The 68175-nt window shown below is 60.3% G+C and overlaps 3 protein-coding genes across 6 annotated transcripts; 2 read left to right on the top strand and 1 right to left on the bottom strand.

The window, feature by feature from the left end:
- Window positions 1-19408: 19408 nt before the first annotated feature.
- On the top strand, window positions 19409-23183 carry NTMT1 (N-terminal Xaa-Pro-Lys N-methyltransferase 1). Of its 4 annotated transcripts, none has more exons than XM_082327603.1 (5): window positions 19409-19479; window positions 20472-20622; window positions 21360-21555; window positions 21782-22034; window positions 22476-23183. In XM_082327603.1, exons 3-5 carry the CDS (start codon window positions 21394-21396, stop codon window positions 22730-22732), a joined length of 672 nt encoding a protein of 223 aa, XP_082183729.1. In that variant the 5' UTR covers window positions 19409-19479; window positions 20472-20622; window positions 21360-21393; the 3' UTR covers window positions 22733-23183. The 4 variants fall into 4 exon arrangements, with proteins under 4 accessions (XP_082183729.1, XP_082183730.1, XP_082183731.1 ...); XM_082327604.1 differs by having other exon boundaries at window positions 20472-20536; window positions 22476-23145; XM_082327605.1 differs by having other exon boundaries at window positions 20472-20536; window positions 21272-21555; window positions 22476-23145.
- A 607-nt stretch (window positions 23184-23790) lies between these two features.
- Window positions 23791-29854, bottom strand: ASB6 (ankyrin repeat and SOCS box containing 6). Its single transcript, XM_082327612.1, has 7 exons — window positions 29792-29854; window positions 28353-28586; window positions 27711-27892; window positions 27194-27300; window positions 26676-26784; window positions 26079-26165; window positions 23791-25877 (listed from the first exon to the last, which is right to left on the bottom strand). The coding sequence occupies exons 2-7, from the start codon at window positions 28463-28465 to the stop codon at window positions 25201-25203; spliced, it is 1275 nt and encodes a 424-aa protein (XP_082183738.1). The 5' UTR covers window positions 28466-28586; window positions 29792-29854; the 3' UTR covers window positions 23791-25200.
- Window positions 29855-36741: 6887 nt separating this feature from the next.
- PRRX2 (paired related homeobox 2) lies at window positions 36742-59703 on the top strand (the record flags this gene model as incomplete). The annotated part of the gene is made up of 4 exons (XM_082327510.1): window positions 36742-36985; window positions 58465-58649; window positions 58824-59002; window positions 59568-59703. 4 exons carry the CDS (start codon window positions 36742-36744, stop codon window positions 59701-59703), a joined length of 744 nt encoding a protein of 247 aa, XP_082183636.1.
- Between the last annotated feature and the right edge of the window lie 8472 nt (window positions 59704-68175).

Raw genomic sequence — 68175 nt, 5'->3', positions numbered from 1 at the left:
CCAGGCTCTTCTAAATATCTGCTCTGCACTGGAGGCACTTAGCACGGGACATGTTTGCCCCCGCTGGCCCCAGTCCCAGGTTCCTGCCACACTCCTGGGACTGGATTTGCTGTGGAGGTGGGTGCCCCCCACGCCGCCCTCCCGGCCAGCCCCCCAGCCCCTTGCGCTGTGTGCAGGCAGGGAGCTCAGTGGGGCAGCGGTGTGAGCGGGACGCAGCGCCCAGGGTCTGATGCATCACCTCCTGCCTTCCCTGCCCGCATCCCGGGGCAGCGGCTGTCTCCCGTGCACCGAGATCCTGCCACTGAGGGGTAGAAACAGCTGCTATTTGTGTTCCTCTCCATGCCATCCAGTCAGAGGTGCTCCTCCACCGTCAGTAACAGGTCTCTAATGGGGCTGAATCCTAATGGGGACCCTCTGCGGGGTGGGGGCTCTTTGGATGACAGTAGCAGGGCTTGCCTGGGGTGTTTGGGTTGGTTTGCTGCCTCCAAGCAGCTGGATGTTTCGGGAGCAAGTCTACTGCCATCATTGGTGTTCCCCCCCATCCTTCTCCTTGGAGGACTTCTCCCCGCCGCCATGGTCCCCAAGACTTAGAGGAAGAGAGCGAGACCCTATCTCCAGCCCTGTCCCAGGGGACACCCCCGTGGCGAGGCTCATGCGGGGAGCCGATTTTCCCCGGAGCAGCTTTGGGGCTGGAAGCTGCCAGCAGCTGGTTCATATATTCAGGGCTTTGCACACACGCCGTAAAAATGAGCCATGGGGCGGCCCGGCGGGGAGGGGCTCGGCGGTGGGGGGCTCTGGCGAGCGCTCAGAGGGTGTAGGACCCGCTGATGCTCAGGGATGCTGCCGCCGTTTGCACACCTTTTGGGGGGGGGCGATGCAAAGTTGGATGGAGTCTCCTGGAGCTGGGGGGTATCTCACCGGGCAGAGCATCGCTGGGCTTAGAAAGGGCTGACAGTGGGAGAGCAAGCAGAAACACAGGCACGGGGAAGGGAAACAACTTGCCGAAGGTCATCCCCGGGCCAGCGGCAGAACCAGGAATAAAATCCAGGTGTGTCGAGCTGGTCCTTGGGTTGTATTCACACACGTGGTTGCATTAACACTGCTGTCCCCGGGCAGGGGGCATTAGCGTTACAAATAGTTTCCCAAAGCCACCGGTGCCCTCCGGAGCCATGCCGCAGGCCGTGGGGCTGCTTTGCATCTTAGAGAAGGAGAGGCCTGGATATTTGGGGTCCTTTTTTCCCTCAGAGCATCTTCCAAGCCCCACTGGGTGGATGGTGAATGCCGTTGGATGCTGGCTGATAAGGCCAAGCGGTTAAAAACAGTGCCTTTATTTGGAAGCTTATCTCCAAATCCTAATGAAAACAGACACAGAGGGAAGCTGGGGACAGCGGGGGGGGAGGACTCGCACCCCAGCGCAGCGGGGACAGGGGCTGGGCGATGCTGAGCAGGGGGACCTGGTGGGGTTTGGAGTCTGGCCGGCTCCGGCAGAGGGGGAGGGTGAGATTTAAAAGCTTTGGGGCAAAACCAAGGAACCAGGGCAAGACTGTTGGGGTCCCATGCCCAGGGGGGAGCCTGCAGGGGCAGCTGCGGTCCCCCTCCGAGCACCCTGAATCTGGGAATCCTCCCTAGGTTTTTTTTAATTAGGGGCTCAATGAGAAAGAAAAACCTTGAAACCAAGGAAACAAGGGAGACAAAAAGGAAAATGTCGGCTCCTGCAAGGCAGAGCGTGCTGGCTCCAGCACCCTGGGGTGAGGGTGGGTGCTGCCCCTGCTGCCCTGAACCCTCCTCCGCGGCTGGGGGGGGCAATAAGGTGACCGGGTTGAGAGGCAATAAAAAAACCCGAGAAGGTGAAAGGAAGGGTCTTGTGCAGGAAGGGACGAAGGGCTTCGCCCTGGAGGGTGCGGAGCTGCTCGGAAGGAGACTGCTTTGGTGCAGGAGGGATGATGGAGGAGGTGAGCAGAGGTTTTTAGGGGATGCTGTGGGGCAGGGAGCTGCTATGGTGGGCTCAGCGATCCCACAAGGAGCTGGACTTTCCAGACACCAAAATAATATTCCCAGACCAAAAGTTACGGGGTAGCGGGGCTGGGAAAACTGGGGATGAGACGTGGGCGTGTGTGTGGATGTAGTCGTGGCTGTGCCAAGTCCCCTAAATCACAGTGGTGCAGACCAAAGCTCCATCGAAGGAAATTCTTCCTTGCCAGATTTGGAAATTTCCGCTCAACGACCTCAGTTTTCCTCACCAAGCAGCGGAGACGCAGGATCCTGATTACGGCAAGTGCAAAACCTTACCGGGGAGCCTGGCATCGCGAAGGAGGGGGCTCGTTGCCCTGCAGCCCATGGCAATGGGGGTGCATGAGCAGAGCCCTATTTTCCCCTGCATTGGGGCTGATCCGGAGCAGTGCTAAGGGTCTGGGGGTGCGCACCGCCATCGCCCCATCCCTCGCTCTCGTCCCCCCCATCCACAGCCAGCCGGGCCCAGCTCTGCTGTGCTGGGGGAGCGTAACTTGATATTTTCCTGCGCGTACCCCAGAGGGTTTTTTCCATTACACAGGCAGAGCAGAGCGAAGCTGCTTGCTCGCCCGCTCGCCCGGCTCCCCCGCCTGCAACCTCTGGCACCGCTTTTCCAGCGGCACATTGTGCAAATGTAACCTTTCAGCGAGCCACTCCTACGGCAGGAAGCCGGGGTGCTCCGCTCCTGCCAGGAACGCAGCCGGCGCGGAGCTGGAAGGCAGCCCGTTAATCAGAGCCGGCTGACAGCGAAGCACACATCCTGGGCAACAGATTTCTGCTCCCTCTCCCTCGCTCGCTCAGCCTCGCCTTCCCGCTCCCGCTCGCTTCGCCTCAGCTGCGCGGTCTGCCCTGCCATCCCACCTGCCTGCCTCCCCAGCCTCCTCCTCTTCCTCCCCAGGCACTCGCTCTCCCTCGCTGTGCCGAGTGAGAGCTGCCCATGCCGCTTGGCGTGAGGCCGGTTGGGGTCCCGGCGGGGACCCGGCACCCCCGACATCCCCCGCGAGGAGGGGACCGGCAACCAGGGAGCAACGGCAGCGCTGCAACCACGCCACGGCGAAGCGTGCGCCGGAGCATCCTGCCCATTGCCGGCTGGCAACGCTGTGCTCGGGGATGCCGTGCTGGCGGATGGGCCGCATGTGTGGCTGTGGTGGGGGCTCACTGCTGAGCCCCCAGCCCTCCCAGGACCTTGTATGGGGTCCCCCCAGCAGCATCACCCAGCTGGGGGCTCCCCGCGACGCTGTGGTCAGGGCTGTGCCCCCAGCGCCGGGTCACAGTCGTTTTTCCTCTCTCTTTGACCACAACAGCAGCGCTTTGAGGCAGCACCTTGCCCACCTCCTGCCTGCTATAAAAACCAAACGGGAGCTTTTATCTCCTGCGCGGGCAGCAAACACGTCGGAGGGGCTCACCTCCGCTTGTGCCCACCTTTATCGGGGCACACCAGTGCATCCACACCAGCGGCCGCTGCCCCTTGGGAAGGATTTAGCCCTAGCTCATCTCCATGGGGCCGCAGCAGCTCTCGGCAGCACCCCAAGGCCCTGCGCCGTATCGCGGGTGCGCTGGCCCTGCCAGTCTCTCCTGGGAAGAGGGGCTGGCTGGGCGGGAGCTGGGCTGGCGGAGCTGGGGGCTGTGTCCCTGGCGGCGAGGGCTGGGGTGGGACGAGGTGGCCACGGTGGCCAAGGCGGTGGCCGGCAGTGCCAGCTTGGCTGGTGTTCCCCAGGTGCCAAACACACCCTTATGCCCAGGTAAAGTCCAGCGAGCAGGAAAAGACGGGTGAAGAAACTGCATTGTTGCCTTCACCCGTGCAACGGGCTCCCTTCGGTGCAGGAGGAGTGCGGGGCAGCGCCGGTGTCGGGCACCTCTGCACCCTCGCTTTGGGCTTGCCAGGTGTGAAAGGTCACCGAAAATGGTGACATCCAGCTTGGTTCCGCCCCAGCTCCTCCCGCCCCTGCAAGACCAAGTGCTGGGGCTTCTTCTCCCCCAGCAAAGTCCTCTCGGAAGCCCCGGGGACCCCTCCAGCCAGGGACTGCCGCACGGTGCCGTGACTTTGGGGGCAGGATTTATCCCCCTCCTAATTGCAAGTGCGTGAAAATCAGCTGTCTAGGCCACGTGGGGTTTCTGGGCTCACAGACATGGCCAAGCAGAGATGCAAGGGGGCACTTTTATCCCCTCCTGAGATGGATTTGCTTTGCGGAGGATGAGGGGGTTGATTTTTGGAGCTGCTGAGCCTGCCGAGGACTGGTCTGTGGGTGCGAGGGCTCTTCCAGCCACCCTCAGGACTCATCCCCAGCCCGGCCGGTGGGGCCAGTGCTGCAAACCCCTGCATATATTTTTCATGTCTGGTTTCTTCCCGGTTTCGAAGCACTAAAGTGCTGCATTGTAGCATCTGTTTTTGTGGTATTTCCAGCCCAGCTGGAAGCAGGAGGCACTCAAAATTCAGAGATGGAAAAAAAATAATGGATCTGGTGAGATTTTGTCTTCCTGCCAAACTCACCAAACCCGGGATGCCGGGAGAGCCCTGCTGCGGGCGCAGTGTCCTGGGGCCTCACCTCTTCTACCCTCTTCCCACTTTCCACTCTTTGCTCATCCTAAACCATTCTCTCGTTCCCAAATCGCTTTCAGGACGCTGCACAAAGCCTGTCCCTGCTGTCGGAGCCAGGACCGGGCAGATTATACAGTCGCTGAATTTATTTCACCTTTTCCTCTGGTTGCGAATTGTCCGGGAGCAGATGGCGATTTTCTCAAGTGTATCCGTTATTCGAAGTCACTCACTGAGACAGCGATGGCTCAAACAAATCCCAGGCCCCCTGCAAAGCCATCATTTGGTCTTTCCATCTGCCCAGCCGCTGCCGTCGGCGTGGGCTCGGCTTCTGCCAGCGTGCCGGAGGGAAGTGGGGAGGCAGGAGAGCCGGTGGATGGGGTCAGCCCCATCGCCTGCACCTTTCTCCCCCTTCATCTCTGCGCAGCGCCCGCAGAGTGCAAAGCTCCGGAGGCTGTCGGGAGCGGTTAGGATCCACATCCCAGCTTTGCTGGGGTTTGGGGGGTTTAGTGCCTTCCTGTGCCAGCGATGAGGTGAGGCTAACTCACTGGGAGAGTGCCCAGTTGCAAACTGGGAAGCTGCTTCTCATGAGAAGATGCCAGTGGCTGTTTCTGCTGCACCTCCCTGCCTCGCTGCGGGGGAAATGGGTGCTTTTAGGGTGGTGAAACACCGAAACAGCCCCAGGAGCTCTCATGTGTGCAGTGGTCCCCGGGGCACAGGCTGGTGTTGCAGCCGGGGCTGCAGGCACCGGGGTTTGTCTGTGCAGGGATGTGCCCGGCTTTGGGTGATGGATGTGACGAGGGGACCTGCAAAAGCAGCCCAGGGTCGACCGCAAGTGGCCAGAGCCCTCCCAGCCTTGGTGGCACCTTGCCAGGGGAGCCTGGGCAGGTCTACAAGGGATGGGCTTTGCCCAGCCGGCTTCTGCCAACCTCCTGCGGTGCCTCCGAGGGGACCTGTGCACCCGCGGCTCTGCTCCGGCTGCTGGCAGATTGGGAAGGGGCCGGGCGCAGGTTTTGATCCAGCCCCAGGATAACACCTCCCCCCCAAAAAACCCACAGTGTAATTGGGAGAATGGAGAGAAATGGGGAGAAACACACGAATTCCCAAGCTCACTCCCAGCCCAGCCGTCGGTCCCTGGAGCTGGGGCATCCTCGACTTTCCCACCCAGAGAGATGCTGAGCTGGGAAAAAGCTCCAGCAAAAAGCTCCCTCCTCTTGGCTGGATTGGCGTTTTTTTCCTTCCCATCTTCTCTCTTTTCCCTCCCGGAGATCGCAGGGAAGGGGCTGGGCTGGCCGGAGGGGACCCAGTGCCCTCCCGCAGAGGACATGTGGGGACCCGGTGGGAACTGGAGCCATGCGGGGGGCACTGGGGGGGCTTTGAAGGATTCACAAAGGGTGAAACGCTTTGAAATGCAGCTTCCTCTCCCCCCTCCGCCTCCCCCGGGCTAAACAAATACCCCTGCCAGGGAGATGCCTCCCCGTCCCACAGGCTTTTGTTCCCAGGCCTTTGTCCAGGGCTGGGGAAGGGGCCAGGACCCCCCCAGCCTCCCCGGGGACACCCATGCCGACAGGGTCCTGCGCTGCCTGGGATGCTGAGGGGGAGGCAGGAGGTGACAGCTGGCTGTGCCCCTCGCCGCAGGGCTTGGGGACACCCCATGAGCCACCTCGGTGGCCCTTGGTGGCTTCTGGCCACTGTCCCCCCTCGCCTGCCACCCCACTGCCACATTTTGCCCATCCCTGGCAGCTACGCATGGGACAGGTCCTGGTCCGTCCTGTTCCCACCTTGTCCCCTCCTGTCAGCCCGCCACCAGCACAGCCTGCAGGCTCTGCACATGGGCAGTGCCACCAGCTCCTGCCCCCCACTGGGGACATCCCCAGATGCTGACCTACACCCAGCACCCATGGGAGCACGCAGGCAGAGGGGCACCGGCCGCATCCCCATTGCAGGGACCCCACAGAAAAAGCCCCAGCAAAAAGTTTGTGTGTTTTGCAGAGACCACTGACCCCAGGAACCCATGAGGTGGCTTTTCATTTACATCCCAAAAACCATTTTAATTACACCCTGGGGAGGGATCGCTTCAGGGAGTTTTTTTCTGGGGCAAAAAGTTGGTGGAAAAAACCCCCCTTTGAACAGTCCAACCACCCCGATGTGACCGAGGGGACCCCAGTGCCAGCCTCAAACCACCAGCCCTGCTAGCGACACCCTTGCTCTGTGCAAAAGGAATGCCCAAATTAACTCAAAGCAAAGGTGAGACTCAAAATGACCCTGCTGGAAACCAAACCAGGGCTTTGCCCTGGAGCGAAGTGTTTCTCTGGTGACCAGGTTTGGAGGAAAACAGGATCCTTTGAGATGTCCCCTGTTGCTCCTGCCCCACACTGGGAACTACAACAAGAAAATAAATGCCCTTTTTTTTGTTGTTGAAACTGTGAAAGTGTCCCTAGGATGGTTGGAAACCGTTTGCCCCAGCCTCACAGCGCCCTTCGTGTCCCCGTCCCCGCGGGGCCGGGCAGCCGATGCTGGTCCAGCCTCTCCGGCCAGCTGCGGCCAGGGATGTGCAGAGCCTTCCCAGACAACAAAAGCTCTCCAGCTGCCTGATTTCCCACTGCCTTATCTCCCTCCGTGATGGCCAGGTTATCAGGAGGTGGAAAAGACCCCAGGACACCCTGACCCCAATCGCTGGGGGCCGGGAGCCCTGGCAGGGTGGGTGGCGGCTGTGCGTGGAGGGCAAAGCTTTGCAAAAGGCGACAGTGGGGAGCGGTCAGCGCTCGGGGGTCCCATCCTGCGTGGGGCAGAGCCCTTTTTCTCTCGCTGATGTCTTTGTTGCAGCAGGGTGGGCAAAACCTCCCTGGGGAGCAGCTTTGGAGCCGGGGCGAGCACTGAGACCTCCAGCCACCTCCTCGTCGCCTCCACCCAGGGAACAGCCCCGGGGATGCTGAGCCCCGGCGGGGCGAGCGGAGGAGGCTGCGGGGCCGGCCGGCGGGGAGAGCAGCCCCGCAGCCGAGCGCCGCGCTTGTCACCCAGACAAGAGATCAATAACTAATTTCACTGCAGCAGCAGCGCCGGTTTTTTTCCAATAATTGTGAGCCGGCGGTGGGGAATGAGGCTCTCAGCACCGCTCCACACCAGCCTGCACCCGATCAATCGCCACACCACTGGGGCAGCAGGAAAACTCATTTTTCTCCTTTTCTTCTCTCTCTCTCGCCTCCTCCCGCTCCATCCCTTCTCCTCCTCCCGGCGTGGCGCTGGCTGAGCTGAGGGCTGTGTCCCCACGCTGGGTGGGACGTGGGCTCGGGCTTTCCCGAGCCATCCCCGTGGTGGTGGGGCAATGGCTGAGCCTCCCGTGCTGCCTCGACAGCCCTGAGCGCTTCGGTCCCCGTCGCCTGCGGGCTGGACCCAGCTCCTTGTGCAGAGCATCGGTCCCAGCAGCTCGGATGAAGGCAGTAGAGGAGTGGTTTCTTCTCTCCTCAGCGGCATCAGGGGCTGCCGAGGGTGCCCTGGCCACCAGGCTGTGACTTTTGGTGTGATCCAAATGGGACCCTTATCTCCCCCCCAGAGGGAAATCCAGGTTTTCATCCCCTGAGCAGTTGGTCTGCTCCAGGGCATGAGCCCTACTGAGTTTCTCCCGTAACTCTCCTTTATCCCTTCTGCTTCTGTAAGCCCACGGTGCCTCAGTTTCCCCCGTATGTGTCTATAGTAGATGGGGCTGAGAACATCCCCTCCTGCTCCCTCCTCCGCCATTACGAGCCACCATCGGCTCCATGTCCGGGGCAGAAGGTGCTGCTGGTTCCCAGCTCACAGGGTAGCACCTGATGTTGGGGCCCCCAGGCTGATCTGTGGGTTCCCATGATCCATGCACACACAAGGCAGCAGGGAGCAATGCTGCGTGCTCAGTGTCTCCCCGGGCTCGAGAGCTGCTCAGACACGGGTGGAGACTGGGGCATCTTCAGATCTCTCCGATACCTCCAGCGGGTTTTGGACGTGGTGCTGCGCTCGGGCAGTGCAGCGAGGAAGGCTCAGCAGTGGCTATGTCACCGCAGCATCTGCCAAGCCCGTCCAAGCACCGTACACCCGGTGCAGAGGGCAGCAGTGCGGCCCCTCGTCCTTTCTCCCTAATTTAAGACCCCCCTCCCTGGTTCCCCGAGAGCATCCCCATGAATTAAACACCGCCTTCGCTGTGGAGCGCTGCCTGCATAATTTCAAAGTTTTATTACTTGCCTTGAAGGCACTTATTGATTGGGGTCCTCTCCAGCTGATGGAGCTTTTAGTATGGCCTGGGCTGGCCAAGCAAGGCTGAAACCTCAGCCTGTCCAGCTTAGCTAAGCCATGGCTTAAAACCTCCATGTGCACAGCCACACCGGAGCTGTTTGCACTTTGAGATACTTTTTGGCTTCTCAGTCCCAGCCCAAGAGCTGGTTCCCCCAAGGCCTTGCCACATCCCACGTGGGGTTTAACCCAGAGGAGGATTTTCCTGGGAAAGCTCGAGGTGCCTTTAGGAATCGGGGTGAGGGCAGTTTGGGGGGTTTCTGCCCTGCTGAGACTCCAGGCACTGCTCACCTTTGCCCTGGGACATGGGGATGCTTGTGGGATTTGGGGTTTATGTGCAACACCCGCTGTTGGGTGCAGGCAACAGCTTCCCAGTGAGCCACGCCATGTTTGCACACGCATGCACACACATGTGCACACACACACACACGTGTGCTCCAGCAAGGAAAGCAGGGCCCTGCCTGCAGGCTTTACGCTGCAGGTCTCCATGGCGGGCGGGCTGTCGTCTGCCCCTTGGCTTGGCTTTGGAGAGGAGCTGGGAGCAGCCAGCATCGCGTTCGCTTTCAAGCTCTCCCTGCCGCTGCTGGAGGCTGTGGGGCTTCGAGGGCCACTGCACTGCCAGCGAGGGCCACCGACCCGCCTTCGTGCTGGGAGGTGGGTGCACCCCACCCAAGCACCCCTGCACCTCCCGATGCCGGCACCGTGCTCCCCCTCCGCATGCCGTCGCCAGCGCTGGGTACCACGCACAAGCTGGGGCTTTGCCCACTCCACCCCTCGCACGGCGCTGGGTCTGGTGGCCAGGAACCCCCTTCCAGCGGCTGTCTGGCCCTGGAGAAAACGCGGCAGTTGGTGGTGAGCGTGGCCGAGCCGTGGCTCTGTGGCCGCAGAATTGGCCACTTCCACCCTCTCCCAATTTTTGTGCCTTCAGGGGCCCCCCTGTTCTTGCTCCCAGTCCCCCCCATCCCTGGGGGTCCTAGTGCATGGCTGGGCCGGGGTTTGTGGGAGCAGGAGGGAGGTGGTGGGAGCCCCCACGGTTCCTTTAAGAAACCCACAACCGGCTCCAGAAACCAGCTCAAGGTCACAGCAGGAACCTGCGGACTTGGCAGCGGCGAGCGAGGGAGGAGGGATGGAGGGAGGGAGGAAAGCAGCCCGCGATCAAAATGAAATCACAGCCAGGGAGAGGGGACGGCTGGCGGCGCAGCGGAGGGGAGCGGGAAGGTGGGGTGCAGCAGAGCAGGGCATGCGGGGGGGTCCCACCCATGGGTGCCCCCCGGGGATTGCTGCAGCCCCGACCCCACATGAGGCTTTGCCGTGTCCCCCCGCGCAGAGCCCTGCGCCCTCCTCGGTGCCACCCAATGTGCCCACGGTGGTCCAAGCCAAGGAAAGTCCCCTTGTGCCCCGAGAGCCGCCCTGGGAATGCTGGAGTCACGTCCCTCCTGCGGGACTTCCCGGGCTCTGCAGGAGGTTTTCCAGCTCAGACAGGAACAGAGCAGGAGGGAGCTGCTGGCCAGGAGGGTCGGATCTTGCAGGGGCTCATGCCACAGCCCACTCCCAAACTCTTACCTTTTCTTTTTAAAGCTGGTTTTCTTTTTAAAGCAGCAGCTTCTGGAGTCCTGTGATCACTGCTGAATCTCTGCCTTTGTTTCAGGCCAGGAGGACCTTCGGAGCTGTCCTCACTGGAGAGCACAAGGGGCAAAAAGAAGTCTTTAAAGGCTCAAAACCCAGGAAGTTAATAAAATAATAAATAAAAAGCCCTCAACATTTCATTTTTTTAACCTTTGACATTGAAACGAATCTCACAATTCTGGGCGCTCCGACTTGCCCTCCGGACAGGTAAAGCCGGGTGAAGCGAAAGCACCAGAGATGAAGATAAACCCTCTTTGAGCCAGGGTGCTGCCAGCTGGGTTAGCCATCCCCTCCGGGCCCGGGGGCCTCATCCTGCCCATAGGCTGCAGCACATTTACCTGTGCAGGGAGCCGCTGGCTTAACGCATCTGGGGGCTTTCGGGGGACGAGCAGGAGCAAAGCCCGGGCAGAGCCGACCCTGGAGGGTGGCTGCAGCCAGGCTGGGGCTGAGCTGCGGCTCCAAAGCAGCTCGTTGTGGGGTTGGTTTGGCGATGCCCGATTTTAATTTTCATCAGCAGAATTAATCTGTGGAGTTATTTTCCCTTCCTCCCCCTCCCCTTCCTCTCCTCCCTGCTTTATACAGTGAATTTGATCATTTCTCCCAGGAGCTTGGCACCATTAACATTCACTCCCAATGCATGCGAGCCACGCTGCATCACCAGCGCCACTGGTGCTGCCGGCTCTGGGACCTGACCCTGGCTCAGAGGGGACCTGGGCATCAGCCCCTGCCGCAGCCCGGGCTGGGAGAGCCCCTCCGCCCCCCGACTCCATGCCAGGCTGCCCCGGCACAGCAAAGGCGGGCTGGAGCCTGGCCGCCAGCTTTGCTCTGCTGGAGCTTGGGCTTTCCAGGAAAATGAAAGCCGAGGGGCTCTGGGAGGAGCACCCAAGCCAAGAGCACGGCCAAGTCTTGCAAGATTTGGTGTTTTAAGTCATGCAGATTGGTAACCTGGGGCTTTCCCGGAGTTGCGTAAATTTGCAGGCTTTGGGTTTTCATTAATAAAGTTAACAAACAAGTTATTATTAATAATTATTGCTAAATATTATTGTTGAATGTTATTATTGAATATTATTATTGATTAATATTATTAATGCTATTAAATATTGCAGACCAGGCTGCCTTCCCCAGAAATAGCACGGGGGAGCCGCAGTCGGCACAGCCTCATCCAGCCAGCACTGTGCCAGCCACGCGCCTGGGCTCTGCGTGCTATAGATCCATGTGCAACGTATGTAATCTATATGGGAAGCAGCCTGTGCTGAGACTTTGCTTTCTTTGCTTAGCTGAGGTTTGAAGGGGGCCCAAGAGCTCGGGCAATTGGGAAGGGAGGAAACAGGGAGCCTCATGAGTTTAATGCTTGGCTGGAGCGTGGTGGGGAGTGCCGTCACCCATGCTCAAACCCAGCCATGTTTCACCCCTGGGGTTCCCCAAAAGCCTTTTTGACCCCCGTTTCAGAGCCTCCTCTCCTCCGCAGCTCCCCCAGCAGCAGCACCACTAACCGCTGCGCGGCAGCCGGCTTTGCATCCAAAGGGATGCGGCTGGGCAGCAGCAGCCCCGCGGAGGGAAAGGGGACTTTTGCAGCAACTGCTGCCCTTCGGATTTAATTGAAGGCAGCGGTGGCAGCGCCTGCCTGCGTGCAGGCACAAAAGCCCACCTGCGCCCACCGCGCTTAACCATTGCCTTCCTGGACACGAGCCCTCCCGGGGCGTCCCGCCTGGGAAATGAAATCAGCTCCGAATGGGAAGTGCAACTGAGCCGGCCCAGCCCAGGAAGAAAAAAAAAAAAAACCCCAGCAAAAGAAAAACAAGTTCAGAAGCTGGAAAGGAAAAGAAAGGTTAAACCCTGTGTGCGCTGCCGTCCCCGTCACCCCACAGCTCGTCCCAGGCAGGAGCGGAGGCAAGGGCGAGCCTGACGCTGCCGCACGCCCTTAGCGACAGCTGAGAAGCTGGGTTTGTCCCACCAGGCTGCGCAGAAAGGGGTGAATTTTGCTTTAGCAGGATTCCTGCTTCAACACAGCCCTTTTTTTTCTCCTTTCTGGCTATGGAGAAGGGAGCAGCCGGGTGCTGAGCCTGCCACAGCCCAGCCGTGCTGCCGGGCGAGGGCAAAGAGGCGTTAGCTGAGACGAGGAGCTGAGCGCTTTATTTTTAGTCTCAGTTTAACAAGTATTAATTAATAAGAGTGTAAGTGCTAATGCTGAGATGACACAAACTGCATTGCCTGAAACGAATGTTTGGGACTTGTCTATGCCAGGATTTACAGCCGGGTGGGTTCGTAGGGGCTAAATCATTGCTCAAACTGCAAGGATAAGCTGGCTTGCTACCACCGAGCCAGGCATCGGCCGTGCCGCAATGGGCTCTGCCGGGGGCTCGGGGCCGTGCCGGGGGCTCGGGGCTGGGCTCGGGGCTGGGACCCCGGCAGCACCTCGCCATGCCACGCCGGCTCATCCCTCCCTGGCAAAAACTGCCAGGAGGTTTTACAAAGTGTGGGTCATTTTAATCTCCCCATCGGGGCTGAGGCAGTGCAGGGTCACCGCCTTGCAGAAGGATTTATCAGCCCAGTGAAGACTAACTTTGGAAAAAACCATCTTTTTCCCCCTGTCAAGTCCCTCTGTCCTGCCTGTCCCCTGCCTGTGACTTCTTGCCCCAAGAGCTCGGCTTGGCCGAAGGGCTGGGGGAGGCTCGGGCAAATGAGGCGGTGAAAGGAACACCCCGGGCAGCGAGGCACAGTGAGTTTTGGGCCATCAGCACCAACACGCTGGCTGGGCTCGTTGGCATCACAGAAATGATGAACTTGAAGCTCTGGCAGTATTTAGGCTGTAGAGTTATTAGGATGCAAAAGTTCAGTGCCTGCGGCGCTTGCCCAGGGCACAGGGGCTGGAGACCCCCTGCCCATGAGGGGAGCACGGCTTGGGGTCCCGTGGGACCCAACGGGGAGCCCAGGGGCTGGGGGGGCAGCGCTGGGGACATGCTTAACCCTCGTGAGCAGGGCTCTTGAATCTTTCCAGAGAGGCAGGCGCTCAGTCAGGCCGGATCCAGGCCAGGTTTTCCTCCTTCTTTCTCCTCTCAAATGCAGGCAGGAGGGAGCTGCTACCTGCCTGACATGCTGCTGCTCAAAGCTGCCTCCAGCAAGCCCTGCTCACCTGGGACGGTGGTGATGGAGTGCAGGAGGCCGAGCAGCATGTCCAGTGTGAACTGGGCACGTGCCATGCACTGGGAGCCAGGGAAAACTGCTGAGTGTGCACACTGCCTCCTCCCAGTGCACACACTGCATCCTCCCAGGGCACAGGGCATCCTCCCAGGGCACATTCTGCGTCCTCCCAGTGCACACTGCATCCTCCCAGTGCACACACTGCATCCTCCCAGGGCACACTGTGTCCTCCCAGGGCACATTCTGCATCCTCCCAGTGCACACACTGCATCCTCCCAGTGCACACTGCGTCCTCCCAGGGCACATTCTGCATCCTCCCAGTGCACACTGCGTCCTCCCAGGGCACATTCTGCATCCTCCCAGTGCACACTGCGTCCTCCCAGGGCACATTCTGCATCCTCCCAGTGCACACACTGCATCCTCCCAGTGCACACTGCGTCCTCCCAGGGCACAGGGCATCCTCCCAGGGCACATTCTGCGTCCTCCCAGTGCACACTGCATCCTCCCCAGAGTGCTCTCCGCATCCCCCAGCCCATGAGCTGGGGCAGAGGTGGAAGCTGGCAGGACTGCAGAGACCCCATGGGGGGAACTGAGTTCCCCCATCCTTCCCATGCCAGGGGGGCTCCTCTTCACCCAAGGGTGCTTGGCTGCCATTTTGGGAAAGCCAGAAAGGGCGGAGCTGGTTTTCTTCAAAGGTCTGGAAGAATACAGCGCCGCGAGCGTGCAGGGAGGTGGCACATTCGCCGGGGTGTGATGGGAGGCACAGTGGTTCAGGGCGGGGCAGCGCAGGGTGGGATGCTGGGGTGCTACATCAGGGCTCTGGGGGTCTGGGTGCCCACCGGAGCCACCCCGGTCACTGGAGCTGGGTGCTTGGCTGCCACCACCCACAGTGGTGGGCAGTTGGGAATTAGAGCAAATTATTCAGCCCCCCCGATCCAAGCCAGCAGGCAGCCCTGTGCCAGGGACACCCCTGCCGGCACAGCACGGTCCCGGGCAGGCAGCGCCGCAGAGCCGAGGGGTGAGGATGCTCTGGGCTGGCCCCTCGCAGCCCCTCACCACCCCACAGGGACCCAGCCGGGGTGTGGGGAACCACACGAGAAATCCTTGCCCATGGCCTCGCCAAAACCACCCGCTGCAGCCGGGCCCGAGGCGCCTTCCCGTGGGCTGGGTGCCGCCGTGCCGGGGCCGGCGTGGTTCGGTTCTCCGGGGAGGGATGCGCGGGCGGGATGCGTGGCCGTGGCGCGGGCTCCCTGCTCGGGCTGGCTCCCCGAACAGCGCGCTGCCACGCTGCTCTTCAGCGGCTCCGTTCGTATCATCGAATTTTAATTTAGTTAGTTGAGTTCTTTAAACAGTGAGAACTTGCTAAGTGCTTTGCATATTTTATACTCATGAGTAACATTTATCAAACAGAAAGTACAATTAATCAAAGAGGGGAGCTTTTGTAGCTCGGAGCAGTTTGTATTCTCCCTCTTTCTCCCTGCCGTGTGCTTTCCTCTGCATCTCCCTCCTCTTCCTCCTCTTCCTCCCCACTGCCCCACACCGGCCATGGAGCCAGGGCAGCTTCACTGTGCGCGACACACACGTACATACTCTCTCTCTCCCTCTTTCCCTCCCACCATACCATGTACACCTTACATACATATATAAAAATATGGTTTATTTATGTGTATAAATATTTGTGTGTGTACATTTATATGCATATATCCCTATGCATATATCTATATGCATATCCCTATATCTATCCGGTGTGTAAATATATGTTTATATATGTAAAGTGTATATGGTATGCTATATACATATATGTAGACACATATAGGCATAAATGGTCCATTTACACTATATATGTGTTTATATATACACACACATATATGCAGTTATTATACTCACAATATTATACACACAGTGTATAGAGAGAATTTTTATGTATATATATATATACTATATCTATTATTTACTCTCTAGTATATAGCATACAGTTTATAGGATATAGCATATATTACACTGTATATAATAAATACATTTTCTATATTTCAGGCTGCTTGGGGGTTCAGCAGTGTCGGCAGCGATGCTCCAGCCTCCCGCTGAGAGCCAGTGGCCGAGGGAGCGAGGTGGGATGGACGGTCCCAGCCCCGAGCCGCGCTGGGTGGCCGCCTGGCCAGCAGAAGCATGCGACCAGCTCCGTTTTGGGACAGTGACCGGTGGCCGGTGACAGGGCCATGGGAATCCCTGACAAGCCTCCTGGGCGTGAGTGCGGCCGCAGCCTCCCAGCCCACGTCCCCTCTCCTTGCCGGGTGCTGGGGATAAGGTACGGACCAGGAGTTGCTTTCAGGACAAACAGCAAAGGGACGCTAGCCGCTGTCCCCAGGACGTGTGTATTTATTATAAGGGCAGGATCACCCACACCACGTCGGGTTTCAGCTCCGAAGGCCCCAGGGCGACGCAGGGGTGAAGCCTGTGCTGGTACCCAGCACAGGGCTGGCACCGGTGCTGGAAGATGAGAGGTGACGGAGCATGGCTGGCACAAAGGGACCCGCGTCTCTGCCACCCCTCCGAGCGCCTTGGCGGCTCTCAGTGAGCGGGGAGAAGCCCTGACCTAATTTATTCCGACTTCCCAAGCCTTGGCCACGGCACGGCGGAGGCGGCTGCCGGAGCGGGGCAAACATGGGCGCAAGGGGCAGGTTTGGCCGGGGTCAAAGCCCACTGCCTGGGCAGAGCCTAGGAGGTGGGAGCATCCTGCATGGTTCCCAGCAAAGCACCCTGAGGCTCTTCCCAGGGCCTCGGAGGGCTTCGTTACTCTGTTAATTGCCATCAATGGCAGCAAACGGGGCAGCAGGCGCCTGCCCGGACCCGGGTTAAACGCCAGCGAGGGAAGGGCTATGCTGGCGCTGCAGGACCTGCCTTGCAAATCACCTGCAACAACATGTGCCATCCTGGTCACTTCTTCTCAAAAATGATAGTGCAAAATTAATTAGAATTAATTAATCAGAAAAGGGTAATAAGGGTGATTAAGCACCTGGGGAAAAGGAAAAAAAAAAATATTCCTGAAGAGCGATTGCAGCGCCAGTGATTACCTTGAAAGGCGGCAAGTGAGCTGGAGCAGGAGGGTGTGCAGGGAAACAAATGGGCTGGAGAAGAGGGTCTGGGGGGTGGTTTCTGTCTCCTCGCACAAGGAATTACCCAGTGACAAGATTGAAACTGGTCAGAGGAAAAGCATTTCCCGGCAGCAGCGACCACGGGGAGGCAGCTGAGCCGAGGAGGAGAGCGGGCGGCTCTGCAGCGCGGTGCTGCCACGTTTTTTGCAGACTTGGCTTTGCACAAACTGGCCCCAAGGTTGGACCTATCTCCAGCAGAAAGTGGGACCCAATCGGGCGTCCTCCATGGTGGGACCCTCGTCCCCAGCACTGGCCCCTTGCCAGGCTCAGGAGCGTGGCAAGACGAGGGATGCTCAACTGATTTCTTTTTCCTCTCTTAATTTTCAGCCACACTCTGTCGCCTTAATAATAATAACAATATACAATCAAAGGGAACATTTACAAGTGAGGTTGGCCCGCGGTTCAAGGCAACCACTGCAGGTTTCATTGAAACCTGAGGGGCTGACGCAGAGCCCCAGCCCCAGGGAGGGGACGGGACCACCGTCCCCTCCCAGCCACCTCAAAGGGCCTCGGCAGCAGGGAAGGATGGAGGGGGAGGCTGGGGCTCAATGGAAAGGGTCTGCATGAGCCCCAGTGCGGTATGGTGAAAAAAAAAGGAGAAAAATGTCTTTTTCGGGAAGCAGGGAGAGCAAATACTGCAGGGTCCCGTGGGAAATAGGTGGCATGGATGGGATGAGGATGCCCCATGGCCTGCTTGAAAACGCAGGTGACGACCAGAGCAATGCAGTGGCCACTGGTGGCTTCAGCGAGGGGCAAACTGGTGGGTTTTGGTCATTAAGGTGCCTGGGCACGGGGGACGAGCTCAGCCCCATGCACCTCCCCAAACACCACCCCATCCCGGGAGCAGCCAGGCGCTGCTGCCCCATGCTCAGTGTCCCCTCCTCGGTGACAGACAGCCTCGTTTCCTGAAAATCTGGAAAGTAAAATGGGGCAAAAGCAGTTCTTTGTGCTTAGAGATGCTCTCACTGCATCCACGAGTCCGCAGCCAACTAAACACGCGCTCCCAGCCCCTGCCATCAGCCCCCACCTCGGGTCGCTTCCGCCCCCAGCACGCTTGGGCCCTTTCGCAGGGACTCGGGGGACCTGGGTGCCCAAAAGCTGTCCTGGGGTGCCAGCTGCTTGCCCAAAAGTGGGGTCTCCCTTCGCTTTCCACATAGGCACCGTGGAAGGACAGCAAGGGGCTCTGGCTCCGAGGCCGCATCCTGGTTGGGCCATGGATCTTTGGATGGTCACGGGGTGAGCAGCTCTGTTTTGGGGACAGCAAGTCCTTGCTGAGGCCATTAGGACATTTTGGGGTGTAAGTGGGTGCTGGCTGCGCGGGAATGGGCCCTGCTCCCCCTGTGCCCGTGCAGTGTTGTCCCTGTTGCCGCTACGTTCTGACTGCTTTGGGTGAGTTCAAGCGGATTTTGTTCCTACAGGTTTTGTGCAAGTCGGTGTCCGGGGGAAACCAAGGGAGGGGCCGGTGCCCTGCTGAGGGAAGGACTCACCCCATATGAGACACCAGAGAATCCACACCGGCCTCCTTTCCCCAGGGACACGGCTGCAGCCAACCCAGTTTTGTCGCTGTCCCCACAGTGATCCCCTTGGGAAAGCCTCGGGCACCGCAGGTCCCCATCCATGGCAGTCGGGGGGGTCAACCCGGTCCGGCTGGGGCGGGGGTACGGAGGGCAGGCGGCGGGGTGGGGTGTTCGCCCTTGACCGGGGGAGGGCGGGAGGGAGCTTCCCCAAAGGGGAGACGGTCTCGGCTGTAGCCCCGGTGGCCGGGGTGCGATGCGGAGGGGGCCACAGCTGCGATGAGCCTTGTCGGGCCTCAGCTCGCCGGCAGAACGGAGCGGGGCAAGGCAAAGCCGGGGGCACGGGAGGGTGAGGGTCCGGTGCCCCCGCCGGGCCGCGGGGTGGGTGGGAGGCGGGTGCCCGGTGCGGGGGTGCCGGGGTGGGCGCGGGGGTCGCTGCGGGTCCGGTCCCCCCCCGGCCCCCCCCCCCCCCCCCAGGACGCAGCCAAGTTCCCGCGGCGGCGGCGCAACGGCGGGACAACAGCGCCCCCGCGCGGCCGCGGCGGGGCACGGCGGCACCGCGACGGCACCGCGACGGGACAAGGACAACGGCGGGACGGGGACGGGGACGGGGCGGCGGCAGGGCCGGGCCGGGGGCAGGCGGCAGCCCGACCCCGACACCCCCTCCGTTGTCAACCCCGGGTGCTCCTTGTCCCGGCCACCCCGACCCCGCCGCCCTCACCGGCAGCCCCCCCGGTGTCACCCCGACCCCGCCGCCCTCACCGGCAGCCCCCCCGGTGCCCCCCCGCCGCGCCCCGCGGACAGCCGCACGCTGCCAGGCCGAGGGCCGGGGCGGGGGGCCCGGGGCGTGGCACGGAGCCCCGCTGGAGCCCGCGGGGCAGCTCCGGGGCCGCCCCTCACACGGTGCGGGCAGACGGCGGGGGCGCCGGGCCCGCAGCGGGGCGGGACGGGGCCCCCCCTGCCCACAGCCGCCCCCCGCTGCTGCCCCGCACCCCGCCGCGGGTCGCCCCAGTCCGTCCCAGTCCGTCCCACAGCAAACCGCCCCCCCCTTCCCCCCCCCCCCCCGCTCCCGGGGCGCCCCCCCGCGGTAGGAGAGCGGCGGGAGGGCCCGCCCACCGAGGTGACATCACCCTGACGTCACTGTGAGCGCCGCCGCCTGGTTGGTGCCCGCGGCCGCCCGTCACGGCGGGGGCGGGAGTAGGGGTGGGGGGGGCACAGAGCGCGACCGCCGCCTGAGGTAACCGGGGGGAGCCGGGGGTCGCGGCCGCCCGGCCCGGGGGGAGCGGGCGGGACCGGGCACCCCCCGCCCCCGGGGCCGCTCCGCCGCCCCGTGCCCGCAGCGGCGGGGGGGGCCGGGAGCGGCCGGGTCCGGATCCGGCCTCCCCTCCCGGCGGCCTGCGGGGCTCCCCGGGCGGGGGGCCCACGCCGCAGCCCTGGAGGGCGGGGGGGGTCCGCAGCCCCAGGCTGGGGCTACCGGGGAAATGGTTGGTTTAGGCCTTGAACCGGGAACCGCCCCCTCGCACCCCCACGGGCAGGGCTGCTGTAACCCCCCGGGGATGGGACCCCAGTGCCCCCCGTGGCGGTGCATCCCCCCCCCCCCCCCCCCCCCGGGGGACCCCGGCCTGCAAACGGCCCCAGGGGTCGGGGAGCGGGCCCCGCGCTGAGGCGAGCCTCCCCTCGGAAAGCGGGGAGGGCCGGTGTGACCTTCTCCCCAGGGCTGCCGAGGCCTGCGGGGCCAGTACCTGCCCTCACCCTCCCGCATGCCAGCTGGGGAGCTGCCATGTTGCGGGGGGCTCTCGGGGCAGCGGGAAGGGGAGATGCCAGCACCAGGGTCCGGGTAGAGCCGTCTCTGGGTGCTCTCAACCTGTGCCGGTGGCCTGTGACACCCTGAGAGGCATCACCAGGGAGTCACCAAGTCGAACCCAGGGCCAAGGAAGGGTGAAGACTGCCAGGAGGGTGAAACGGGGTCCCAGCCCATGAGATCAGACAGCGGCGCTGCCTGAAGCGGGGCCAAAACCCTCCACGCACCGGCTGCCCCCGTGGCTCAGCCTCCTGACACCTCTGAGCTATGGGGCAGCAGCAGCTCCTGCGCCCCAACCGCCCCAGGAGGGTGCCTGCGGGGCCAGGGTGGCTCTTACCTCCGGCTCCCTGGGGCTGTGGTCGGCCTTGCTCACGCTTGCAGGACTAAAGGGCTGATTTGGGACTAAAATCCTTCTTTTCTTCCCCTAGATCACAGCGCAGACCAGCTCCTGGCACCACCGAGCCAAACTGGATTTCAACCAGTGATCCGTAAGGTGAGATGCTGCATCCCCCTGCTCCATCCTCAGGCTGTTGAAGACCATGCGGGGCCACCGAAACTGCCTAAGCTGCCATAGAAAAGGTTTTGTGTCTAATGGGATATTTGCCAGCAAATTCAAGCCATGAACACTATATATTTCTTTATTTGTAAAGGTGTTTGAAGTCCTTGAATTTACCCTTCAGCCACTTTAAGTCTAGTTTCTAATCCCCAGCGCAGTTAATCAAATCCACAGTGGTTTGAATTATGAGATGTCTGGGGGGGGATTTATAGCTTGTATTGCTGATTATACCTTGACTTTATTATATTGCAAATATCTAACTTATGGTCACGGCTGAGATTTACAATCCTCAGGTAGGTGCTTCGGATAACTTTTAGCAACTCCAGATATAATTGGAGGTGACTGATGGGGCTGTCGCCACAGATAAACGTAATCTGTAAAATGATGCTCTTAAGACAGGGAAAGAGGAGACAGAATAGGTAAAAAGGGTGGGTCAGCCTTAAAAAAAAAAAATAGAAAAGAAAATTGGGTGTATTGCTGAGCAAGGCTCCAGGATGCCAGGTCTGGCTGGAGCATCCCTGCCTGGGAAGGGGTTTGGGGCTTGTTGGTCTCTAGAAAATACCAAGATTTAGATCTTTGTTCCTTTTCGCTCTCGCCAGAAGGTTTCTAGGGTTTGAAATAGCCCTGGGGAGGGGGAAGGGGTGAGAAATAGAAATTGGGGTACTCACACAGCTGACGCCTGCCTCCCCGGTTTGGGGGGGCTTTGTGCCTGCGGCTCTTTCGGACCTGACCGACGGTTTCTCCCGTCTCGGAGGAGCAGCGAGTCCCGCACGGGCGCGTGCCCCTCGGCCAGCATGACGAGCGAGGTGGTGGAGAACGAGTTTGAGTTTTACTCCAAGGCGGAAAAGTACTGGAAGGACGTGCCCGCCACGGTGGACGGCATGCTGGGGGGCTACGGCCACATCTCCAGCATTGACATCAACAGCTCCAGGAAGTTCCTGCAGAGGTTTCTGCGGGTAGGTGGCACGGTCTGTCATGTTCCCAAAGCCCCATCCTTCTCCCAGCACTGAGCTGGGCTCTTCCCTCTGAGTCGCTCCGTGGGATCCTCCGTTGCATGCGTGCTGGGAGAGCTTTGCCCTGCAGCGTGTCCCCCATACCCCAGCCCCATCCTGCGCGGTTGCCCCATTTCTCCTCCATGGGTACCTCGCGGTGGGATTCAGCCCCTCGTGGTTGTTGTTCCAGGATGGCCCCAACCGGACGGGGACAACCCGTGCTCTGGACTGCGGGGCGGGCATCGGCCGGATCACCAAGCGGCTGCTGCTGCCCCTCTTCAAGACGGTGGACATGGTGGACGTGACAGAGGACTTCCTCACCAAGGCCAAGAGCTACCTGGGAGAGGAGGGCAGGCGGGTGCGCAACTACTTCTGCTGCGGCCTCCAGGACTTCAGCCCCGAGCCAAACTCCTACGACGTCATCTGGATCCAGTGGGTCATCGGTGAGGGTCACTCGGCTCGTGGGGGTCTCACCAGCCAGTCCTCCATCCAGCTTCCCCCGAGGGGCAGGTGCCCCACGCACTGGGGAGAGCTTTGGGCAAGAGAGCTCGAGGTCTGCGCTAAGGATGAGCATCGCAGCGTGGGTGGGAGGGCGGGTTGGGGACCTGCCCTCCTTGGGCACTGCAAGGACATTGCACTGGGGGGACTTTTCCCCCCAAGCCCTCGGAGGCCAGGGCAGAGGTGTGGGTTGGACAAAGCTCGCGGGACACAAGTGGGACACCCCCAAGCTAAAGCTTTCACTTGCAAATGGCTCAAGAATTTGGCTGCCTGGATCAGGAGGGTTCCCAACCGCGGTCTCCTGGTCTCCTCCCCTCCTGTCACCCCGGCACTGGGGTCCTGCTGCAGTCACCCCGTGCCCTCTAACACCCGCTCTGTCCCTCCAGGACACCTCACCGACAACCACCTCTCTGACTTCCTGAAGCGGTGCCGTGCCGGCCTGCGGCCCAACGGCATCGTGGTCATCAAGGACAACATGGCTCAGGAGGGCGTGATCATGGACGATGTGGACAGCAGCGTCTGCCGGGACCTGGACGTGGTCCGTAAGATCATCCGCCGAGCTGGGCTGCACCTCCTGGCCGAGGAGCGCCAGGAGAACTTCCCCGATGAGATCTACCACGTCTACACCTTTGCCATGAGATGAGGGCGGCCGGCGGCAGGAGAAGGTCTCTCCGGGGCCAGCTCGGAGCACGGGCCAGCACGGTGGTTCCTGCTGGGGCCGGGAGGGGTGAGGACCGTGCCTTCACCATGGGGTGGCAGACGGCGGCAAGGGTGTCGTGGGTCCCTCTCTCCGGGGCTGGTGACAAGGACGGGGCTTTGTCTTCCAAGTTGCTGCTGTTTGTGAAAAGAGGTGTTTGCCAAATACATTTTCCTGCTGTTGCACTTCTGCACGTGGGCTTTGTCAGACGCAGTGTTGGCTTGATGCCGCCTTCGGGGGCTCTGTACGGGAGCAAGAGGGTCTCCCCTGCAAAAGCCGTGCTCCGTGGGCACCAGCAGGTTGCTGACCGCAGTCGCGCAGGGCTCCTGTTAGTGAACAGCAGCTCAGAGCACCTCTGTGAGGGGCTGGGCTCCCTTCCTCCCTTGGGCGTTTGACCCTTTCCCGCTCTTGAACTTGCTGCTGCTCACAGCACCAAGCTGGGTAAGGCAAATGGGAGAAATCTCTGCCGTTTCCCTGCGGTGGGTGCTGGGGCTTTGTGGGGGCTTCTTTAAACCCATGAGCAGCTCTCCCACATGAGCAGCAAAAAGAGAGGTGGGTGTAATCCTGGCTCCCCCAGGTTCCTCCAGGGACAGGGAGAACCCAAAGCCCTGCAACCCTGGGAGAGAGCTGGTGTGCTCTGGGCATTAACAGGGAACCCGCTCCGAGCTGCCTCCGGACCCCCAGCCCGTCACCGCAGGCTCACGCTGATGCCCAGCACCTCCCACTCGAACGCAGTGACACTACAGCCGCTCCCCCACCACCCCACGCCATCGCCCTGCTTCGAACGCTCCCTTGGCCGTCTCCGCTTCATTTTGCCCGAGTCCGGTCGCATCCCTGTGCCAGCCTAATGCAGCACACCGCAGCCAGCGCTGGCACGACAGCTTGCCGGGTGGGAAGACCCCAGTTGCAGCCCGTCCCTCCAGCTGGGCTGACACACGATTCCCCCCATCCCCGCAGAGCCCTCTCTTCTGCCCCATCTCTCCTGCAGAAGAAACAAGCCCCTTGTCCTTATTACAAAAGGCCTCGTTTAATTGCTCATTTCCCATTCCAGACACCAGGGGAGTATTTGATTGCATTATTATTTTTTTTTAAACATCAATTCATCAAGATGCACAGCTCCAGTTCCATGGGGGCGGGAGAAGGTAAAACACAGATGCTGCCAAGAGGGCAATGGGGGAGACAATCCTGCAGCAGGCAAACTGCCCGTGGATCCCAGATCCACCTGCTATAAATTGTACCTGCTCAGCACAATGGTTTTTTTTTCCTCTTTTCATCCTTTTCTGCATCTGTCCCCCATGACAAACAAACAAAAAAAAACCAAACAAAAATGTGGGTGGCTCAGCTCTGCGGCCAGTCTTTGGCACGTCACGAGGACGCAGACGCCTAGAAGGGGGAGCCAGGCAGCTGTGGCAAGGCTGGGACACGGGGCCTCCGTGTGCAGCCCCAGAGTGTGCAGGTTCCGGTAGGAGGTTGGAAAGAAAACCCCCCGAGTCCTGCTGCAATTTCTTCTTCCTGGGAAGGAGGCACTGGAGACTGAGGTCCTGCGAGCCGTCAGCAAGGGAAAGAGCCGAGGAACGGGGAGGGAGGCACACGGCGCTCAGCAGTCAGTCACCCATTCCTCATCCTTGCACAGGGAACACGCCGCGAAACCAAGAAACGTCCGTTTGTCTGTTTGTTTTGGAGCCCAGCACCTCTGAGATGTCCTTGGTGGATGGTCCTCTGTGCCGGGAGGATGGGGTGCTCCCAGCTGAGCAGCTGGCCACCGCTGCCAGCCCCCCTTCCCCGTCACGCTCGAAGCCTGGGTGAGCGAGGAAGGCATCCACATCCATGCGGAGATGCCGGACCTGCCTCCACCGCGCCTGCTCCCACCAGCAGGACCGCAGGCAGGGAAGCAGGACACAGATGCCAGCGCTCTCCTGGCGCAGGGAACTTCTCTTCCCCCAGCATCCCGAGGCATCTCACAACTCCGCCGCCGGCCTAAGGCACTGCTTCACCCACCCCGGACCCGGCAGGGCTGGAAAGAGAGGGGACGGGCTGCCTGTCCAGTCACACCACCCCAACCGCCCCGCTGATCTTAAAATCCACACAAACCAGCCCCCTGCCCCAGTATCCAGCTCCCCAATGCCCAGGGGCTCTCTTCACCCCCAGGGAGCCACGGGGCTCTGCCCGCCTCCCCACAATGTGCCCCAGAGCAACAAGGCCTCCACAGACGTGCGTGCAGCGTCATGCTCAAAAAAGCACCCCCCCTCCCCAAAAAACGCAGCAGAGACGGACGCCGTAGGCGGCGCTGGCCAAGCCGTGGGTGCGTGGACGGTCCACCTCTTGTGGAGAAAGCTGGCCCAGAGCAGAGATTTGGTGGCTGTAGGCACACCACGACTGTGGAGGAGGGGGAGACGGAGAGGCATTAGTCAGGCTCAGAGGTCCTCATGCCCGGCAGCAGCGTGGTCAATGAGGAGGTACCACTTCAGCCTGTCTGGAAGAGGTAGAGCCTTGATTTTGATATCTACTGGCCACGGTTTAAGGCGCTGCCGGATAAACACCCTGCAGAGATGTTTCAATGCCTGTGGGGAGTGCTCCAGCTGCTTCAGAGAGCAGAAGAGAGTCCTGATCTTCTCCCCGTGGCACCTACAGCTGCTGGTGTTGACCTCAAAGTTGCTGGGCAGCTGGATGGCCTGCGAACTGGCCATCATGAGCTCCAGCAGAGTCTGACCCTTCTGGATGAGGTCTGTAGAGAAGCTGTCATCTTCGGAGACACTGAGGTGCGAGCAGAGGCACTCAAAGACGATGTGGAAGCCGGACCAGCAGGAGGGACCGTGGAGGGAGCAGTTGTAGGCAGCACCCGACTCCAGCAAGAAACGCAGCAGCGCGAAGTGGCGTTTGAAGCTTTTGAAGCAGAGGTGGGTGAGGGACTCGGGGGCCGGGCACCCGCTGGGGTTGGCACCGTGAGCCAGCAGCAGCTGGGTGACACGAAAGCAGAAGCGATTGATCACCTGTGCCTCCTCAGTGTTGCTGCACACCATCTCTCCCAGCAGGAAAATGACGTAGGTGAAGACAGTGTCACCGTCTTTGGTGGTGGCTCTGACGTCCGCACCTGGAGGAAGGGACAGAGAACGTAAGTGGCATTGCAGGCAACGAGGCCAGGACAGCACCGACTCTGGCACTGCCAGGCTTTACTCTTGCTCAAGTGGGAACATAAAAGAGTTGAGAGGACAGTGCCCGGTGCCATACAAAGAATCAGCCACTGCTAGGCCTGGAGGGATTGTGCCTGGAGAGGGGAGAAGGTTGCCCTCACCTCCTTCCAACAGGAGACGGATGCTCTCCGTGTTGTGGATCTGGACACCGTCACTGCTGGCCAGGGCATGCAACAGCGCTGTCTTTCCTGCAATGGAGCAATCGGTCAGTCAGATGAAAATAGGGTGAGACCCCAAAAGGAGGAAGGAAAACAATCCACCCCACCGAACACAGGGAGAACCAGCCCTTCCCCTTCTGGCAGGCTCCCGCTGTCCCCGTGACGGTGCACAGCTGTGGGGACAGGGTCACAGGCCAGACGTGCAGCGTTGGTGGTGGCCCCAGAGGGCATGTGTGCCATGAGAGAGTAGCGCGGGCACCACAGGGCTACGGAGGCACAGCCCCATCCCATCTCCCATGGACTGCGCAGAGCTGGTTTCAGCCCCCTTCAGCACCTGACACAGCCAACATGCAAGGACAAAGCACAGAGCACCAGGGAGGTTCTGCAGCCTGCAAACTTCCAAGCCAGTTAGTTTACAACCAGAGAGCATTTACAGCAGCAAGACGGAAGGACCCGGACCCCATGCCCTGCTCTAGCCCACCCATGAGGGCTGACTGCTGGGAGCACGCGGGCTGGGGGAGCCGGACGGGGCGCACGGACCGTTTTTGTCAGCTGCGTTGACATCGGCCCCCAGCTGAAGCAGCCGCTGGAGGCACGGCAACCGCTCAGGCTCCTCGCTGGCCAGATCGAGGGGACTGCTTTCATGGATCTGCACAGAGCAAGAGGGGAAAAAACACTAGTAAGGATTAAAGACTATTTGTCTGGAGAGTCGCTGCTGGAGCTTCATCACGGCCAACATAAGAACATATTTCAACCCATCCTGAAAAATCAAAGTGAACCTTCTCCGGTGCGTCCGCAGGGAGAGGCGCATCTACGCCAGCCTCCTCCCACCCATCGCTCCACGGCAGAGGCAGGTTTGCTCGGCCAAAGGCAACCTGGACTTCTGCCACAGCACTGGAGCACTACGGACAACGGGCACGGGAGGTCACCAAGGGGAAGCGGCACGGAGCGAAGCCCGGGAGGTGGGGAGCCGGGAGAGCCGTCCCCACACGCCAGTCCCTTGCAGCTAAGTCTCAAGGGGGCTCAGCTTGGCCGCGCCCAGGCAGCTAAGCCCGTACCCGGTCTCTGCGGTTGATGTCAGCCCCGTGGCGCACCAGGAGCTCCACCATATCCGGCTGGTTGCGGAGCACTGCGATGTGCAGGGGGGTGTAGTAGGTGACTGGATCTAGGGACAAAAACACAGAGTCAGAGAGAACTACGGGCTTCCCCAGAACGGCCCTGACACCTGCCAGAAGTGGAAGGGGGCAGCTGGGGAGGGCCCCAAGAACACAGTGAAGCCTGTGAAAACAGGGCTGTCGCAGACACCCCAGGTCCTGCTTTTGCAATGGCTCTGCCTCTGGCAAAAGTCCTGAGAGGTTCACGCTGGCCCCCAAGCCCTTGGCCATCCCCCAGTCCGCCCCAAGGGCTGCCACAAAGCACATCCACGCTACCCCAGCAGAGCGGGGGTCTGAGCTGGCAGCACCCCCTCTTGCTGCCCCAGCTATCACCGCCTCCCCGGGCAGCTTCTCATCAGCTGGTTCCTCCTGGCCAGCCCGAGGAACAGACCCAGGCCCAGCCCCTCCTCACCAGCCTCACCTTCAAAGCTGAGGTCAGCTCCAAACTCCAGGAGGATTTCTGCAGCAGGGACGAGCCCCAGCTCAGTGACCTTCAGCAGGGCATAGCTCACGCCTTCCTGATAAAAAGGGGAGTGGGTCTCCCTTTCCAAGACTTGTCTCACAGCTGCGAGCTGGCTCCTGTCGCTGCCCAGACAGGCAGGGCTTAAGACACACCCAAAAACAACCAGTTACTCAGCAGAACGGCACACATCTCCGGGGTGTGCAAGCGTCAAAGCAGCACCAGGGAAAGAAGAAAAATTCCTGGTCTCCCCTCTTGTTTTATCACCACCGGGTCTCTAACCTGTTTGCTATGGGGTGATGCAGCAGCATCAGGGTCGCAGCTGAACCCCGGTTTAGGTTTTATTGCCATGGGTCAGGCAGAAAGGGATGTTCCTGGGGAGGACATATAGCCCCTGTGTTTGCTCTGCTCCACCCCCACGTTCCCAAAGAACAGGAGCAAGAGGAGGGTCCGTGGGATGAGCTGTCCACCGGGACTGGGGTTTGTTCCCAGCCAGTGCCGTGTCTGTCCTCGGCTGCATCACTGAGCTCCAGCTATCACCCCCTAAAACACCCCTAAACCCCACTGCGACCCTAAACGGGGTGTTTAGCCCCGGGTAGTTACCTCTCAAGGGTGCTCTGCCTTTCCGCATCCTGTATTGCCAGCAGCCCCAAGATCTCGTCCACCAGGGGCTGATACTCGAAGATGATCCTGCGGAAGCCGTGCAGGAAAGGCATCGTGCTCTGCTATGCGCACAGACCGTCCATGGGCCTCCAGCATGGCAGTGGTGTCTTCCCCCACGCAGGTCTCTGGCGGACAGACCCTGGCGCTGCCTGGTTTCCAAAGGACTTTTCCCTCCTTTTAAAACAAACGAGCCTTTCTAGCAGTTTTGCATTTAGAAAAAAAGCACAGCCTTCCTCCCTCCTTATGCGTATCTCAAAGGCAACAAAGACCAGCGCAGGGATCTCCTCCCACGCGCCACGGAGGTGTATCCAAATTATCTCCTGCACACAGAGCTGCAAATTAGAGCTATCTGGGCGCAGGAAGAAAACACGCCAGGCGGAGCCCAGGCTCAGGGCAAACCGCATTTGCAGAGGCTCTGCCACAAGCCCCCACACGCTGGGGGTGCCGGGGGGAGGGCGGCCAGAGCGGAGCGGGGCTCCGAGTGCTCCTGGGTGCCTGCAACCAGCAACCCCTGCCTGCTTTTTGCGGGGAGAGCAGGGCTGGAGCAGCCCCCGCAAGGCTGGGGGCCCTGTAACCCCCTGCGACCCACAGGAGCCAGCCCAGGGGCCACCAAACCCCGCTGCGACCCACAGGAGCCAGCCCAGGGGCCACCAAACCCCGCTGCGACCCACAGGAGCCAGCCCAGGGGCCACCAACCCCCCTGCGACCCACAGGAGCCAGCCCAGGGGCCACCAACCCCCCTGCGACCCACAGGAGCCAGCCCAGGGGCCACCAACCCCCCTGCGACCCACAGGAGCCAGCCCAGGGGCCACCAACCCCTTCCTGTGACCCACAGGAGCCAGCCCAGGGGCCACCAACCCCTTCCTGTGACCCACAGGAGCCAGCCCAGAGGCCACCAACCCCCCTGCGACCCACAGGAGCCAGCCCGGGGGCCACCAACCCCCCTGCGACCCACAGGAGCCAGCCCGGGGGCCACCAACCCCCCCCCGTGACCCACAGGAGCCAGCCCGGGGGCCACCAACCCCCCCCCCGTGACCCACAGGAACTAGCCCAGGGACCATCGCACAGGGCGGCAACTCTGGGGGGACGCGAGAGGCCCCTAAATCCCACTGCGCCCCACGGGGGTAAGCGCAGAGGCCTATAAACCCCCCCAGCATCCCGGAGCGGGCCAAGGCCAGGGGCCTCCGGGACCCCACCGAGACGGCCCCAGCGGCCGCTAACCCCGCCGCACGCCACGGGGCGAGCCCCCGGAGCCGCGGGGCGAGCCCGGCAATGCCCGCAGTGCCCCCAGGCTCCACGGCGGGGGGACAACCGGGGGCCCCAGCAGCCACCCTCCCCCGGCGGGGGTCGCCCCGGGGCCGAGGCCGCCCCTCACCTACCCCGGCCCCGCCGCCGGAAGCGGAAGCCGCCGGTTGTGCCGGGTGGGGCGGGGCCTTTAACTGGGGCGGGGCCTCGTCGGGGCATGAGGGGCGGGGCCTCGTCGGGGGCGGGGTCTGAGAGGGGTGGGGCTGCGGCGCGGCCGGCAGGGGGCAGCACGCGGCCGGGAGCGGCGGGAACGATCGCGGCGGGCGCGAGCCGGGGCACGTCCCGGTGCACGCCCGGTGCACGCCCGGTGCACACCCCCGGTGCACACCCCCGGTGCACCCCCGCCGTGCCCGCCCCTCCGCGCACACGAGGTGCCCGCTCCGCCCCTCCAGCGGGCGCAGGTGTGCACGGGGCGTTTGCACACCCAACGTCGGCGGGCACTCCCGCGTGCACACGCAAGCGCACGAACCCCCCGTGCGCACGCACGCACGCACTCACACCCCGTGCACGGACACAACCGCCCAAGGCGCGCCAGCACAACCCCTCCCAGCGCCCCAGATGTGCACCGCTGCTCGCACGCGCGGGGTGCGCACCCGCCAACGCAGCGGCACGCGCACACGTGCACAAGCCGGTGCATGGGCAAGGTGCGCACGCACACGCACGCACACAGCTGCATCCCCCCCTCCAGCGCCTGTGGTGGCTTCAGCTCCGGCTCTGCTACCCGTGGGAGTGTGGGTGGGTCTGGGGGTGTGCGGGTGCGGGTGTGGGTGGGTGTGGGTGTGAGACGTGGTCGTGCAACGCCGTGCACCAGCCCAGTTCCCCAACCAGCACCCTGCCCTCCCGCGAGCACCCACCACCGGGGCTACGCACACCCACCCAGGAGGGGCTGGGGGTGCTGGGGAGGTGGCACCGAGCGGCTGCCACCTCCCCGGGGCTCGGGGGGCTCGGGGGCTGCCGCCCGCGGCACAGCGGGACCCCCTCCTGCCGCAAGAGCTGCTGGGGGAAGCGTTAGCCCAGGATTTATCGGTAGTATTATCATCATCATCATTATTTTTATTATTATTCTGGTGGAATTTCCAGACGCGGGGAGCTCCGGAGAGCCGGCAATAACTGAAGCCGCCTTGGGTTTCCTATTTACGTATTTATTTTATTCTGGTGGAGCGCTTCCAGATTTCAGCAGGCAGCCGTGGCCCGGGGGCAGAGGGGGGCGAGGAGGCCGTGCCGGTTGGGCATTTTTCTGACATGCCGTCACACTCCCCCCCCCGGTTCCCACCCTTCCCTTCCCCACACAAAGTGGGGTGCCAGGGTGGGGGACCCCGGTGCCTGCAGTCCCCTGGCCCTGAGCCCACCTTTGTGGCAGGGCAGGGGGTCCCAAGCCCTTTGCCGAGGGGCTGCTGGCTCTGCTGCCACGGGGAACTGGTGCCATGCGGTGGCACCTCACTGGGCAGCTGGTGTGGACCTCCCCTTGCAGCCCAGCAGCCCCCGTGGGTGGGGTCTGGGGGGCACCATCCCCGTGCCATCCTGAGTGGGGGTGGAAATAACCCCGTCCAAGCACCCTGGGCAGGGACCGGAGGGAAAAAGCAGCAGGAGGAGTAATGGGGAGCGAGGATTTCTCCCTCCCCATGAAGGATGCTTTATGTCCGTATGAGCCGGCTTCAGACCAGCACAGCCCGGCCAGGGGGACCCCACGTTGGGTGGGCTGGGCAGCCGAGACCCTCGCTCCAGCCCGAGGGCCTCCTCGCTGCTGCTGGTGGCTGGGCAAACCCTGGATCCTCCCGGTCTGGGTAAAGCCCAAACCCTCCGTGGTCCAGTAAAACCCCTGCCCCTCCGCAGTCGGGGTGGCAGCACCAGGCACAGTCACTGTCCCAGGCTGTGTGGCACTGGTGGGGACTGTGCGGGGTCCAGCCCTCCATCAGACACCGTTCTGGGGGGAAATCCCCCCTGCGCTCCCCATCGTTGGCTGGGAAAGGAGGGCTGGTGAGTGTGGGCCCCCCATTGCCACCTCTGTCCCCAGCCATGTAGGTCCTGGGGGTGAGAGGGGACCCCGGGCTGCCCCAAAGGGCCCCGCCAGCCCAGCCGTGCCCCCACGAGCCCCGCAGAGGCTTTGCCCCCACCTCAATACACCCCCGGGCTGGAAAGGAGGCTTTGGGGGTGCAGCATGGGGCCAAACCCAGCTCAGAACCAGCCCTGGGAGGTGTCGAGCCCGGAGACCCAAGGGCTGAAACCCCTCCCTGGCCATCAGCACGGCGAGGGCGGCGGGGGGCCAGGCGCAGGGGAGCCCTTCCCCGGAGCATCCCTGCCGTGCTCCTGCCGCGACCACGCCACGAGCCACGGCCTCCGGGGAGGTGACTCCCCTTCCCCGCATTTCTTGGGGGAAAAAAATCCATAGGGACGTCGCTGGCGTGGGCGGCCGGGACGTTTGAGTGCCCGGCTAAAATAATAGCGTCAGGATCTGCCCCCTTCCTCCCCATCGCCTTGGCGGGGCGGACTAGGAAGAATGCGAGTTGGCTATCCATCAGGGAGACAGAGCAAGAGCCAGCCGAAGAAAGAGGGGCATTTTAGGAGGAAAGCCAGGGAAATTTGATCATTAAGAAATCCTCCTGGCTGTCTGGGGGAATTTAATTAAATTGCTGGAAAGGGCTGTAAGCACATCTGGATCCAATATGTGCAGCTTTGATTTTTTTCTTTCTTTCTTTCTTTCTTTTTTTTTTTTTTTTTAGTACACTCTTTTCCCATCTCGCTGTTGAAGGGGGGGGGGGGAATAAAAGGGAAATAGCAGAGCCACGGAGTATTGGTTCATCTGGGACTGGGATTCCTGGCAGGGAAAGAAAGAGAGGGAGAGAAAGAAAGAGCAAAAGAAAGGAGGCAGAAACAGAGGGAATAGGAAAGCTGGGAGAAAAACCTTCACCAAGGGCCTGGCTGGGGTGTTTTATAATGCCACCGACCGCAGAGACAAGGAGCTAGGAGGGAACAGGGAGAGGGGGAGTTGTGAAAGCTGGAGGGGAGAGGAGGAGGAGAGGAGCTAGCCCAGGGGCACGCTGTGCTTTCGGAGTCTGGCAGGGATGGAGGGAGAAAGAGGAATTGCTCAGTGGATAGAGAAATACCATTCCTGCTGGGAGCAGCAGGGTCGGGCATGGGGGGAATCCTCCAGCAAGAGCCCCCGCAGCCCCAGCCGTCATCCCTGCGGGCAGCGCTGCCCTGACCCTGCCCGCCCTGATGCCCTGGGTGCCGGGGGCAGGACGGCGATGCTCTGGTCCCCCGCCCCGGGCAGGACGCAGGGCTGGGCACGGCTCTGATTTAAGCAGCTTGGGCGGGCAGCCCTGCTCCCCCAGCGCCGGGGATGGGACCAACCCCGGCCACCCACCCCAAGAGCCGGGCACTGCGTCCTGGGCGGGCACCACCAAGCCCCCACTGTCTCCCTTACTCCATTCCTTACTATCTCCTTACTCCGAACATCGTACTTAGGGTGGAGCAGAGGTGCAGCTCCCTAGTAGGAAAACCCCTTCCACCCACGGGGAATGTGGGCAAGCCAGCCCAGTTTCTCTGCACAATAATACTCAAAGGGCAAGATTTTGGAAATATTAAGGAGAATGAGCTCTTGGGTCCCAAAAGGAGCAGCATCGGCCCAAGCAGGGCTCCAAGGATGCCGCACCGCCGCGGCTCGGGGGCGAGGTGGAGGGCTGGGGCTGGCAGAGCACCTCCGGATCCGTGCCGCAGTGCTGCGGAAGCGCGAGATGTTATCACAGCATGAGAGAAATATCAAGAAACCCTGAGGAGGACACAAAGCGAGATTACCAGAAAATTGTCTTTTGGGTTGTTTTTTTGTTTTTTTTTTTAAGAGAGGAAGATGAAGGACTGGCAAACAGAAACACATTCATCCCAAGGGCTGCAAACTGCAAACCTGGCAGGCTCTGGCCAGCCGGATCCTCACCCTGAGAGCCTTGCGCGGCCCTGCCGGTTCGGTGCCGCTCTGGTTCATCAGCCCAACCGCGCCGGCTCAGCAAAGCCGGACTCTGAGCACACACCCAGCTCCGCAAAACCCAGGCGCTCGGTGTCAGGCAAACCAAACCTACTTGGCTTTGTCTCCAAACCACCCGTGCTTTGCTCTGAGCATGGCCAAGAGTCACCTTGCCAGCTCCAAGGTCCAGTTTTAATCACTTAAACATATTTCTTACCAAAAAAAAAAAAAAAAAGAAGAGCTTGCGCAAGAGAGGTAGGAAACGCCAGGAGGGTGGGTTTCAAACAACTGGGTCTCGCTTCGGATGCCTTGTGTGGCTGGTGGAGTTAAAAAAAAATAATGCTGAAAAAAAAAAAAAGGCAAATCCTACAGCTAAAAAGGAAATTGCATTAATACAGATTGTTTTATTTAAAAAAAGCAAACCTTGACCTCTACTTCAAAAAAGTCATTAGACATTCTCCTTCTGAAAGGCCGACGGGATATTACTGAAAGGCCAGTTAATTTCTCAATGACTTACTGTTCTTGCTCTGCTCATGGAAATGTGTAAAGAGTCGGAGGGTAATTTAAGGCACCCTGCAGAAAGGTGTGTAAATCTTTGCATGTCTAAAGAAACTTTACCAGACCGCTAGGATTGGGAAAAAAGAAAATGCTTGCCCTCTTTTTTTTTTTACTTTTTTTTTTTTTTTTTTTACTTTCCTTTGGAACTCTGATCCCCTTTGATCATAAAAAAGGTCATATTTCACCCAAAAAAATATCAGCAATCACAGGGCCCGAGGAAGTGCGAACCCAAGGGGGTTTCACCGACTATTATTCCCTCCATTTAATTATTTAATGCTGCAAAGTGAGGGAAAGCCGTCTCCCCTGGAAAAGCCAGACAGTTCAAGAAGAAGGTCTGGCCCCGACCAAGGAGGAGGAAGAGGGTTATAAATGGGGCTGGGGCTGCTCCATCCCCCCTCCTGCCCTCACCACTCCATGGGCCAGGACCAGCCGCCCCACAGCCCCCCCAAAATAATCACAGCAAGATGTTCCCAGCCTCCGGGGCCAAGGGGGAAAAGCTGGGGGAAGGACGGGGGTCCTCGCTGCTCCGGCCCCCCCACCGGCCCCGACTGGCCGGTGCGCATTGCTGACGGGTCACGGTCCTCCGAGGGGACATCTCTGACCCCAGGTTGGTCCTCCAGCAGTTTTTCCTGGACGTGGTGTCATCCCCATCCTGGGAAGGGTCTGTCCCTGCAGCCATGGTGGAAAAAAGCAGGATCAAGCGGGTACCTGGCCGAGGAGGGGTGGCACGAGGCTGCGCTGGGTCCCCCAGGGCCCGGTGGTCCCAGGGCTGATGCAGGCATCCCCCCCCCGAGAGCACGGAGCAGCCAGGAGGGCTGATGGCAATACACGCAATCTGCGTGCTGATACACGCATTGAGCGCGTAACTGCAGCGCACAGCATCACCCTGGCACTGCGCACCCCCAGGGACCCATCCGGCTGGGTGCTGGGCAGAGGTGAAACACCCATCCGTGGGGAGCAGCCCCTGGGGAAGCAGGAGCAGAAAGCGGTGTGACACCAGCCCGTGATTTACACAGCCAAGGGGGCAGGACCAGGCAGCGGAGCTGACTCCTAAAGTGGCCCTAGGGCCAATAAATTTGGCCAATAGGGCCAATAAATGGACCCCCAAAAAAAAAGGAGGGGAGAAGGGAGGTTGGGCTGGCTTGTTTGCACACTTGGGGAGCCCCCCGCGGAGTCGGAGAGAGCCAAAATCTGCCTTCAGCTACACCCCTTCCAAGCTGGAGAGCTCTGGGAAGCTGCTTCCCCGTCAGGAAGATCAGATTTGGCAGCACTGGCTGGCTTAAAAATCTGCACGCCTCCGACTTGAAGGGGAAGAGAGCGCAAGAAAAGCTTTCGACAAATGTTAAAATAACTCAGCCAGGGGTTTGCCTCCCTCGGCTGCGCTGGAGCGGGGATGTTTATGAGCTCAGAGCTGGGCTGGAGCGGCCGATCTCGCTCGGAGATTTCGCGTCGAACCCTGCGTGCGCGCAGCCCCGTCCATATGTGCCTGCAGCGGCGGGCAGGAGAGCACGCTGGAATCAAGGGGAAGAAATAATAACCGTTAACCTCTTTGATTTCTGCTCATCGCCCCGAGCCCGGCCCTCGCCGGACACCAGCAACCAGCCCCAGCCGCGGGCTCTGCCCCCCTCCCTCCCACCGCCTCCTCCCTGCATAAATGTGTATATATATATAATTTTTAAAGAGGAAAAACTCCTTTTTCCTCTCCCGGTGGCTGGTTTTCATTAGGGAGGTTTCTTTCTAACCCCAAGGGAAACAGCCTATGAGTTTTTAACTGTGGTGCAGGACGTAATTATCTCATTAAGGCGAGAGAGCCAGGCTTTTCCCAGAAGAGGTGACCTTGCTCCGGGGTTGATGGGGACCGGGGGGGGGGGGGGTTGGAGGTGGAGGGGGGCCGTGTCCCCCGCTAACCTGCGGGTCACCTCTCCCTCCAGCCCCATTTGGGGCTGGGGAAACCCGGCCCCTCTCCCCCCCCCCCCATCCCTCCCCACGGAGCGCAGCCACTTACACTTGTTGATAGAAGCACTTAAAGCAGGGCTGGGGGGCTGATGTGGACGGGGTAAGGGGGGGCAAAGCGGGTCTCCCTCCCTCTCTGTCCCCGTCCCCCCCCTTTTCCGCGGCTTGGCTGCCGGCGGTGCTCGGCCCCTGGCAGGGGGGCAGGTCGCCGTGCCGGGGGGGGGGCGAGGGGCCGCCCCGCTCGGCTCCGAGCAGGGGCGTTTGTTTGAACAGCTCCAGAGCAAAGAGCAGGGGAAGAAAGTTTGGGCTGGGAGCGTGGTTTTTTCCCCAGACGTCAGCACAAGGCGGAACAGGGGCTGGGGAGGGAGCCGGACTCACAGGGGAGCCGTGATTTTTTTCCCCTTTTTTTTAATAATTATTATTATTATATTGTTTTCTCTTTTTTTTTGTTTTTTTGTTTTGTTTTTTTTTTTTCTTTTGGGGGGTGGGGAAGGGGAAGGGGGCCGGGGAGCGGCCCGGCACCTCGGGGTGGGCTGCGGGCTGGGGGTGGGAGCCATGGACTCGGCGCCAGCCTTCGCCATGGACAAGCCGTTCGCCCCCGGCGCCGTGCGCGGCCCGGAGCCGCCCGAAAACCCTCAAAGCCGGAAAAACTTCAGCGTCAGCCACCTCCTCGACCTGGAGGAGGTAGCTGCCGGGATGAACGGGACCCCCCCGGCCGGCCCCCCGCCCGCCGGTGGCGGCAAGGCCATGCCGGAGCCGTCGGGAGGCAGCAGCGGCAGCGAGGCAGCGCCCCAGGACGGTGAGTCCCGCCGCCCCGGGATGGGTGTCCCCCCCCTGGTTTGGGGCAGCCTCGGGGATGGGGTGTCCCCGCCGTCCGTCCCCCCTCCGCCCCGGGCCGGGCTGCGGAGCCGGCGACCCGTGAGCAGCGGCGGGCACCGGGGACAAAGGGGGTCGGTGTCCCCCCGCGGAGGGGTGGGGGGGGCCGGGGGGGCGGGTGGAGGCGAGGGGTGACCCCCGTCGGGGCGAGCTGCGGGGCTGCCGACACCGCGACGGCTGGGGCAGAGGGACATCGCACCGGGGGGACAGGGACATCGCACCGGCGGAGAGGGACCCCGCACCGGGGACGGGGGACACAGGGACCCCGCACCGAGGGGAGCGACCCCGCACCGGCTGCCTCCCCGCCGCCACCGGAGGTGCCGGGTACGGGACGGTGCCGGGCAGCCGGTGCGTCCCGGGGCTGCGCGGCCGGCGGGGTCCCCCCTTCCCCCGGGGCTCCCCGCCTCGGTGTCCGGGCCCGGGGAGCGGAGGCGGCCCGGCGGGGCCACGGGGACCGGGACGCAGCGGGTCCGCTCCCGGCCACCGCGGCTCCGGGCCGGTAGCACCGGCAGCACCGGGCCGGCGGGGACAGAGCCGGGGCTGGGAGAGGGGACGGGGACCGACCCGGGACCCGGCTTCGTGGCGCTCGGTCCTGGCAGAAGGCGCGTTTTTAACGGGACAACCCCGCCTGCCCGCGGGCTCCGCGGCTGCCGCCCGCTCCGCTCCGCCGGCCCCCGCGCATCCCGGCTCCGGTGCCCGAGGCGGGGGCGAGGAGGATTCGCCCCTTCCCTGCGGCAAAGCCCCGGGCCGGGGGCACCCGACAGCCCGCAGAGCCCCCCCGGAGCCGGGTGTCCCCTCGGGCGCAGGGGCGGTGGAGGGGAGCGGGGATGGAGAAGGAGAGGGGAGCAGAGCGCGGGGTGGGGGCGCAGCCCCGCCACCTCCCCACAGCCCGGGCTGTGGTGCCCACCCCGAGGGGACCCTGGGGGTGGCATCCCCCAAACCTGCCCCCCGGCTGGCTTTTGGTACCCTGGGCTTGTTTTCTGCGGCTCCCGGAGCGCAGCCCTGGGGGGCTGACGGCCCGGATCGGTGCCTGGCCAGGGGTGCACAGCCCACCCGGCAAGCTGTGCCGGTGAAGGGGGCTCAGCCCACCCCGGGGGCTGCCCAGACCTGTGGTGAGGGGCTTCCAGTGGGACCCCCCCGCACACAGGGTGCTCCCTCTGTCCCCTCCCGTGGCTCCCGCATTGCGTGCAGGTCTGAAGCATCTTTCTCCCACCCACATCTCACTCCCTGCACGATCTCCTTCCTCCATGGAGAACCCCCCTGCGTCCCCAACCTGCCCCTGCTCGGGATGCTGAGGGCTGGGTGAGGCTGGGCGCTGCTTTCTGGGATGGTATCTGGTATTTTCGACGTTATTTTCCATCCTCCCTCCCCTTCCCTTGGGTTTTGTTTGTACTTCTCGCGTTGCCTTTGGGACTGCGGGGAGGTTTTTGCCCGTTGATGGGTCCATACAGGGGGACAGTATGCCACGTGGGATCAACGCTGCTTTGGGAAACCTGGCCCGGCCTGCAGCAGCCCTCTCGTCTCACAGGGCTATTTGCAAAACAGCAGAGAAACTACCACCCTGCTGAGCTCCTGCACCCCAAAGAGGCTCAGTGGGGACCGGGGGTGATGCAAATACCAGAGAGAGAGGCAAGGGTGCTGGCTGATCCCCACAAGCCCATTTTTCACCCTAAAAGCCCATTCCTCCTGGGATAGGGGCCTGGCGAGGTTTGGCCCGCTGATCCAAGCACCGCTGGAGGACAGGAGATATTTCCCATTAGCACCTGTTTTGGTGAGGTTGCAGGGATGAAGACACTGTCAGCACCTGGGATGTTCCAACAACCCATCCAGGAGTGGAAGCATTTCTCCCCCTGATCCCACCTGGAAAGAGAAATACCTGAGTGATGGGAGCTGAGAGCAGCGAGCAAGAAGAGAACAAGGAAACAGAGGAGAAAAACCGTGTGCAGGCAAAGATCGACCTGTGACACCCGTTACCCGCCGCCACTGGGATGCAATTTCCTAAATCAAGATGGGGAGACTCTAACTACCAGGCAAACGCCCTGCCTTTGCGAGCATCAGCCTTTTGCTACACATCTGCGATGCTTTTGGCATCAGCGTGATGACAGCAGAGGAACTTTTACTGGTAACGTTATCTTTTATTGGCATCCTAAAGTAAAACAGCCTCTCAGTGTTTTCTCTCATCTTCCTCTTCACTATAGTGGGGTTTTTCCACCAGACGCAAGCTTGGAGCCCCACAGGTCGGTGGCAGCAGTTTACGATCAATGCAGACGGACCCTGATACCCGAGGGTCTCTCCGCAGGATGCGGCTCTGCGTGCCGGCCGGGAAGCCGTTATCAGAGTCACCGTGCCGGTGGGCCGGAGGAAGAGCAGCCCTCTCGCTGCAGGCAGCCCCTCCGCCGGGCAGGGCTCGCCGTCGTCCAAGGGGCCGCGCTGGCAGAGCTGGCGCAGGGATGCTGTAGGCAGCCCCAGGCTGTGCTCAGCAGACTGCGACCTCGACGAAACCCTCTGCCCTTCCCCAGGCGGCCACAGCAGGAGGAGGCTTCTGTTCCCGAGGCTGGCAGAGCCAGAGAAACTCAGGACAGGGTTTTATTCTTTGCAGAGGGGGATTCAACCCCTTCCTGCCCTCACCCACCACCCCCGTCCCCCCGACCTCCCCGCTGGGGAGGGTGGCTGGGGGCAGCCCCACATCCAGGGCCCTGGGCACATCTCTGCTCCAGGAGCAGCCCCTCCGTTAGCCGCTGCCTGCATCCCTTGCAGGGCTGGCACATCCCTTCCCGCTGGCACCAAGGACCGGAGCCGTCCCCACCTCCCTCTCCAGCCAAGGGGGCTGCTCAGCCCCTGCCCTGGCCCCGGCCCCATACTGGCCCTGAGGGCACCCAGCGCATCCTCTCGGGTACAAATATCTGTGCAACACATTGCTCTCATGGCACCCAAAAATTAAGAGGCAGAAATCCCACAAGCCAGGCAAGAGCGAGGAAACGCCAACAGGGTGGTGAAGTCTCATCCCCATCCCCATCCTCATCTTCATCTTCCCCCAGAGCGGTGCAGCAGCCTCCCATCGAAAACCTTCCGCACAACTTCTGAGGTCTTGAAAGCTTGTTCACCTCCTTTCATTAGACTAACAAATAATGTGTAACGCGAAACATCTGTTAACAACAGCCCTTAATGTTCTCAAGATGATAAAGCAGGAGGGTAATTTTAGCCAGCAGGCCTTGACTGATGGCTTTTCAAACAATGAACTTACTTTTGGTGCCGCCTGGGGATGGGAGAGGGAGTCGGGCGCTGGCTCCGGCAGCCGCTTCGGGGCTGAAAACTCAGAAAGAGCCACTTTTGTCGTGGCTGGGCTCGGAGGAAGGGCTGCGGCCCCTCGGAGGGGATCCTCCGGTGCGAGGCAGGCACGCATTGCCCGTTCGGCTGCAGCCGGTGGGACTGGGTGATGGGGTGGGGAGATGTGGTGGCCCCTGGGCACCCTGTTTGCAGAGCAGCTCCTGGGGCCCCTTCCTCACCCCTGGGGCGGCCGGGACCCTCCGACCCGCGCTGGGGCTGTGCGGATGCTCAGCAGAGCAGTGATGAAATGAGAGGAGAGGAGAGACTGCATCCAAGGGGGCAGGGGGGATTAAGATGATGTTACAGCAAATTGGGTTTAATTACATAAACAAGGGCAGTTGAAAAGGGAGAAGAGGGGCAGGGACCTGGTAATGGAGTGGAAAAGGGGAAGGGGCTTGCTTTTGGGGTCAGGCGTTAGCTGATTGCCCCAAGCAGCCCTGAGCTGCTCCCAGGGCTCAGGCACCTTCTCCAAGGCAGAGCCATCCCGGCCGATGTCCCCACGGTGGCCCAGCCCAGGGGCAGTGCCGGTCCTGGCTCACAGGACACATTTTGGCTGCACTTCTCTGCCTTCCCAAATGGCACTCGTCCCCACTGGCTGGGGGGCCATGGCTCAGGAACAGCTCGGCCCCTCGGGCTGCGCAGACAGGAGTCAGCCCTGTAACGTAACGCTGCTGGAAAAGGGCCGGGATGTGCCCACGGGGATCTGCCTTCCCTGGGACATCCATGCACGTACGTGGCTCAGCTGCAATTAAACCCAGCGTCATTAATTCGTGGCTGACCCCCTGTGCCTGGCTCAGGGCAATACAGACCCTGGGGCCAGCAGGATAGGGCCACGGGCATGGGAGCGAGCCAGGGTCCCCCTGCCCCGTAACCCCAGACCCATCAGACCCCTCTCTCCAGCACCCATCTGCTTTCCATGGCCCCCAAACTGCTGGAAATCCCCCGAGCCTGCTGGGGGGCTTTCTGTGGTTTCTGGGTGACCGCTCAGGGAGGGATGGGGGTGTCGGGACCCTGACTCAGCCCGCACAGCGGGAAGAGGCTTTGAGAAGTGTCTGATGGATGTGGCTGCAGCTCTCCAAGGAGAGGCTCTCGTGCTTTTGTCCCCTGAAGGAGGGGACAGCAGGGGTCCTGGCTGCTTGGGGTGGCACCACGACCTGCTTGCCCCAGCCTGGATGGGGTTGGGATGCACTGGGGTGGGACACGACTTGCTGGCAGGCAGCAAGGCTGGGGCAAGGGGTTTACAGCACCCATGGTCCCTCACGGCTCCCCAGAACAGCATCAGCTGAGGGTGCCTGGGCAGAGGATCCCCCGTCCATGGCATCTTCCCAGGTTGGCAAACCTCCTGCAGGGCCTTTGGTGGGGACGGTCCCTGCATGGCAGAGCTGGGAACGGTGGCATCCACAGCCCGGGGGCAGGCGAGCCGTCTCGGTCCTTGTAAGGCCAGCGCAGCCAGGCTGGGTGGCACCGGGACAGGAGCCATCCTTGCATGGCCATGACTCTCAGAGACCGGACATCACCTTCACTGTCCCCAGCCTGGGGACATTTCCCCCCCTGGAGGGCTTTGAGGGCTGCAGACCCCAAGACAAGGGGTTTTTCTCCATGCAGGGACAGTACCCAGGGGAGGGGACAGCACAGCCGGGCCTTGTGCCCAAGACCAGCACTTGTCTAGTGCCCGATGCTGGCAGGTCCCCGGTGCAGCATCCATCAGGACGTATTGAGCAAGCGCCAATTAATCCAGGCAGGAGCTCCCCGCCTCAGCCCGCCTCCCGGCCCTCCACATTCGTTTGCGCTTAGCGTGAGGCTGGCGACAGGCGAGGGATGGATGGGGAGCTTGACGTGTCCCAGCTCGCCCAGACGGTTTCCAGCCGCTCGCAGGGAGCCCAGTGTATCCCAGTCAGGAAAAAGAGGGCTATGGGGAGGGACCTGCCCTGCATCCCCCCAGGCTGCTGCATGGGACAGGGGACAGCCCCAACCTGCAGCGTGACCTCTCCAGCCAGGCTTCCCATCCCTAACTGGGACCCCCCCTCCCCATGGCTCTCACCCTGTGTCACTGCCACAGGACCCACTGTCCTGCACGTGGGCTGCCTGGGGGTCCCCTGTCCCATGGACGGGGGGGAAACTGGTTCCCCAGATCTCACCCACGTGAAGAACCACAGGGTGGGTGGGAGCGATGCTTTTCCCACGGCGCGGGCAGGACGAGAGGCTGAGTTAGGTCACAGCCTTGCCAAAACCAGCCAGAGCAGCACAAACCACTGCCAGGTGCAGGCAGGGAGGGACCCTGGGGTGGGGGTCGTGGCTGGGACACCCCAGGTCTAATGGGGTTTCTGGCATGGGGCCCACCCTGGTACCACTGCTCTGTGCTTCCCTGTCCCCTCCAGCCCCGAAGGGCGACACCCGCTCACCATCCCGCTCCTCCCTGCGCGCTGGGTGGATGCTCTGTGCCCTGGAGTGCTGTCAGGCTCTTACTGACTGGTGCCACCTGGGCTCCAATTTGGGGAAAATTTGCCCCTAAATGGGCTGAACACCCCCACCTGGGCTCTGGGCTCCCCCCAGCCCAGCTCGGGGGGCTCTGGGTTGGAGCGGGGGCTTTTGCAGCCCCGGGAAGCAGCCCTACTCGCTCAGAGCCCTCTCCAGGGGCGCAGGGAAATACATACCAGCACGTTTTTCTGCAGCGTTTGCAGGGCTCTGCAGGGTCCCCGCACACACTCGCATCTGCGCCGGGGGAGCCGCTGCCAGAGGGAAAAGAGAAAAAACCCCAAACCAGGGCCTGGGGAGATGGGTCCCCCCTTGCTGCGGGAGCCCGAGAGCCAGAGCAGCCTTGGCTGGGCCAGGAAGGCAGGAAAAACACTTTCTACCCCCCAGTTCTCTTTGCTGGGATTTTTCTCCCCTCAGCGCTCCCAGTAAGCCAGGTTTTCAGAGGGCACCGCCGTGGGGGATGCTGGTTCCCACCCCACTTTCCAGCGGTGAAAGGGCACAGGAGCGCGGTGGGGCAGAACTGCAAAAGCCACTGCTCAACACGGTCTGGAGGGGACAGCGGGGGGGTCCCATGTGCAGTGGGGACACGGGGCTCTGCCTCATTCCCTTGGGATCCCCAGCAGCAGCTCCAAACGCCCCGTGGCACAGCCATGCCCAGCCCAGGAGGGTGCCGGGGTGCAGGGACACCTTGCCTGTCCCCCCCCGGGCTATTATGTCTAACTCGACCAGGAACAGCTCAGTGCAAGACTATTTCCCCTCTCCTTTTGGGCTGTTATTTCAGGGAACAGGGCTGATTCACAGGAAAAATATGAAATTTCGACTCCACGCAGCCAAGATGGGTGAATTTCAACGAATCAGCATTTTAAGAGAGCCTGGGCGTGTGTCTGTAGCTGGGAGGCTGATGAAATGATTTGGGGCTTTGAGGCTGCCTCGTTAGAAAACCTTCTTCTCTCCCAGGGAGTGGGGCTCATCACCCCTTCTCCCGGGGCTGATCTCCTCCGGCCACAGGGAATTATCCCCCCAGAGCTGTAAAATCATTGAGCCGAAGGGATGAGGTTTGAAGGAGGATGGGACTCGGGTGCTTTGGGGCTGGTAGAGGCTTGGTGTCCCCAGGCTGGCACCTCGTCCCCTCCCTGCAGCACAAGCAGCAGCTGGAAGGAGTTATCCTCCCAGGATGGGATCCTGAGCCACGGGACAGGCTCAGAGCATCCTTTAAAGTGCTGGGGCAGGGGGTTGTGGCCAGGCTGAACTGGGACCGGGCAAGGATTTAGATCAAGGTTAATGCAAATCATTTTTTTTCCTGGCTGGAAAAAGCAACTGGGAAGAGGGTGAAAGCGCGGTGGGCAGAGGCAGCCATCCCCTGCTTGGTCACGGTGCCTGCGTGGGGACAGTGATGCCAGCCGGGTCAGGGAGGATGGGGAAAACAACCCCTCCTGGTGAGGAAGGACTGATTTGTGATTTCAAGGTGGTTTTCTGACGCCTGTTTGCCAGCACTGCCACGGCACTGCAGAACTGGGTTTTTTTCCACTGGACGCTCCCAAATTTCCAAGAATTAAAAAAAAAAATCCCACCCTCACCCTTGAGGCATTCCCAACATTCGCGTTCACCCGAGGGACGCGTGGCTGCGGGTGAAGTTTTCCAGCCTTCCCACGGCGTAACGAAACGCCCCGTCGGTGCTCAGCATCCCTTGCTGGACAATTCCCTGCCCTGTGCTTCCCCTGGGATAACAGCACCAGCACCAGCACTGGGATGTGCCGGGGGCATCGCTGGGGGCGTGGGGGGGGGGTCTGGCACCCATCGCAGGGCAGCCCCTTGCCCATGGGCAGCCCGTGCCGGCGGCTCCGGCTGCGGATCCCCTAGCAGGGAGTTGTGGGGTAAATGGGATGCTGATGTTGGAGGGATTGGGGGAAATTGTCCCAGCCTGGGGGGGAGTGGCACCCTTTTGGGGACATTAGGGGGACAGAGTCCCCTTTGCCACCCACCTCCTGTGCAGCTCTGCTGGGGACTGCCCCATCCGTGCATGCTGCCGGGGTGTAAAACAGGAGCTCGGGGGGCTGCAGGCGTCAATTGAACGGGAGGCGTAACGAGGCCGCGACGCTGCTCCTTCACCCTGGGGCTGGGGGGCGAACGGCCCCCGGGAGCCGGGGCAGGACCGGGGGTGCAGCTCAGGTCCTGGGGGGACGCCGGGCGGGCTGGGAGCCTTCAGAGAGCGGCAGCGCCAGCCGCCGGCCCCCTCCCCTTCCCTCCTCATCCCCCTTTGGAGTGCATATAATAAAGCAGCTTTTCAGCTGCGGCTGCAGTGATAGATCAGGAAGAATTGTATGAGTCTATTAAAGTCTGTGTGTCTCTGAATGGAGACTGTGGCTAAGCCAGGCGCCAGGCTCGCGCATTGAACCAGATGTGGAGAGGCGCCATCCTTTCCAGCCACTGAATCTGAGAGGCTGCAGGCTTCACACGCAAGGAAACTGGAGTGCACATGGCAGGGGAGCCGGGGGAGCGCCGGGGAGCACATGGCAGCGCTGGCGAGAGCGGGGCGCTGGGGAGGGGGCAGAGCCCGGGTGCTGAGCCTGGGGGGCTGGGGGGGAGCAGCCCAGGTACAGAGCTGGAGCAGAGGTGGTGGTGCAGCAGGGCGTGCTGCCCCAGGCTGTGGGCTGCACCCCGAGTCGTGCAGGGCATTGGAGGGGGGTTACGTTGCACCCCAAGATGTACAGGGCATTGCAATTTGTGTATGGGGGGGGTTGCATTGCACCCCGAGTCTTGCCGGGGGACTGCGTTGTACCACAGGTCATGCAGCACATTGCTTGGGTGGGGATTGCATTGCACCCCAAGCTGTACAGGGCAAGGCAATGTGCGTATGGGGGGTCGTACTGCACCCCAAGCTGTACAGGGCATTGCAGTGTGCGTGTGGGTTGCATTATACCCTTAGTTGTGCGGGGGGGGGGTGTGTGCGTTGTACCCCTGTTCATGCAGCGAGTTGGTTGGGTGGGGATTACATTGCACCCCAAATTGTACAGGGCATTGCAGGGGGAGGGAGTGTTGCATTGTACCCTGAGTCATGCCAGGGAATTGTGTTGTACCCCAGGTCATGCAGAGCATTGCTGGGGGGTGGGGTGGGATTGCACCCTGAGCTGTGCAGAGCATTGCAGCAAGGGCAGGGATATTGCATTGCAGCCCCTTTGTGCAGGAAATTAATGGGGGGTGGACCACACCGCATCCCAGCTCACACGGGGCAGTGACGGGGGAGGCTTGCATTGCACCCCAAGCTCGACGGTGCACTGCCGTGTGTGTGTGGGGGGTTGCATTGCACCCTGAGCCACGCAGGGCATTGCAGGGGCTGGGGGGGTGTTGCATTGCTGCAGGGGTGCATTGGGGTAGGAGTAGCAGTGATGCTGCAGGGGAGCACACGGGGGACCCCGCAGACAGGGCTGGGCAGCTGGTGGGGAGCCAGGAGCCTGGTCCGGCAGCAGCACGGCCGAGGAGGGCACAGAATGGGGTAACGGGCAGGGGCAGCTCCTATCTCCAAACCCACCGATGCTGCAGGGCTGCTCCTGCCTCTGCCCGCAGCACCCTGATATGGGTCCAGGAGAGGGAAAGAGAGAAGGAAGGGAGAGGGGGGAGAGGGAAGGACGAAAAAGGAAGGACAGAAGGAGAGCAGGAAAGACAGAAGGATGCCATCCTGCCAGGGACGGCTATGGCTGGCAGCTCTGGGGGCTGGTTGCCCCGTGAACTGGGATCCCACATCCCCAGCAAAGGTGCAAAGCATCCATGGGGTGCTGTGGAGGGGACACGGGTGACATGGGGACGGCCACTGGCGCGGTGCTGCTCAGGGCCGTGCTGGGCTCGGCTCGGGCTGGGGCGGCCGCCACGCTCCTTCCTCACCGATTTCACTTTCTTGGCTGGGCCGGCCACATGGCTGTAATTTGGGGGTTGTAAATACCTCAGGGGAATTTTTAAATTAAAAAAATAACTGTTTTCATTTAAATTAAAAGACACTGAAGCATTTCTATTAGTATTAGAGGTTTATAAAACTTAAAACAAATGTCAAAACTAAACTACCAGGCACCGTCCACTTTGCGAAGCCCTTTGCATGCTCAGCACGACCCGGTTACCCATCAGGGGTTAAGTTTTAATGAGATTTGTATGAGAGTGCCCAGAGGTCCCCAACCTGCACCCCGGGACCCCAAACACTGGTGCCAGTGTCCCCCCCACTTTACTCCTGGCTGGGTTTTGGGGCCTCAGCCAGTCCGGTGCCGGGGTTGGGGTCCCCAGTGCAGCAAAATGGTGCTTAGGCTCCCCAGGGACCTGGAAGGGATGAAGGCTTGGGGTGACGAGGGCGAGGGTCTCAGCGCCTCCGGGATCTGCAGAAGCGGGACCTCGATGCAGCTGCCCCCACCCTGGCATCTCCGAGGTGTCCCCTGGCGTCCTCCCCACGGCTGGCACCTGCCTCCAGCCCCCTGCCTGCTGTCCCCGCTGTCCCCACGGTCCCTGCCGTCCCTGCCGTCCCCACCATCCCTGCCGTCCCTGTGCACGGCTCTGCTTTAACCTGGAAACAGTTAACCGGGCTGGGTTTAAAAAAAAAAAAAAAAAAGAAAAAAGATACGAGCCACTTATTAAAATGAATGTTTTACAATAAATTTGGCGAGAGGCCACCGACCTCAAATGAAAACCAGACCGGAGGACAGCGATGCTGCTCACTGGCGAGGGTTTCCGGGACGTCTGTGTGTGCATGTGCCCACGAGGGTCCTCCTCGGAGCGGCGGTGGGATGGGGTCCTGGCCAGGGGCTCGCACCCATCCTGCACCCCAGCCAAACGTGCCGGTGTTCCCTGGCCAGGGACGCCAGCCGGTGGTCGCGGGATGGGCTCTCGGCAGGTGCTGGTGCTCGCTGATAAAATGGGCGCTCGGTGGCATCTTGGCCTGGGTGTGAAAAACGCCCAATGGGCTGCAAAAAAGACAGGGAAGTCGGGTCGGTGGAGGGAGGCGGCAGGAGGGGACACTGAGGGGGCTCCTGCTGTTCCCCGTGGTCCCTGCCCGTCCTCTTCCCTCCCCCTTGGCCGTGACCCTGATGCAATGGGGTCTGTGCTTTAACCTGGCGGGCTGGTGTTGGGTTTCAGTGCCAGATGCCGTCGAGGCTGGCTTGCTATGGGCTTTTGCTTATTAAATTTCAAGAAACCACTTTTTGGGGGGCTGGGGGCAGGGAGAGAAAGGCTGGGATCTCCATGCCAGGGGTCCCTGGCCGGGAGCCAGCCCTCTACACGGCGTTCCTGCTATGCAGCCCTGGCTGATTAGTTTTATTTTTTAAACACCATGCAAAAGTCTCAGCGAGCTCTCAACACCGTGATGGTCCGAGGCACCCGCCATCCCGTCCCCTTCCCAACCCCCTGAGGAAAACCACTTTGCAGTTAAAGCTGAGTTTTTGGTGGAGCTTTGCAAGCGCAGGCGGGTGCTGCTCTCAGGGCCAGCGTTTACACAAGTCTCATTAGTGTTAATTAATTACACATGCCCCGTGCCCTGCTGGGAAACCGTGTAACCTGTTATGTCAGGCGGCCGCGTGTGAGCGATGTTGGCACCTCTGCGGCTGCATCATGGATGCACCAAACGGTGCCTAAAACATTTGTGGGATGGGGAGAGAAGCAGCATCCGCCATGCTCAGCCCCGACACAGGACAGTGGGGTCCGTCCATCCCGGCGTCACCCGTTCTGGCATTGTCCATCCCGGCATCCCCCTCACCGATGGCTGTGGGCAGCCACCGTGGCTGTCCCCTCTGCCCGGATCCCCTCGCTGCAGTGCCCAGGACTGACCCAAACCCCAGCATTCTGGCAGCGGGGCTCACGCCCGCCGTTTCCCCGCGCCACAGAAGCCTGTTCACACATCTGTTAACTGTCACCGGCGCTGCCACTCTCCGCGCTCAGCTATTTTAATGCACGGCGTAAACGATGCTGGCAAAGCAGGGCATCTGTGTCCTGGGAGGGTGCCGGGGGGCTTCGTCCCCAGGGGCATCTGGGGGTGCTACAGCGGTGCGAGGCACAGGACAGGCGCTGGTCTCGTCCCACCACAAAAAGTTCTCCTGGCCGGGAGATGAAAGCAACCCCCCCCAGTGAATGAGTCCTCGCCGGGGAGGCTCCCGGCTGCCGGCGGCTGGGGGAGAGCCAGTGCCTTTTGTTGGTCCCCAGGCCTCCACCGTGGGGGCTGGCAGATTTGCGGGAGAACAAAATTAAAATTCCTGATCCCCCATCGGTCGGTGCTGCTCTGTACTTGGCCCGGCTCGTCACTTCAAACCCACCGCGGTGCCTTTTCCCGAGGCGCTTGGCTGTGCCGTGAGGGCTTCGGCTCACCCAGCCGAGCAGCTCCTGCCACCCCTGGCCCTGTGGCCACGAGCATCTGCCCGAGGAGCCCTTTGGTCTGACACAGCCTCCTGGAGCATCCCTGGGCAAAGCCGGGAGCTGCAGCACAACACATACCACATCCCTGTATCTATCCTGTCTCCCCTTCTCCCTCTTTGGCATTTGCAGGGGACATCCAGACCGGCACCATCACGGATGAGTTTTTGGAGGCTCGGCGTGGCCCCAGCCCCATCTAGGCAAAGGGGGACCCCAGAGGGGAGTGACCCTCCTTGAGCCGTGTGTTCCCCCACCGTGAGCAGGGAAGATGCCAGACCCTGGCCAGACCCCGACCGTGCAAAGCCGGGGCGCCCGGTGGTGACTGCCGCAGTGCCACCGTCCCCAACAAACTCACGCAGACAATGGACCTTTCCCGGCAGACTTTTCTCCTTGCCCTGCCATCCCTCGGGGTGAAACCCGGGGTATCCGGGGGGGGGAGCAGCACCCCGGCTCGTCCCCCGCTTGGATCCTCTGCGGCTCCATCCCTATGGAGACCTGACACAATGGAGGCGATGGCGGTGCTGGAGCCGGGACAGCCCATTGTGTCAGGCTGCGGTTGCAGCCTCCTCCAAGCACACGGGATGCTCTTGGCAGCTCCTGAAAGCCCTTCGCCAGGCTGGGGTCACCCGCCGCCCCGTGCGGGCACAGCCCCGGGAGGGAATTTTTCGCTTGCAGATCACCAAGCCCATGGGATGTGCTTGGCGCCCTGGGTCCTGGGCTGGATGCCCTGGGTTGGTGCCACCCGTCAGCGGGTGCAGCCAGGCAGTCTGAGCCCTGCGGCCCTGCACAATGGCCCCAGCCCCGGCTCCCAGGGCGCACAGGAGCCAGGCGGCTGGGAAAGCGCAGCGAAAGGCTTCGCCGAGCCCTGCGCCGTGTGCCAATGCCGTTGCCTGGCTTTAAAGGCTGTTTCTGGAGCAGTTGTTTAAGGGGGTGTTGATAGCACCAGGCTCTGTGGTCTGGATCCTGCCACAGGGTTGGAGCTGGGGCCAGGCTGCTGGGGTCCGTGCTGGAGCCGGAGAGCCCGGCAGCAGGGTCTGTCCACGTCCCCTTCTCCATAGGTCTGTCCACGGGCCGGTGGTTCCCACCCCAGGTAAAAGGCGGGTCACAGCACCATCTCCCCCAGCCGCCCAGGAGAGCAGGGGGGGAATTTCTCAGGCTGCTCAGCCCTCTCCCACTGGGGCTTCATGGCCAAAGATGTTCCCCAGCCTCTTCCTGAGGCTTGACAGCATCCCACCGACCCTGCCTCCTCCTTCAGGGAACGTGGCTGCAATTAATCCATTAAACACTTCCGCTGACGCAAGCGCCGGCCGTGCCAAAACACCGTTCCCGGGCTCCGGCCCCAGCTGGGCGAGCACCGCCCTGGGCTGCGCACGAGCCCCCAGCCGGGGCAGGAGCCTTTGGTGTGGCTGGAAGGGTTGCGAAGAGTTCGGGGAGGGCTGAGCATGTCAAAGCCTTGGGGCTTTACCTGCGGCAGATGACTGCAGCCCCATGGATTGTACCAGCTTTCAGCTTTCAGAGCATCCTCTCTAAATCACAGAGCATGACTTGGCCAGCCAGGTCCTCACCTGGCTTCTCCAGCATCTGATTCCCCTCTCTTCATCCCCTTCTTCCTTCATCCCCTTCATCCCCTTCTTCCTTCATCCCCTTCATCCCCTCTCTCCCTCCCCTCCTCGCTGTGACACCTCCTGATCTTGTCCCTCTTGTGTGCTTGGGTTTTGCAGCAGATAAATCACCGCCGCCCTTGCTGGAGAGCTGGCTTTGAATCTGCTCACGGTTCTCACTGTGAATTCGGTGGCTGCTGCTGGGCTGGGACCATCCCTAAGAGAGGCAGCATCCCACAACGTGGGGCTCCTCCTTTCCAGGTTCCTTCTGGTCCCCAAACCCAGCTAAGCATCACGTTCCCACCGTTTGCTGCACTGAAGATGAGGATGACCTGATAAAAGGCTGCGGTGCCACAGTTGGGTTGCAAGCACAGGTTGGACACATTCCCACTGGGATGCAGGGATGCTGCCAGCTCGGCCGGCTCTCCAGGACCTTCCCAGCTTGCTCAGGCTTTCGGTCAGACATGCCATGATGGGTGCTCAGACACCACACACCATCCCTGGCATCGCCACCGAGCAGCAATTGCAGCTTGTAGGGGTGCAAGGGGAAAAGCCTCCCGGGCTCGGGGGTGTGCATGGAGCATCCCTGGGGTCGCAGCACCGCCGGGCAGGATCCTCCCAAAAATCAGGTGTTCGCATGGCTGGGGGCAGCGAACCGCGGCGCTGGGTGGTTTCTGGCTGGTGCAGCGGCAGCTCTATAACCATAAAACAGTCTGCTGCTGCCTGTCAGTGAGCGCAGGCTAAGGCCCTCCCGGGACAGCCTTGGCCTCTTTCTTGGTCCAGGCTTTTGCTGCTCTTTTTTAACAGAGACACTTTTCCCCCAGCAAAACTGGCAGCCTGTAAAAACGTGTCAGCGTTTCAGTTTTTTCACAATTAATGAGGTGAAACATCCTCGGAAACATTTTGCTGTAATGTTTCTCCAGTAGCTGAGACTTGCCCCTCTCTTAAATTTTTCATGTACGCCACTTGAGCCGAGAAAGTTTCCTTCGGACTCAGCACATTTGGACCCCCCCGGCTTCAATCCCCTCCCCAGAGCCTCTGGCATTCCCGGGGTCTTTGCAAGGCTGGGGCTGGGCTGGAGGGGGAGCAGGGAGTGGCGGTGGGTAGGGATGAGGAGGTCGGAGCCCGTTCCTGGCAGCGCGGGAGCCCAGGAAGGGGATAGCAGCCCCCGTTCCCCAGGGATACCCCGTCCCTGTGCCCATCAGTTGTTCCCGGGATGGGTTTGGACCTCGCAGCATCGTGCTAAGCAAAGCCGGGACTGGCACCCTGTGGGCAGGGGTTGGTGGCCCCAAGGGGCTTCTCCCCCAAGGAGCAGGATGAAACCACCCAGAAAATGGAGTTATGCCGATATAGTTTTGCCTCTGAGCTGTGACGCCGTGTTGCTCCCGTGCACCCAGGCTGGGCTCACTGGTGGGTGCAGGAAAGGCACCGCGGTTGGGCGACCCAGCACACATGGAGGGGCAGCTTCCCGGCTGCTTCTCAGCCCGCTGGGCTTCCCGAGATGATCTGGGGAGATTAAAGACCTGTAGCGGCGTAGGCAGCTCCCACCATCGCTTCTGAAACAAACCCTGTGCCGCCTGCGCCCGCGAGCGGGGACAAGCCCCCAGCTGCCCTTTGGCCTGTAGAGCATCCCTCCTGCCAGCCCTCCTCGCCGCAAAGCCCCAGGGTGGGCAGGTAAAACCCCGCCGGGGGCTCCCAGGCTGTCCCCAACCGCGTCCCAAGACAGGGCAGTGCTGGCAGTGGCTGCTGGAAAGGGGGTTCAGCTGCGCTCGGCTGCCCATGCACCCCCAAATCACCCCCCGGCTTTGGGTGTCTCAGCTGAACGTTATGGGATAAAAAGGAGCCAGAGCAGGCGGACACCATGGAGGGGCAATTCCCAAACCCGAGAGCTTTGCTCCGGCGCTGCTCACCGCGATCCGAAGGGAAACGCTTCCTCCCCATCGCATGATTTAGAGGAACAAGTTAAACAATTACACATGAAACTTTGGCGGACGTCATCGCCGGAGCTCTCCCCGCTTCCCCGGAGTATATAAAGGGATGAAGGGAGTCCACATGTTTACCGAGAAAGACCATGGGAGAAACGAAAGACATTGTTTTTCCAAAGGATTTCTTGGCTGTAAAAGGCCTCCACCACCCTGCGGCTTCCCTGATGAAGGCCCAGCGTTAATTTGTTAAATCCACATCAAGTGCCCGGAGAACCCGTTGTTTATTTTTGCTAATTCAGCCGGCCGAGATCAAATTGGGGTTTTATTTGTTAAGGATAAACCTTAATTAATAAAAGTTATTTATTTGGTTAGAGCCGGCTGCAGCCTGAGGGTCAGATATGCCACGATCATTATTTCAAGTAAAACAAACCCAAAATGTCTCTCAACAGTTTGAAAAACGTAGAAACTTAGAGGGCTGAATTTATTTGTCTTAGGAAGAATTTACAGCTAATTCCCTCCAGGCTATTTCAACCCTTAAATTATACCCAAGAAGAAAAAAGGGGAAAAAAATGCCATTCCAGGCAGAGAAGGGAAGTAAATGGTACAGCAGATTTGATCATTTGGCTGGGGGGGGTTTGAAAAATTTAAAGCTTAAAAGGTCTTTGGCAAACTGCTCGCAAATAAATGGAACGCGTGAAATAATTTAACGGCAGAAAACTCTTCAGGGCTCCGGGGTCTGTGGCGCAATGGAAAATGAAACACGTCGGAGGAGATGTAGCCTGGGTTTTTTGCAGGAGAAGGGTTGAACTCGCTCCCTCTTGGCACGGCCCCCAGAAAAGCCCCATATTTGCACCCCAAAGCCAAGTGGCAGAGCTGGAGCCAGCAAACCCCGTCCCAGGGCGTAGCGGTGCACGCAGGGGGTTTTGCAGCGTCATCCGGGGAGAAACAGACTTGCAGTCGGCCGAGGTGACCATCCCGGGTCATGGGGACGGCGGTGGGTGAACACCGTGCTCTGGGATGAGCATTTCGCAAAGAAACCCTCCAAACTGGGTGTCCAGAGGGGAGCTGCCTGCAGCGGGAGACTGAGCATGGGTGGCGATGGAGCCCACCGGCGAAAGCCATCCCGAGGGATGAGCTGCCTTGCCGGAGCATCCCTGCCCGGGGACATCGCGGTCCCTGGGGCTCAGGCATGTGAGCGGCTGGGATTTTAAATGCTGGTTAGGTCTGGATCACAGCTGCACAGAGGTCGTTCATCGCTCGCTAATGGAGGTCGTAAGTCAAAGCCAAAGCCTCGGTGGAAATCTAGTGAAAATTACCTCTTTACAGCACTCGGCGGCTGCTGCGCGGGAGGCTGGGGGCCCTGCCAGCGTGGGGCCCCCCTTGGCAAGCCCAGCGCCCAGGCTTCGGCAGCTGAAACCCGCCGAGTCCTTCCTATGGAAAACTAATGGAAGCACAGAGGGAAAAGGCAAGAGCCGGCAAAGTGGGCTTGGTCGGTGCTCAGCTGAACCAGCGCGGCTCTGGCCCGGCGGTGCTGGGGCCGCTGCCTTTGCAAATGGGGCAGGACCCGTTGCTGCCCGGTTTCTGGTGGCAAGGCGGCTCACCGGCACGGCGCGGTCCAGGCTTGCCAGCGTCGGTGCTCCTGCATGGAGAAGGGTTTGGGGGTGACTCCCAGCACCCCATGGCATCCATAGGGCAGAGCGCTGCCCCCTGGGCTGCCCGCAGCTCTGGGGCAGGCAGCATTGCCTGAGGTTGGGCATCGCGGAGAGGAGGCTGGAGGTTGCCCAGGCCGCATCCAGCACCCCAAAACTCATCCACATCACAAGCAAAAAGACTCGTGTCTTTTCTAACATGCTGGGCAATTAAAGGCTTTTTTTGTGAAGCACCCCGGGCCCATCCTGCTCTGCGCAAAGCCCCTGCGCCTCCCTTTCCCCCCATGTCATCTTTCGTTATTTGGTAACGTTATCCCCCCCGTTTTCCCCCTTCCCCTGCATTTTTTTCCCCTTTAGCGGAAATTGTAATCAGTGGAAGATAAATACGCCAACGGCGAGGGTGGCTGGGGGGGCGGCTCAGGGGCCCCCTCTGACCTCGGGGTGGGACAATCAAGCCGATGCCTCCAGCCATGTCCCAAACGAACCCCCAAATTATAACTGACAAAGGCAAGGGTTCGGCTTTCTCCGTAACCTCCCCGAGCACGGCTTTGCAGCAAAAGAAAGACGGCAGTGAGCTGGTTTTTAACTTTGTGCAATTACAAACTGTTATTGCTGGAAGCCCATCGGGGCAGGGAATTTCCAATTCCTCCATCAAGGTGTCAGTGAATCTGGTTAAATCCAATTCCCACAGCTCGGTGGCAGCGAGATGGCAAGGGGTCTTCAGGGGACCCAACCCACCCCCTTCCCCATTCCTTTTCCAATGCTGCAGAGTGCTTAGTGATGCTCATTTTTGGAAAGCTGATTTGGGGTTATTAAAGCATCTTTGATAGAAGCGATCCGGCCCGACTTTGCACGCTGTAAACCTGTCAGATGCACGCCGCCAGCAATTAGGGTGGCATTTATCTGGTCCCACAAGCCTGCGATGCCTGAGCTAATGGGGAAAAGATGTTGATCCATTACCAAGGCTCATCCTTGAGCGGAGCAGAAAACGCAGGCAGGCGCCCCGGGCGTGGAGCTGCCTCCCTGCGGTACGGAGATGGGGGGGAAAATGAACGTAGCAGAGAACTGAGCTGGAAAGCAAAGGTTTCTGTGGGGGATTGGGGAGCTCTGAGCTACACCGAGGTGCAGCGTTTTAGGGGAGGTGTGAGTAGGTGGGGAAGGGGTTTTGGCCACCAGCATCCTCCGAGAAGCTCCCTGGTGCATCCCACAGGGTTTTCTGGTGCAGGAGAAGGTCCCTCCATTCAAACCAGCAACAGGGGCTGAACAAAATGCCCCAACGCAGGCACGGCCCAGGGCTTGCAGCTCTCCAACCACCCAGGAACCGCCAGCGCCTGGACACATCCTGACCCAACTCCAGTCTTAAATCTCCATCCCAGCACGCCTGCCAGCCCGTACGGGAATCGCTCGGCACTGCCCAGCTCCCGCGGCTGTTTAGCTCTTGCCTCCATGGGTTTGGGGAGATAAAAAACAGCCTGAAATTGGGCCAGATCCTACAGAGCTAGTTTGAGAGTTAATTTAGGAAACCTTTCCTCCTCCTCCTTGCTTTCAGCCAAATTAGAGTGGGTGAGAGAAACCTTCACTTACGGAAAAGTCCTATAGCCAGATTTTAAATTGGGGACGAAACCAAAGGGGGTTTATAAATTTTATTTATACATTTACTAGGGCTCTGTTGAAATCATTGCCGGTTCGGTGGGGGGCAGTGGGTGCCCTTGGTGACGGCACTTTTTGAACCAAGCCCTGGTCTATAATTTCCCCAGAAGCCCTATGGGGCGGCCATAAACCCGCAAGGAAGCATCTCTCATCCTGTTACATCCTGTAGCTCCTTCCCAGCCCGATGGTTCCCATTTCGGTCCCAGGCTCCCAGAAAACTCAGGGACAACCATGACTGGACTTCATGTATTTTAATCCAGCGGCTCATTAGCTCGCTGAAGGAAAACAGGACCAAAAAAGGAGTTTAACTAAAAGGGGCAACTGGAAAGCAGAGACTGGCAGAACATTTGAAGCTGCAGGAACAAGGGCTGGAGGGAATCTGGAGAATTTTATTTGTGAGCCTTTAAACACGAACGGCGGCAAAGGGCAGCCTGCAGTTTCCTGGCCGGGGAAAGGGCCTCAAACCCACACGTATTTCGGGCACAGCGCCATCCATCATATCTTTGCCCAACCCACAAGGCCATGTCCCAAATACAAGAGCACGGGCCATTTCCAGCCCAAGGGATGGTCAACCAAGGTCCAAATGCACCTAGAACACAATAAAAGACCCAGAGACACGGCGGCGGCTGCAGCGAGATGGGGAACGGGGCCGGTGGTGGTGCCCAGGTCTCACCTCTGCATCCCTGCATCTCCTCCCAGCCCAACGCTTCATCCCATAATGGGTCAGGGTGTTGGAGGCACCCAGCGCTCCCAGGCCCTGACACCAGTCCACGCTACAGCAAAGTGCCAGAGAAGCCACCTGCTCTTTCCAGGACACCACTGCCAGCAATGGAAATAAATTTAACCCTTCCTTCCCTGCCACTTCCCCTTGCACGGCTCGCATTTGGCACCGGGATGCTGTTGGTGGCATCAGCCAGCAGCATGGTTTTCAGAGAAGGGTGCAAGGAAACTCTGCAGTAGCTCTAAGTTTGGACCCTGCTTTGGGCAGAAGGTGATTAGTCCCGGGGACAAGCTGCCAGCAGATATTGGAGTTTCTCTGGTCCTCATGGCTCATCTCAGGATGGGACAGCCCTTGAGAGTGGTATACTTGGGCACAAAGGGACCTTAGGGACTTGATGAAGAACATGTTGGTGGAGGTTTCATGGCTTGAATTATTCAGAATTAAGGTCCAAGAAGGTTTTTCTGGCCTTAAAGATCTTGGAACCCATAGTTTCCTCCTGCTCAACAGCTTGGTGGTGTCTTGAAGCGGGGGAGTTAATGTTCCTTCCAGTAGATTTTGTTACTTGCTCAAGTATGATCTGAAAATGCTACACATCTATTTAATAAGTATCAAGATAGCTTATTAACAAGTATTTATTTCTTGAGCATATTCAGGGAGCAGTAATTCCTGCCATCATGGCCTCTGCAATGATATAGAGCAGAAAACTCCAATATAACCCTGCTATGAATCAGAATGTCATAAAACTATTAACATTTCAAATAATTCCAAAATACTTTCCCACCAGTAGGTACAGATTGGATCCAGATGCTTTATTAACAGAAAGAATAATTAACCAGTACCTCCATAAGGAAGAACGACAGCGAGACGTGTTCCCCATGAAGCCTTTGCAGGCAGCTGACTGGGTATCTCAGAAAAAGACTTCATAAACTTGCCTAAACCTGATGATATTAGTGACAAAGAGGAGATTAATCTCAGCCTGGCTGAAAGCCCAAGATCAATACTGAGAAACCAAACTACACCCTCAGCTTCATGTTTCCATGAGCCAGCAAAGCCAGAAATAAACGCTGTGGAGGCTGAGCTCTGCGAGACATGGAGGCATTTGTTCCTAGCTCTGAAGACCAGGGTTGGATGAGCAGATGCTCGGCTGCAGTCCTGTGTCATCCTGGGGACATGCCACAGCTGGGGCCTTCAGGGGGTGCTGGAGGTGGGAGCTGAGACCCACATCTCAGAGATGTTTTGGTGCTGAATTTCCATTGCCGCCTATGAAAGCCTGACCTAAAACCTTAGCAAGAGCCAAGCCCAAGGGACCCTGTGGACGTGTCGCCGTTGCGGGGGGGGGCTGTGAGACGCAGTCTCAGCAGTTTGAGTCAAGTGGTGCCCCAGAATCCACTGAGACTGGTATTCAAAATCAGGTCTGGGTGGGTTTAGCTGGATGTGAAACCACCACAGGTCTTTGCAAATGTTAGGTTTAACCCTAAGCTCCAGTAGGTCCTAAAATAGGTTTTGATTCTCATGGAGACCACAAGGCTGCAGATATGCTGCTCCCCGCAGAGTCCCAGGCACCCGCAGGGAGCATGGCTGCTATGGAGCAGCGCAGGGCTCGAGCCCCGTATGGGGTCTATGGGGTCTCACATGGGTCCGGCTCTCATGTGGCCTCTTTTATGTTCTCCCCACAGGTGAGAGCCTGAGCCCAAGCCGTGGGGCGGCCAAGAGGAAGAAGAAGCAGAGGAGGAACCGCACCACCTTCAACAGCAGCCAGCTGCAGGCTCTGGAGAGGGTCTTTGAGAGGACGCACTACCCTGATGCCTTCGTGCGGGAGGAGCTGGCGAGAAGGGTCAACCTCAGCGAGGCGAGAGTCCAGGTGAGCAAAGGTTTGTGTGGGAGAAAACACCACCCTCTGCCTTGTCCCCAGGCGGGAGCAGGGACTGTCCCCTCTCTCGTTTCATCCTGCACAGGACCACGATCGGTAGGACGGATGCTTGGGACATCCCTGCTCGCACCGGGTTCCCGCTGACCACCTTCCCTCCCCACACAGGTCTGGTTTCAGAACCGAAGGGCCAAGTTTCGCCGTAACGAGAGGGCAATGCTGGCCAACAGATCGGCATCGCTCCTCAAATCCTACAGCCAAGAAGCAGCCATTGAGCAGCCCATGGCGCCGCGGCCCACCGCACTGACCCCAGAGTATCTCTCCTGGACCAGCACCTCCCCGTACAGGTAGGTGCAGGCACTGGAGGAGCTGGGGAGGAGGTGGCCATGGGACACGCTGCCTAGGGACTGCCCCACCGCCGCAGGAGTGCAGCCCTGTGCCGCTGCTGAGGACGTGGGGAGTTTTATGGGGCCAAAAGGAGCTCGTCTGGCTTTGCTTTGCGACCCGTTTCAGCCCCATCTGAGCACCCCCTGCCCGCCGCTGAGCAGGCTTCCCTGCCTCCATGCATTTTGGGGCTGGAGCTGGGGGCCCTGGTCCTCGCAAGGGATTCGCTTGGCCTCGTGCTGACCCTTCCCACATCTCGACACAGGAGGTGGCATGGGTCCCTTCTGGTTCCCAGCTCTCTGCATCCAGCCATCTCGTCCAAAAGCTCAAGGCAGGGCCTCCTGGTGCATAGTTTGAGGGGTTCCCACATGCATCCAGCCACACAAAAATGCTGAAGCCTTGACTGCCCTTGTGGGAGATGTCTAAGAGGGAACAACCAGTCTGGCCTGGGAAGCCAGCAGGACCACGTGGGGCGCAGGGACTCCTCCATGGGCCATGCCTCATTCCTCCCCTGCTCCCTCCCCGCAGCACTGTGCCCTCCTACAGCTCCAGCGGGACCGCGACACCCACCCAAGGGGTGAACATGGCCAACAGCATCGCCAGCCTGCGCCTCAAAGCCAAAGAGTTCAGCCTCCATCAGAACCAGGTGCCAACCGTGAACTGACCAGGGCAAAGCCCTCCCCATGGCCTCATCCAGGATACAGCGTGGAGCTCCTGTGCCGGTCCAGGACAAACTTGCCGCCTGCCCAACCCACATGCCACTCGTCCAACGTCTCAGCACCTCTCCTCTTCTCTTCTCTTCCCTTTTGAAGGTAGAGTCAGTCCCAGGCCAAAGTGGCACATAATTATAGCCACATATGGAGCAAACTTGGTTAGAAACTTGCTTTTCCGCACACCCTTATAATAAAGGCTATATATACACACATACCCCCCACGCGCTCTTCAAGGACAAACAGACTTGCCAAGGGAACAAGAATTTGCTTCCAAACATGGAAGGATCTTGGACTATTGGATTTGACCAATTTGGGTATCTTGCCCAGAGAGCCAAAGAGTTATTGGGTCTTCTCCTCCCGCAGGGACAGCATGCGGCGGTGGGAGGATCACGAGCCCCCCTTTCCACCGGGCTGCGACTCGCGGCGCTCAACCGCGCGCGCCGAAGCTGACCCGCGCGTTCGCCTCTTTGTGCATCCCCAGTTGCGGTGCTTGGGAGAGACTTTGGGAAGCCGACGGCTCGCCCCTGCCACGGCTGGTCCCAGCCAGTCCCCTGCGCCGCGCTGCCTGCCTTTAGGAGCTGCCTATGTCGATGGCATCAGGCTTGGTTCCTTCCCAGAGGGGCGAGGAGGGCTGGAGCATCTCGACAGGCTCACTCGGAGCCTGTGAGCTCTCCCACAAGCTTTGGGGAGCATTGCTGGTCCCCAAGCAGGCACTGCTGCCCTGCCTCGGCGGGTTTGCCAGCAATTCTGCAGAGCCCCAGGTCATTGAGCCGTCCCAGGGAAAGAGAAAATTGGAAAAAGCTGTTGGGTTTCAGCTGAGTAGGCGGCTCCCAGCGCTTCATGCCAACGGCAGAGCAGGCTTCGCCTTCCGGAGGCACAGCCTCCCCATCGGCAGCTCGCAGATGTGTGCGGGGGTCTGGGGCTGGCGACTCCGTGGGGGTGGGCTTTTTTGGTTTTGCAGAAAGGAAATGGTTTCCCCCTCATCGCACCCTGCCGTGCAGCCTAATGAGGTTGCAAGGTGGGACGTGCAGGGGGATGGACACAGGGTGGGCAACCTTGCCCCAAGCTTACGGCACCCCAGTCCTTCACCCGTGGGACTGAGCCACAGAGAGACGCACCCTCCACCTTCCCCTGCCAATACTGCAGCAATGAGAGACAAGCCAGAGCGATGGAGGTTTTACCCTGTGGTCAAAGCCCTCTGGAAGCCAGACCACCCTTTCCTCACCCACTGCAAAGAGCCACCGCCAAGCGCAGGGACACCACCAGCTCAGACGGGTGGTCTGGATGGAGAAGGCACCAGCTCTACTTCCCTAGAAGGGCTTAGCCCCGCTGGGGACTGTAGCAGTAACTCTGAGGACAAATACAGCAATTCCTAAGGTGCTTCCTCCAGATAGACATCCTCCAGTGTGTGACACCAAAGCTGAAAGTGTCCCAACTACACCACCCCAGTCCCCACCGCTCCCAGGAGCATCCTCTCCCTTTCTCACTGGGGCTCTCACTGCAGCCACACGTGGTACCCAGCGGCTGCGACACCAGGACCCTCAGCTTCACCCCAGGCAGCGCCCGCCCGGGGGGACTCACCCAGCACCCGGAGCTGGAGACCTGATGGGAGAACCAGGAGAAGAGCACATCTCCTCTGGTTGGGGGCGAACCGGCCCCTCCATCCCGCCCCCAGCCCCGGCTTTCTCTGCTCTACCCAGTGCAGCTCCCCTCCTCCAGCCCTGCGGGCAGGGAGGGGGCACAGCCTGACCGACACCGCCCACCTCATCCAGGGGGCAAAGTCACCCTAAACACCCACCCTGTGCCCCCCACCCCTGTTTCCAGGGCTGGTATCCCCCCGTTTGCCATGCCAGAAGGGGAGCGCACAGCTTCCCAGACCGTAGCGAGACACCACACAGAGACCTGACAAAAGCCGAGACATGCCAGGCCAGGGGCAAGATGGATCCACTGCGGATCAAATCATCTGCCATGAGAAACACCGCTCGGGGCAGGAGGAGGGGGCCGGGGGTCCTATTCCCATGGAAAGCACAGGGCTCTTTTTTCAGTTATACAAGATGAAACCACAGGGATATAAATGTCGCTGCCTCTTTGAGAGCATTAATGAAAATAAATCCATTTAATAGTTTGCAGATGCCGTTTCTGTAAACCTAAAAAAAGCAGGGAATAAATATTTCTTCACTAAATATCTATATGTATATATATATTTGAAAACATTCGCTCCTAATCTTAGGGCCCCTCCTTCACCGTGCTCTTGGCAGCTTATCGCAGCTTGTCAGTCAATGCTGAAGCCTCACCGAGATGAGATACAAATTGCACCCACAGAGGGGTAGCAGGACGGAGGGATTATTGTAATCTAAGCTCCCTCTCGCCCTTTCTATTTGTACATTTCAATTACTTGTAACAAGATCCACGATGGATCTTTTTTTCTTCTGCATGTCTGTGTTTTGGAAATTTTTGTAAGGTTTTTGTAAAAACAACTCTTGTGAAATAATGGAGGAATAAATATTTTACTGAGTAGAGATGTGTCCATGCACATGACTGGGACGTGGCTCTTTCTTCACTGGCCACTGCGGTTTCCCCACCTGCCCTGGGCAAGCAGCACGGGCAGGGGATTGACCGCCCTGGGCAAGGGGACGAGAGCCATGATCTGGCCACCTTCACCTTGCGTGATGGTGGCATCTCACAGCTTCTCCCCGAGACCTGGATTTCACCCCAGGCTCCCGAACGGTGAGCGGTCCACATGCCCCGGGAGAGGGACAAGGGGGGAACGTGTCAAGGCCCCGTGAGCTGGGACTGGGCAGAGGGACGATGGTCCCACAGCAGAGCTGCTGGGCTTCCCTCTGGCTTGGGACCCTCAAGCTGATGCCTGGAGATGGTGGAAACTCAAGGGGCACAGAAAACAGCCTAAGGTCCCTGCATAACAGCTAGCTGCAGAGCCTTGCCAGATCCATCCCATTTCATTCCAGGATAACGAGCATGGGCTATTGAGGAAGGGGTGTCAGGGAAGAGGGCTCGGTTTTCTTTTCCCCTTCAAAATCCCACTGGGAATGGCAGAGCTTACAGGGTTTGCTCCGGTCAGCTTGCAAATTCCCCACAAAGCAGCAGCTGACGTTAAAGCTGGCCCCATTTCACACCCACAGCCTTGGGAGCAGCACCCACATTTCCCCCCAGCAGCAAGGGAATGGGCTGAGATGGGATGCAGCCAGGAGCAGGCAGCGGAGCCCCTTGCTGCTAGGTTATCAGGTCAAATCCAGCACCGTAAACGGGGGTGGAAACATGTAAATACTAATTGATGTTCCACAGACCTCAGGGATGAGCATCTGTTACAGACGTCCTGTCCTCCTGGGACGAGCGCTGATCAATGGTCCCAGCAGAGACCAGCAGAAAGTTATCGCACAGCCCTGGGAGCTGGAAACGGGCAACACCGAGGTCTGGACCTGCTGGGACAATTGGGGGCATTGCAGAAATAAGGAGATTGTCTCCTACACCATCACCGCAGGCTCATCCAGGCACTCGGACAGATGCTGCTCTGTCAAGCACACGGACTCAGTAAGGGCTGGGCAGCACAAGCACTGGGAGCCCAAATCAGCACCAAATCCAACTCTTCCAGGCTCCCTCCTATGCACCAGGGAGGGCATAAACCTGGTGAGCTGCAGGCTGGGCACTGATGGGGCACACAGGCAGAGAAGCGGGCTGGGGCGGGGGGGTGTGAAGATGTGGGACCTGAAGGGCAGCCCGGCTTCACTGGGGGCTCAGCAGAGCCTCGCAGTTGAGCGGATTTGCAAGGAGTGGGATCAGTACGGGATGCTGTGGGCAGGACGGCTCCTGGGGAGAGCCCTTGAGCAGCCTGCTGCAGGGGAGCTGGGGAGCACGCACACCGGGGCCAGAGCAGCACGTGGCTCCCTGGGGGTTTTCTCCTCCAGGTCTGCAGAAATTGAGCTAAGAGGCAGCAAGAAGAGTCAGATTCCACACGGAGAGCTAGCTAAAAGACAAGAAACAAAAGGGTAGGAATAAACCATAAGCTCTCAGATTGCAGAGCACTTCCCAGGGAGCAGAGGCCCACAGGTGCAGAGCGAGCACAGAGCACCCAAAAGCAGGGGGAAGCAGTGGTCAGGCAAAGGCGATACCAAATGTTCTGGGGCAGCCAAAGCCAAAAAGAGCTCCAGGAGCTCACGGTGCTGAGCTACAAAGCAGCAGAGGCAATGCAATGCCAAGAGGTGTGAAGATGTGCCCAGGGGAAACCGCCCCGCACACACTCAGGCTGAAGAGCAGCCAGTCAAGCGGCAGGAATTGCTAGGAAAGGATTAGAAAACAAGGCAGAAAGCGTCCTTGTGGCTGTCGTAGAAACCCGCAGCACAACTAAAGCCTGAAATCCACCGCCCCAAGATGCTGCAGAGACCAAAGGTATAAAGCGTATACAGAGAGGGTTAGAAAGTTAATGGTGGGTGGGTCTGTGTCGGTGCAAGATGGCAGAGATTCGACCGCCTGTGCAGAAAACTGCTGCCCCGCTGGCTGCCAGGAGCGGGGAGGGCCGGGCGGAGAAGGGGCACCCGGGGTTTGCCTTGTTCCTTTTACCTGCCTTAGTCTGCTAGCTTGCAGCCAACTCCTCTCAAGCCAGCCCCCGTGGCACGGCTGACGGGGTGCCCGTGTCACCTCCTCCTCCCCGAGCCATCCCCAATCCCCCCTACACAGCCGCGGGGCCGCAGCTCTCTACCACGCATCCAGAGGAGCTCAGCTCCACGAGAGCCCACAGGATCAGCTCCCTCCCAGCAGCAGCCCGTGTCCCCCATCACCTTTGGGACACACGGACCCCGTGGGACTGCAAGGCTGAGGAAGGACCCCTACAGCAACACATCCCAGCTTTCCTCAGAGGGGAGCAAGGCTCATCCCATTTCATCCCAGCACTTCAGTGCAGCACCCCGTAGAAGGGGAGCAAGTCCCTGTGTTGGACATCACCCCAAGCCCACTAACTGCCTCAGCTTTCGTGTCTTCCCACCCTGTTTTCAGTTCTAGGAGAGGAAAACCAGGGGGTGGCCACACAATGAAAGGCTTGAAAGGAGCACGAAGCCTCCGCAAGGCAGCCACAGAGCTCCTTGTGCCGCCCGCGGCGGGCAACTCCACGGACAGAGGTCTTATCTCAGCGCCTGGAGCCATGCTGGTGCCCAGAACCACGACTGGCCGCTGGGACTCAGGGCACCCCACCCACGATTTACAGATCTGGTCTGTGGGACCTGCAGCCCACAAAGCCACACCGGCCCGCCCCAGCAGCTTAACCATCCCTATCGTGCTGCTCCGCTACTGCTTTGTAACCACTTATTTATTCATTCAATAAGTGACTTATAGATCATTAAGGTCATTTGTCCAACCTCCCGCCTAGCCCCAGGCAGAGAATGTCACCCAAGCAGCATCCTCACGCCCTCAGCATGTGGCCAATGCAGAGCATCCCTTTGGAGGGCATCCAGCCCCAAGTCAAGAGACCCTTGGAAGTGAAGAGCTTGCAGATCCCAGGGCAGATTCTTCCAGTGACTCATTACTATTAACTGCTGGAAATATGTCACTTATTTCCTGCTTTAACTGTCCCGGCTTCAGTTCAGCTCCCGCTAGAGCAGAAGTTCTCAACCCATGGCCTGCCGGCTCCCAGGAGCTGATGGACTACTGCGGGGTCTGCAAACCAGGAGACAGACAAGCACAGAGAGCTGCAGCTCACCTGGCAGGGTCTGCGCTCCGCAGGGGAGGGATGTGCCGGGGGGAAGGCTGCCAGCGAAGAGGAGCTCAAAGGCACTGTGCTACCTCTCCTCCTCTTCCAGCACGGGGGGACTCTTCCTCCTAGGAAGCAGTCTGTCACGGACACATCCATCACCAGAACTGACTTCTGCAGGAGAGCTGGACTCCCTCCGTACACCACAACTTCAGCAGCGGGGGAAGGTTGCAAGAACACTATTTGCAAATTGTGTTTCCATCCTCAGAGCAGTTGGTTTTCAACCAGCTGACTCCCAAAGGGCAAGTCTCAGCTGACGGGAGGGCCTCCCTGTACCCCCTTTCCTTCCTTCTGACTCCACAGCCCGACACTTGCGTGTGCCTTTCCAACTGAGGAAAACTTGAAGCTTGCCCCTGCAGTATTTTAATGAGAATAATTTTATATCGCAATCAGCATCGGCTGCCACGGCAGCGAGACAAAACAGAGCTCACATTTTCCAGCTCGCAGGGATGCCAGCCTGGTTATCCCCGTCCAGAACGACTTGTACAGACATCTAGCGGTTACAGCATCCTCCTCTCCCGCTGCCCTTGCACTGAGCCCTTCTCCCTCTGGTGGCAACGGGAAGGTCCGGAGCCCCTCCAAGCCCTGTGACACCACCGAGGAGCTGCAGAAACCTATGGAGATGACAGCAACCTGTCATCTCCCAGCGGCTGAGCCCCTCCTGCCCCGGGGGATGCACCGGTCACCCCAGCTCTGCGCTTCGCTCGGAAGGAGCATCTCCTCCCCGCAGCTGGTATTTTGCTCACTGCTGCTTCCTTCCAAACCCCAAAAGGAAGCAACCTAAGGCAGCAGAGAAGCGTTCGAGAGGCTGGATGGTAGCTATCTGCTGGGGGTGTAAGGCTCTGTAACAATTTGGGAAGGAGGGAGGAAGCAAAGGTTCCCTTTGTAGTGGGTGTTACAAAGCCAAGGAAGAGTTATTGCATGTGAGGAAAAATTATTGCATGCAGATGCGCAGCGTGAGGCAGAGCATCGCGTCTGCCTGCTCCGGAGAGGCTGACAGGCACAGGAGCAGACACCAGCCTCCTCCTCAACCCGCTCCCCAGGGAATGGCACCCAGCATCCATCCATCCATCCCTCCATCCCTCCCTCCCTCTGCCCCAAGCCCCCCTCCGGCGGCCTGCCCGCAGCCCCCGGGCCGGGGTCCCCCCCGCAGCGGGTGCCCGCAGCCACACGAGGGAGCTGCAGCCCCGCACAGCGCAGCCCCGCACCGCGCAGCCCGGCCCGCGGCCGCCCAGCGGGGTCGGGGGGTGCGGGGCGAACCCCGCATCGCGCTGCTCCGCTCCACCCCTCCCCACACGGGGCCAGGGACCCCCCGCCGGCTCCCTCTTCCCTGCCTGGGGCTGGGGCTGGCACCCACCCCGCAAACAGGGGACATCGCAGGGCTCGGGCAGGAAAAAACCCGGTGGATCAAGTTTTCCTTGTGCCAGCTTCACCCTGGCGTACGCCAGAGAGGAGCAGGGAAACACCATATGCTTCTCCAGGGGACTAACCCCTGGGATGTCCGTATCTGTGGAGCTGCCTCTTCGTGCTCTCCTTTCAAGCCAAGGGAATCCCGATTCCTCAAGAGGAACAGGGAGGTTTGCATGGCAAAACCCTACAGCACGAGATGCTGGAGGAGACGGGAGATTTGGGGAGGGCAGAGAAGGCAGAGCGACCTGTGTCACAGGAGAGATGCTCAAGGCGGGATCTTTATCCCAGACCGCGCAAGGGGGAAGGCCTGGATAAACAGGAGAGACCTGGGAAGCGGCGCAGGCAGGTAAGGAAGGGGTAAATCCAAAGCTCGGGGTAGGAGGGATCCTGGGGCTGAACTGGCTGGAAGTGCGGGAGGGGAAGCGGCTTGTGCTGGGTCTCCGCTTGCTTTTTCCCCACCTCCAGACACCTTGGGCGCAGCAGGGCGGAGGGAAGACACAGACTGGCACTGTGAATTATATTCCAATATCTAAGCCCAAAACTCTGTTGTTCTGCAGTCCCAGGGGGGTTTTGCAGTGTTACCATTTCAGGTTTGAGCCAGGTGTGAAAGCCAGATTGTTGGCACATACAACACGCACACCAAAACCCAGAGACTGGTAGATGCCACCACCATCCCCGCTCTCCTGGAGCTGCGGGAGACCCTGGGTACATCCTTACCTCACATTGACGCTGGAGCAAGAATCTGGGAGCTCTGGGCTTTAGGATATTATTTGGGAAAAGGCTGGGGATGCTTTAGCTCATCGCTTGCCCCACGCGCAGCGAACGCCACCGGCTGTGCCCGGGGGAGAGCCAGCAGCTCCGACCGCCTGGGCCCGGGGAGAGCCCAGGGGCCTGGGCTGAGCCCGCAGCCAGGCTCTGCCCTGCCGCCCACAGACCTCCGCAGCACTTCAAAATAAGCGCGATGCTTGGGCCTCTCTGAAGTTTGCCTCGTGGGCTTTTTTTCTGTTTGTTTTTTTGGAACCAGGAGAGTTCACGTTCCCAAGCTTTTCCCTGCAGTCAGTACAGCAGGGTTTATTTATTTTTATTTTTTTTTTTAATAAAAAAGAAGAAAGCAGAGCTCTGCATGTAACCTCAGCTTCCCTGAGCAGGGCATCAGCCCCAGGCACTGAACAGGCAGTTTAGAAGAGGCTGAAGGAGCTGGCAGCTCTTGGGGGGGGGGGGGGGGGGGGGGGGAGTCTGCAGCCCCATTTCTTCC

Source organism: Platalea leucorodia (assembly GCF_965183815.1).
Source record: "Platalea leucorodia genome assembly, chromosome: 15".
NCBI classification, from domain to species: domain Eukaryota; kingdom Metazoa; phylum Chordata; class Aves; order Pelecaniformes; family Threskiornithidae; genus Platalea; species Platalea leucorodia.
This window is presented reverse-complemented; position numbering and strand designations above follow the sequence as displayed.

Excerpts from the sequence above, each read along its gene's own strand:
- NTMT1 (XM_082327603.1), top strand. The coding sequence starts at position 21,394 with ATGACGAGCGAGGTGGTGGAGAACGAGTTTGAGTTTTACTCCAAGGCG. Across the intron at positions 21,556-21,781 it reads TCCTGCAGAGGTTTCTGCGG|GATGGCCCCAACCGGACGGG; the intron begins GTAGGTGGCACG and ends TTGTTGTTCCAG. Across the intron at positions 22,035-22,475 it reads CTGGATCCAGTGGGTCATCG|GACACCTCACCGACAACCAC; the intron begins GTGAGGGTCACT and ends CTGTCCCTCCAG.
- ASB6 (XM_082327612.1), bottom strand. The coding sequence starts at position 28,465 with ATGCCTTTCCTGCACGGCTTCCGCAGGATCATCTTCGAGTATCAGCCC. Across the intron at positions 26,785-27,193 it reads ACATCAACCGCAGAGACCGG|ATCCATGAAAGCAGTCCCCT; the intron begins GTACGGGCTTAG and ends TGCTCTGTGCAG. Across the intron at positions 25,878-26,078 it reads CCGTCTCCTGTTGGAAGGAG|GTGCGGACGTCAGAGCCACC; the intron begins GTGAGGGCAACC and ends CCCTTCCTCCAG.